At 32.2% G+C, this 72089-nt stretch overlaps 1 protein-coding gene across 1 annotated transcript; it reads left to right on the top strand.

Moving 5' to 3' along the window:
- The first annotated feature begins 25889 nt into the window (after positions 1-25889).
- Positions 25890-61837, top strand: LOC145263935 (uncharacterized). The gene is made up of 14 exons (XM_080121008.1): positions 25890-26075; positions 27352-27402; positions 28817-28867; positions 30308-30358; positions 32114-32164; positions 33584-33634; positions 36239-36289; positions 36974-37042; positions 38679-38747; positions 41551-41628; positions 48729-48764; positions 49720-49763; positions 54393-54427; positions 59379-61837. The coding sequence occupies exons 1-14, from the start codon at positions 25890-25892 to the stop codon at positions 59495-59497; spliced, it is 942 nt and encodes a 313-aa protein (XP_079977134.1). The 3' UTR covers positions 59498-61837.
- Positions 61838-72089: the final 10252 nt, after the last annotated feature.

Raw genomic sequence — 72089 nt, 5'->3', positions numbered from 1 at the left:
ATCTCCACTGGATGAATGCAAAAAGGATTCAGATCACGAGTAGGGAGCAAAAAGGATTCAGATCACGAGAAGGCTTGTTGCCACCCAAAAAAATTGAAACTGTATAATCGTAAATTAACTCCTCCCTCCACCAAAAAAATAAGAAATTGTAGTGTGTTAGAAATTTCAGAATGCAAGGGCGATAACCGCTGGATTTTCCAATAACGCGATTATTTCGATCAATGATATTGCATTGTTCAGTTGCTGCGGAGGATTCAGAATTTGGCGGGAATATTATGTTTCTTAAAACAGATTTCAATTCGGCGTCGAGCAAAGCCGACGGGCGTTATCTCGCTCCGTGCCTAATGAACTAAGGTAGGGTTCTATCCCATTTGTTATCTCCGCTCATTTAAATGCGGATACAAGCCTGAGGCTAAAATGTTCTACGGATTAATTACTTCATTATCATTGCCCACAGGGGGGCATACTATTTTATGGAACATCGATCGCAATGTGCGTTGTTCGAATTGACCAGTCTGGAAGGATTTCGAGAACCCTCAAACATTTCTACAAGCGGCCGATTCAACCAGCATCTTCCACAAGAAGAAAACTACCTTCACCTTTCAAAGCAAGAACTACCCGCCATTTGGCTGAAGCTAAAGAGGGCACTCTTTTGCAATATGAACTCATTTTTACCTTTCTTGTAAATAAAATATTCTTGGATTTAAGATGAGCCTTTGTTGCTTTGTTGCTTAAACTCACTCAATCTGTAATAGATGGCAATGCCAATACCAAACGCAAGATATTATCTCAAGTCTCAAGTCTATATGATCCATTATCTTTACTTCTTCCTGTCACCGTGCAGGGGAAGATTATTATTAGTCAACTGTGGAAAAAGGAGTTGTCTTGGGATCAACAAATCCCTGAAGAAGTTAAGGCCACGTGGCAAGCACATGCCAACGAGCTGAATTGTATAGGGGACTTTGAATTTCCTAGATGTACTTTCCTAGCGGAATCCCCTGTTGAAATTATTTGCTTTAGCGATGCTTCTAAGCACGCTTATGGGTTTTCCGTGTATGCGAAACAAGGTGCTCAGTGTTCCTTGATATTTGCCAAGGCAAAAGTGGCACCCATCAAGGGAAAATCACTACCTGTTTTGGAATTATTAGCTATATTTCTCGCGTTTAAAGTTATTCCACAAGTTTTGGGTGCTCTAGCGCCCATCAATATCAAATCCTTTTTTGTTGTGTTTGACGCACAAGTAGCCCTGTCATGGATTTTGAATGGGAAGGCTGCGAGAAAAAATATATTTGTAGAAAATCGCGTGTCTGACATTAATAAGTTCATTGAAAACATTAAACTTAAATATGGGATAAACCCTAAATTTAGATATGTTCCTTTGTCAGATAATCCGGCTGATCTTTTAACCAGAGGTATTACTGCCTCTAAGTTCAAACAATTTTTCAAATTTTGGACCTGTGGACCAGACTGGCTTAATCAAGTTGAAATCAGCTGGCCCACGTCCCCCTTGCCTTGTCTTAACAATGTTAACAGGAAAATGGTAACATGTATCTTCTCGGATGAAACTGCTTCTAATGAGAATCACTTGCCAATTAAAATATCTGATTTTTCCTCATTAACTAAGGCTATTAATGTCTTAGAAAAAGTTGTGAGATTCAGTGATAAATTACGTCACCGAAAGACTGACACCGTCAAGAGAGCTAAATTGTTGCTCTTCTCTCATTTACAAAGGGAAGCCTTTTCCACAGAACTTGCTTATTTGCAACAACCCTCTAATAGGGCTGCTCCCCCAAGAGTTACGGCCGTTGGGTTATTCCTAGATAGGGAGGGACTGATATGGACTCAAGGACGTATTCAGAACTCTGAGGTTTTTCCATATGAAGTGAAATTTTCTATATTGTTAGAAAAAAATACCCACCTGACCAAATTGGTCATTATTGAAGCTCACCAGAATTGTTGTCATATGGGAGCAAATTCAACCCTTAGCAAGGTTAGGCTATCAGGTTTTTGGATCCTCCAAGGGAGACAGGCGGTGAAGTCGGTTCTCCATGACTGTGTTATATGTAATGACTGTGTTATATGTAAGAGAATTAATTCTCTACCGTACAAAGCACCTGCTGGGTCTCAACTGCCTTCTGATAGAGTAAATTTTGTCCAGCCCTTCAAATGTGTAGGGGTGGATTTTACTGGACATTTTTTTGTCAAAAACAATAATGAGGATGTCAAAATGTACATCCTACTGTTTACTTGCATGAGTTTACGTGCCATACACTTGGAATTGGTACCGGACATAAGCGCAAGATCTTTCTTGTTAGCGTTCGTTAGGTTCACCAACTTATTTGGTGTACCAACTCATATGTATTCCGACAATGCTAAATCTTTCATAGCGTCGGGTATTATATTATCAGACATATTTGTGTCTGATGAATTTAGAGAACATTTCAAATCCACTACTATTGTTCATTATACAATTCCCTTGTACTCTGCATGGCATGGTGGAGTATGGGAGAGATTAATTAAAACTGTGAAACAGTGTCTTTCCAAGTTGTTGGGTAGGAGGAGGGTCGGTTATTTCGAGTTCCTAACCGCCCTTTCAGATGTTCAAAAGGCCATAAATGATAGGCCACTAACATTTATTTCAGCTTCTGATAGAGGACTTGATGGGTTGACTCCCAACCATTTTTTGCAGACAGGATATCATCCCCGCCTGCTTATCAATCTTAGCAGTTCAGAGGACCCTTGTCCAGAACCTCCAAATAGAAATTCGCTCTTACATTCCCTTGAAATGAGGGATGAATTTGTCAGTAAATTTAAACGTATTTGGCATAATGACTACTTGCTCTCAATTATAGAAGTAGACGCCCACATTACAGAAAATGAAACCTCTAAAATATCAGAGGGTGAAATTGTTCTTATCAAAGCTCCTAATAAGTCCCGGCCCTTCTGGGGGTTGGGTAAGGTAGTAAAATTATTGGTCGGAAAGGACAACAGGGTTCGTTCAGCCTCAGTGCTGAAAGACGGGTGTGTCCAAATTCATTCCTTAAAAAATATTTATCCTTTAGAGATAAAACATAATCCTGAACCTGCATTAGCAGAATTTGCGGAAGAAGGAGGCCCCTTATTTTGCCCTACATGTTCAGTCGCCAACGACGGAGCAACACCTATGGTGTGTTGCAACTCGTGCAATGAGTGGTACCATTTTGGTTGTGTCGGGGTCGATAACAAGTTACCGTTGAAGATTGGGTGTGTCCGGATTGTGCGGACCAAACACCAAGTTAATAATTGTATATTCCTTTTATAGACTCATCAGTAGAGTCATACCTTTTATTACTAAGAAATTCTCTGTTTGCCATAGAGAGATCGTTATAAGTTCAGATTGACAACAGACACACATTGAATTTAATTGCTATTATTGTGTTAGTATTAAGTCTTTTGGGACAGAATTTCATTGTAATAACTTGTCCAAATAGACGACAATCCTTAATTTCCCGATAAAAAAGAAAGAAATGAGTATCCATTTCTTTCTCTTCCTTCCTTTGGCAGTGTGTTAGAAATTTCAGAATGCAAGGGCGATAACCGCTGGATTTTCCAATAACGCCATTATTTCGACCAATGATATTGCATTGTTTAGTTGCTGCGGAAGATTCAGAATTTGGCGGGAATATTATGTTTCTTAAAACAGATTTCAATTCGGCGTCGAGCAAAGCCGACGCGCGTTATCTCGCTCCGTGCCTAATGAACTAAGGCAGGGTTCTATTCCATTTGTTATCTCCGCTCATTTAAATGCGGATACAAGCCTGAGGCTAAAATGTTCTACGGATTAATTACTTCATTATCATTGCCCGCAGGGGGGCATACTATTTTATGAACATCGATCGCAATGTGCGTTGTTCATATTGACCAGTCTGGAAGGATTTTGAGAACCCTCAACCATTTCTACGAGCGGCCGGATTCAACCAGCATCTTCCACAAGAAGAAAACTACCTTCGCCTTTTGAGGCATGAACTACCCGCCATTTGGCTGAAGCTAAAGAGGGCACTCTTTTGCAATATGGACTCATTTTTACCTTTCTTGTAAATAAAATATTCTTGGATGAGGTGAGCCTTTGTTGCTTTTCTGTGTCTCTTTCATTCTGCCAAAAGCAAAAACGAGTAAGAGAATTTCTTACAAGTGGTGGCATCAACTGGCACCACCCCAAACAATTTTGAAAGGTCAACGAGGATGGAAAAACTAAGGAGAGAAAGCATTGACCAGACCTCCACTGGATGAATGCAAAAAGGATTCAGATCACGAGTACGGAACAAAAAGGATTCAGATCACGAGAAGGCTTGTTGCCACCCAAATTCCAGTGAAGTCCTATGGTCGTTGCCAACGAGAAATCAATGAAAAGTTGTTTCGCTTTATGACGTCATCCTAAGCGATATTAGCAACGATCATAACATCATCTATATGTGCCATTGGCATTTGTTTTTTATCTTGCGAATAGTACAGACGTGATTATCAAGTTCTATATAAATAATAATTATACTAAGATTTGTTTTTTACCTTGCGAATAGTACAGACTTAATTATCAAGTTCTATATAATTAATAATTATTAATTAATATTTGTATTAAGATGGGTAAAATACACTCAAAAGAAAATCCTCAAAAGCCATATAGCAGACCGAAGGTAAGTAAATTTCTGAATTCAATTATTAACCAACAATATTCATGATTTAAAAATCAAATATATTGACTTCTTTTATTGTAAAATGAGTTTTCTAGATGAGATTATGTTCTTAGGCAGTTACCTTGTGAATCATTAATTTCCTTAAAATGTATTAAAAAATATTACTTTCCCCATTAAAAATAGAAAACAAGCAAGAAAAACGGCTCTTATTTAAGGCATATAACGTAAACTGACGAGATATGCCGAAACCCTTAGCCAATGAAAGACAAGAGAAAAACCGTAAGACAATGTTTTAATGAGTACAAAAAAAAAAGAAAAGAAAATTTTTTTCAACAACTTTATTTAATGTAACAAAGTTATAACATTTCAAAACATATTACTAACAAAAAATTAAGAAAACGCAACTTCAAAGAATTGTAAGAAAAATATTGCAACTATTTCAAAATGCAATGATAATTGAAAATTAAAGAAAATGAAGAAATTGAAAAAAATCTTCTTACAATTATTTGAATGTTTTGTTTAATAAAAATTACAATATCGTCGCATTTCACATTTTATGTTATTATTTAGCTTTTTTACATTAAATGAAGTCGTACTTGAGCATTTAACAAACCAGACGTAACTCAGCATTTGCTCAGCTTTGCTCAGTTTTGCTGCTGTCTGACTAAACATGGTCATCAGCCAATAAAAAACGCTGCACGCTTAGTTTCAACTCGATGCGCATGCATGCACGTCGAACAGCAGACAAGAATTTCGATATGGGCGTTCGAGATGGTGGCGACTAGAAATCTCCAGCGTGAATGTGGGTTGCGGTCACGCCACACAATTGTGGACTGGAAGAATTTCCTGTGAGATATATGCCGGGATTACTTTCTCAGGAATCCCCGGCAGATAGGAGGCCCAGGCCATACGGTCAAAATCAATGAGTCTGTCTTCTTCAACCGCCGGAAACACAACGTCGGCAGACATCTAACACCAGTCTGGGTCTTCGGTGGATACACTGAAGAGGAGGTTTTTTTGGGTACTTGTGCGTATTAAGAACCAGATATATCTCAGCGTCCGCTCAGCTTTTCTTGTAACATGACGTCACCGCTCAGCTTTTGTTTTCCAATAATCTGACAGAAGACGCTGATTAGTCAATAACAATGCATGGTAAAGTAGCAGATAAAAATTGGAAAGGAAAAAAAACTAGTTGTTACTTATAAACTAGTGAGAGTAGCAATATGAATTTCTCAACATTAAAAAACAGTTTGAAATCCCAATGAATATGATTGATTTTTGTCAGGAAAAAACTTGATATGAAGGAAAATGAATTGCACATGTAGTGTTAGCTGCATCTTGGCAAGGAGAGGCTCTTTATATGATGGATGTTGGTGGAGATGCACAAATGCAAGTTGCAGGAAGTGGACAGCTATAAAAAGTGGAACTTTCTTTCATCAAGGCCAAAGCACCATTGCAACCATCCTAAAAAATATATACCCACAGGCCTGCGCTATGGCTACCCGGGAAAATCTAATGAAAGAATGTTAGGGAGCTTTCTTTCATTTCCGCAGCCTTTTCTAACCTACTTTGCCAGCATATGCTGCCCAACAGTCGACAGAATATATTCTTGAGGGAATTGGCCGACCTCCTTACAACCGTTTTCGGTACTTGTGCATTTAAAGAACCAGACGTAACTCAGCATTTGCTCGGCTTTGTCCAGCGCATCACGTCAACAGCCGGATAAAACCAAGCGTTGCTAAACTTTCCATAAACAGTAGTCGCCAAAAACAGTGTGACGTCATAGAGAATGAATGGTAGTTGCTAAAAGCTGTGAATGCTTCATATGAAAACAGCAACAGCAGCCAGTAACTATCGTCATTAGTGTCCATTGATCATGTGTGATCTTGTTTTTCACTGAAGGGGGAGGCTGGTGGTGGGCGTGCTTCCACAGATCACGCTGATCAGCAAGTTACAATTTCCAAGGTCTATGCCAACCTTTCATGTCTCTTTTACACAAGTCTTTGAATTGAAGCTAAGGGTGACACCTTTTTCTCTTGTCAGTTCTCCGTATTCTTTTGGATCCTGCAATTTTGCATATAGCAAACATGTGCAAGTCGACGCTGATGCAACAGTATGTACAGGGCAAATCGACGTGCTCAAGGACCTCTGTGTTGGTAATGAAGTCTAAATACTTGGATCCTCCTCAGGTTGTGCATGTGAAAGATGTACAGGTGCTTTTCCTGATGTGCATTCAGGACTCACTGCCATACAGCAGCATGCTCAGGATGCAAGTCTTATACACCGCTATCTTGGTATTGATTGTTAGTTTGCCATTCTCCCACACTCTGTGGAAGTTGCATGGCCTTTGCATCGATTGACCTCTGGCCCCATGTCAAGACTATTACAATTAACTCCAGCTACGTGAACACTTTCATAGTTTCAAGTTGGTAGTTGTTGGTGGTGATTGAAGAGAGGAGGGTAATGTCCTTGTTCATGATATCAGTCTTTGTCAAGCTGATGGTCAGTTGAAACAAATCACAGGTCTTGAAGCCGTGATGAATGACGAGTCAAAGTTCCTCAATGCTATCGGCAATCAATGCAGCATTGTCTGCGAACAGCAGGTTACGAATGAGGACCTTGCAGATCTTTGTTTTGGTCTTAAGGCTGGCAATATAGAATTTACTATCTGAATGTGTGTGGAGTCAGCAAAGGTCTAGTTGAGCATGATGGCAAAGTAGATATCAAACAGTTCAGAGCAAGCACACAACAACCTTGCTTCACGCTTCTCGTTACATCAAAAGGCGATGATGTTGTACATTTCCCTACCAGAGTACTCTGTTAATTTTCAGTCTACAGACTCGAGATTTGACATAAGGAGTATTGAAATTTGAGAACATCTTTTTAATCGCTTTTTGGACAGATATTTGGCTGTCAAGGGGGTCAAAGTTCAACGATTTGACCTTTGAACTATACCAAACTCCTCCACCAATTTTTCGATTTATAAATCTATCAACATTTTTCTGTTGGTTCAATTTTTAAGATATTTTCAGGTGTCCAATATTTACTGGACACCTGAAAATATCTAAGAAATTGAACCAACAGAAAAATGTTGATAGATTCATGAATAGAAAAATTGAAAACAAATCAAATTGTAAAATTCAATTCATTTCATTAGGAAGCACTAAAAACAAAACTTTAATAGTTTATTTTAAAAGCATATCCCACAAAAAAAGTTAAACAACCCACATGCACTTTGTAAATATTTTTTCTTTTAATAAAATATAATATTTCTATTATATTAAAAAATACTTTAATAGTTTATTTTAAAAGTATATCACACAAAAAAAGTAAAATAACCCACTTAAAAAAAAAAATTACGAATCTAATATATTTTATTTGCAGTTTTGTGTTAACAGTGTACAAAATTTTTTTTAAATTCTCCCGTAGCTAGGGAAACATATATATATATATATATATTGCAATTAGGAAGGGAAGACTTTTCTGGTTCATGATTAAAAGTAAATTTGTATATATATAAATATATATATCTTCTCTCCAAAAAGGTGAGAATGAAGAGGGAACAGGAGAGGAAAGAGAAAGGAATGGGGAGCCAGCTGACCGGTTTCGACCCTCGCTTCTCAAAGCTGTATCGAGGGAATTTTTTTTTTTAATAAAGAATGAAAGCGATTAAAATAGCGTTTTATTAAATTTACGGGGAGAAAAAAAAAAGTGGGAAAACGATTAAAATAAAACGGCGTTATGGACGGATACCCTAGAGATTAATCACGTTCAAACCCAGGAGACATTCCCTTTGCTTACAAAGAGGTTTTCTGAGTCGAACGTGAATGGTCTCCAAGATCTTGAGATGGTATAAAGAATGAGCACGACTAATAATAGTAAAAGAGTCCGTGCTAAAGTTTGCTGCACAAGACGGGTTTTTAAGTAAATGATCAGTAATTGAGGACCTGTATGTGTTAGTAACGACATCAGTTGCCCGGTAGGTTCCATTCCTAATTTTACTGGGTACATGTTGCTGGATTCTTCCATCTAACGTTAATGTTGTTCGACCCAAGTAGTTGGCACCGCAACCACATTTAAAATTGTAAATAACATTATTTTATGGTGGGGGGTAGAACGTCTTTTCGAGAAGATGGAAATAAGGTTCTCGTAGAGAAAAAAACACACACATTGGCAGCAAAATAACATCCATGAACTACTGAACTTATTTGTTTGGCAAATTTCACACTTACTCTACCTAACCAAGGCAAACGAAGATAAATTGGACATTTGGCTACTATATTCTCTTTCAATCGAGAAAATTAAGCCAATTTCTTTTTTTTTCCCCCCCGTAAATTTAATAAAACGGTATTTTAATCGCTTTCATTCTTATTTAAAAAAAAAAATTCCCTCGATACAGCTTTGAGAAGCGAGGGTCGAAACCGGTCAGCTGGCTCCCCATTCCTTTCTCTTTCCTCTCCTGTTCCCCCTTCATTCCCACCTTTTTGGAGAGAAGATATATATATTTATATATATACAAATTTACTTTTAATCATGAACGAGAAAAGTCTTCCCTTCCTAATTGCAATATTTAAATTATGTATCTCTAAAAGCTTCATGAAATATATATATATATATATATATATATATATATATATATATATATATAACAACTTGACCCTTTCTCGAATTATATTCACACTTAAAAGAAAAGAAAATAAGTGGCATCAAACTATTTCAAGTGTACACTTAATTTCAAATGTACAATTAATTTAAAATGTACAATTAATTTCAAATGTACAATTAAAATCAAATGTACAATGAAAATCAAGTGTACAATTAAAATCTACGAAATTATACAGGGTTTAGAGCTTTCAATAAACATCGGCAAAAATATTCTTCAACAACTAATTTTAAAAAAAGGTAAAAAATTTTCTAATATTTAAAACAAGATTAAAAACTTAATAATTTTACATAATATTTGATAAAGAAATCCTACTTTCGGACTATTTTCGCATTTTAACCTCGCTGAAAATTTTTCTGGGGGTGACGTTTTTGCTGTCACAGGAGGCTGAGCGTTCCCTCTAGCCAGACCACTGGTTCCAATACGAATATTTTCTAATAATAATAAAATTCTTCATGGGAAGTTAAAAAACAAAAAAACATAACAATTGGAAATGAAAAGTTTGTTTTTTTACCTCTTTTCCACTTGTTTTTTAGGAACCATCCGAACTCTCCTTGGAGAGAGAGGACAGTCCTGTAAGTAATTGATTATATTATCACCTTCTTTATACATAGTTTGTTCTTAACCTTTATCAACAAACAGTGCCAATTTCTTTTTCTTTACCAAATTTCATTTCTTTTTTATAAATCTTTATTAGGTTTTCATCGGCTTTCATTTTGTTGTTTCAGTGTGGTTTTGTTATATAATGTCTCTAGTTTGGAGCTATATAAAGATTACATTTTTAAAAAGACTAGTGCTTGGTCAATAAATTGTAATATTAGATGTTCAGAACGGAGTTGTCTACCTTTCTTCCGGTTGAAAAATATGATGACCCAGTTCGTTAAAAAGTTAATTTATTTTTAGTTGTCTTCCCTTTGAAGTGCTGACATACGTCTTATCTCCCCTTTGAATTTCTGACATGTGTTAGCTGTCAACAATAAAATTAGTCAACATGGATCACCGTAAATGAAAAATGATCACATTTCATTCATCAGTTAAATAAGTAAATTTACGCTTGAACACAAACCAGCGGACAAATTTTCCATTATTTTTATTCTGTTAAAGAATTAGATGAGTTTTTGATTTAAAATATTTTATTTCTTCATTATGCAATGAATTTCTTTTTAATCTAAAAAACAACATTGAATAAAATAGAAAAATAAATGTAGGTGTCCAATGTTTACTGGACACCTGAAAATATCTTAAAAATTGAACCAACAGAAAAATGTTGATAGATTTATAAATCGAAAAATTGAAAAAAAATTCAGTCATAAAATTCAATTCATTTCATTAGGTAGAAGAAATGGCTGCATAAGCGCACTCGTGCGTTTTGTAAATACTTTTTTTACTAAAATATTATATTCCTATTATATTTAAAAAAAAAACTTTAATAGTTTATTTTAAAAGTATATTCTACAAAAAAGTTAAACAACCCACTTTAAAAAAAATAAATTACAAGTTTTATATATTTTATTCACAGTTTTGTGTTAACGGTGTACAAAATTTTCTAAAAATTAAATTAAAATCAAATGTACAATTAAAATCATATGTACGATTAAAATCAAATGTACGATTAAAATCATATGTACGATTAAAATCATATGTACGATTAAAATCAAATGTACGATTAAAATCATATGTACGATTAAAATCATATGTACGATTAAAATCAAATGTACGATTAAAATCATATGTACGATTAAAATCAAATGTACGATTAAAATCATATGTACGATTAAAATCAAATGTACGATTAAAATCATATGTACAATTAAAATCAAATGTACGATTAAAATCATATGTACGATTAAAATCAAATGTACGATTAAAATAATATGTACGATTAAAATCAAATGTACGATTAAAATCATATGTACGATTAAAATCAAATGTACGATTAAAATCAAATGTACAATTAAAATCAAATGTACGATTAAAATAATATGTACGATTACAATCAAATGTACGATTAAAATAATATGTACGATTAAAATCAAATGTACGATTAAAATCATATGTACGATTAAAATCAAATGTACGATTAAAATAATATGTACGATTAAAATCAAATGTACGATTAAAATCATATGTACGATTAAAATCAAATGTATTATTAAAATCATATGTACGATTAAAATCAAATGTACGATTAAAATCATATGTACGATTAAAATCAAATGTACGATTAAAATCATATGTACGATTAAAATCAAATGTACGATTAAAATCATATGTACGATTAAAATCAAATGTACAATTAAAATCATATGTACGATTAAAATCATATATACGATTAAAATCATATGTACGATTAAAATCAAATGTACAATTAAAATCATATGTATGATTAAAATCAACTGTACGATTAAAATCAAATGTACGATTAAAATCTACAAAACAATACAGGGTTTAGAGTTTTCATAAAACATCAGCAAAAATATTCTTCAAATACTAATTTTAAAAAAGGTAAAAATTTTCTAATATTTAAGACAAGATTAAGAACTTAATAATTTTACATAATATTGGATAAATAAATCCTACTTTCGGACTATTTTCGCATTTTAGCCTCGCTGAAAATTTTTCTGGGGGTGACGTTTTTGCTGTCACAGGAGGCTGAGCGTCCCCTCTAGCCACACCGCTGGTTCCAATACGAATATTTTCTAATTATAATAATATTCTTCATGGGAAACCAAGTTAAAAAACAAAAACAAAAAAAAACATAACAACTTTAACAGTTGGTAATGAAAAGTTTGTTTTTTACCTCTTTTCCACTTCTTTTTTAGGAACCATCCACCAGCGGGGGTCTGTCCAACCTCTCCTTGGAGAGTGAGGAGAGTCCTGTAAGTAATTGATTATATTATCACCTTCTTTATACATAGTTTGTTCTTAACCTTTATCAACAAACAGTGCCAATTTCTTTTTCTTTACCAAATTTCATTTCTTTTTTATAAATCTTTATTAGGTTTTCATCGGCTTTCGTTTTGTTGTTTCAGTGTGCTTTTGTTACATAATGTCTCTAGTTTGGAGTTATATAAAGATTACATTTTTAAAAAGACTAGTGCTCGGTCAATAAATTGTAATATTAGATTTCAGAACGGAGTTGTCTACCTTTCCTCCGGTTGAAAAATATGATGGCCCAGTGCGTTAAAAAGTTAATTTAATTTTTGTTGTCTCCCCTTTGAAGTGCTGACATACGTCTTATCTCCCCTTTGAATTTCTGACATGTGTTAGCTGTCAACAATAAAATTAGTCAACATGGATCACCGTAAATGAAAAATGATCACATTTCATTCATCAGTTAAATAAGTAAATTTACGCTTGAACACAAACCAGCGGACAAATTTTCCATTATTTTTATTCTGTTAAAGAATTAGATGAGTTTTTGATTCAAAATATTTTATTTCTTCATTATGCAATAAATTTCTTTTTAATCTAAAAAACAACATTGAATAAAATAGAAAAATAAATTTAGGTGTCCAATGTTTACTGGACACCTGAAAATATCTTAAAAATTGAACCAACAGAAAAATGTTGATAGATTTATAAATCGAAAAATTGAAAAAAAATTCAGTCATAAAATTCAATTCATTTCATTAGGTAGAAGAAATGGCTGCATAAGCGCACTCGTGCGTTTTGTAAATACTTTTTTTACTAAAATATTATATTCCTATTATATTTAAAAAAAAAACTTTAATAGTTTATTTTAAAAGTATATTCTACAAAAAAGTTAAACAACCCACTTTAAAAAAAATAAATTACAAGTTTTATATATTTTATTCACAGTCTTGTGTTAACGGTGTACAAAATTTTCTAAAAATTAAATTAAAATCAAATGTACAATTAAAATCATACGTACAATTAAAATCAAATGTACGATTAAAATAATATGTACGATTAAAATCAAATGTACGATTAAAATCAAATGTACGATTAAAATCAAATGTACGATTAAAATCATATGTACGATTAAAATCAAATGTACGATTAAAATCATATGTACGATTAAAATCATATGTACGATTAAAATCAAATATACGATTAAAATCATATGTACGATTAAAATCAAATGTACGATTAAAATCATATGTACAATTAAAATCAAATGTACGATTAAAATCATATGTACGATTAAAATCAAATGTACGATTAAAATAACATGTACGATTAAAATCAAATGTACGATTAAAATAATATGTACGATTAAAATCAAATGTACGATTAAAATCAAATGTACGATTAAAATCAAATGTACAATTAAAATCAAATGTACGATTAAAATAATATGTACGATTACAATCAAATGTACGATTAAAATAATATGTACGATTAAAATCAAATGTACGATTAAAATCATATGTACGATTAAAATCAAATGTACGATTAAAATAATATGTACGATTAAAATCAAATGTACGATTAAAATTATATGTACGATTAAAATCAAATGTACGATTAAAATCATATGTACGATTAAAATCAAATGTACGATTAAACTCATATGTACGATTAAAATCATATGTACAATTAAAATCAAATGTACAATTAAAATCATATGTACGATTAAAATCATATGTACGATTAAAATCATATGTATGATTAAAATCAAATGTACAATTAAAATCATATGTACTATTAAAATCAAATGTACGATTAAAATCAAATGTACGATTAAAATCTACAAAACAATACAGGGTTTAGAGTTTTCATAAAACATTGGCAAAAATATTCTGCAAATACTAATTTAAAGCAGGTAAAAATTTTCTAATATTTAAGACAAGATTAAGAACTTAATAATTTTACATAATATTGGATAAATAAATCCGACTTTCGGACTATTTTCGCATTTTAGCCTCGCTGAAAATTTTTCTGGGGGTGACGTTTTTGCTGTCACAGGAGGCTGAGCGTCCCCTCTAGCCACACCGCTGGTTCCAATACGAATATTTTCTAATAATAATAAAATTCTTCATGGGAAACCAAGTTAAAAAACAAAAACAAAAAAAAACATAACAACTTTAACAGTTGGTAATGAAAAGTTTGTTTTTTACCTCTTTTCCACTTGTTTTTTAGGAACCATCCACCAGCGGGGGCCTGTCCAACCTCTCCTTGGAGAGTGAGGAGAGTCCTGTAAGTAATTGATTATATTATCACCTTCTTTATACATAGTTTGTTCTTAACCTTTATCAACAAACAGTGCCAATTTCTTTTTCTTTACCAAATTTCATTTCTTTTTTATAAATCTTTATTAGGTTTTCATCGGCTTTCGTTTTGTTGTTTCAGTGTGCTTTTGTTACATAATGTCTCTAGTTTGGAGTTATATAAAGATTACATTTTTAAAAAGACTAGTGCTCGGTCAATAAATTGTAATATTAGATTTCAGAACGGAGTTGTCTACCTTTCCTCCGGTTGAAAAATATGATGGCCCAGTGCGTTAAAAAGTTAATTTAATTTTTGTTGTCTCCCCTTTGAAGTGCTGACATACGTCTTATCTCCCCTTTGAATTTCTGACATGTGTTAGCTGTCAACAATAAAATTAGTCAACATGGATCACCGTAAATGAAAAATGATCACATTTCATTCATCAGTTAAATAAGTAAATTTACGCTTGAACACAAGTCAGCTGACAAATTTTCCATTATTTTTATTCTGTTAAAGAATTAGATGAGTTTTTGATTCAAAATATTTTATTTCTTCATTATGCAATAAATTTCTTTTTAATCTAAAAAACAACATTGAATAAAATAGAAAAATAAATTTAGGTGTCCAATGTTTACTGGACACCTGAAAATATCTTAAAAATTGAACCAACAGAAAAATATTGATAGATTTATAAATCGAAAAATTGAAAAAATTCAGTCATAAAATTCAATTCATTTCATTAGGTAGAAGAAATGGCTGCATAAGCGCGCTGGTGCGTTTTGTAAATACTTTTTTTTTAATAAAATATTATATTCCTATTATATTAAAAAAAAAACTTTAATAGTTTATTTTAAAAGTATATTCTACAAAAAAGTTAAACAACCCACTTTAAAAAAAAATAAATTACAAGTTTTATATATTTTATTCGCAGTTTTGTGTTAACGGTGTACAAAATGTTCCAAAATTAAATTAAAATCAAATGTACAATTAAAATCATACGTACAATTAAAATCAAATGTACGATTAAAATCTACAAAACAATACAGGGTTTAGAGTTTTCATAAAACATCAGCAAAAATATTCTTCAAATACTAATTTTAAAAAATTTAAAAGTTTCTAAGGTAAAATCCATTGAAAGCGGTCGGTGGTTCTATGAGAAAATAAAGCTGTGTACACATTATAAATGTTTCTTTTCTGTGTCTTATGTTATACATTAGTACATTAGGGGTCATTTCGAGTTAAAAGTTTATTTACTGCACTCATCTGGACTAGAGAAAATCATGATTTAAATGTGTATGTCTCGTCTAAATAACTAACGATGAATATCTAATATGGCCGACAAGACGGGTGATCAAAAAATCAGATCGAGCGTACCGCGTACCGAAAAACGAAATGAGACCTCATTTGATCTCATTTCGTTTTCCGGTACGCTCGATCTGACTTTTTGATCACCCGTCTTGTCGGCCATATCAGAGAATTATCGTTAGTTATTTAGACGAGACATACACATTTAAATCATGATTTTCTCTAGTCCAGATGAGTGCAGTAAGTAAACTTTTAACTCGAAATGACCCCTAATGTACTAATGTATAACGTAAGACACAGAAAAGAAACATTTATAATGCGTACACAGCTTTATTTTCTCATAGAACCACCGACCGCTTTCAATGGATTTTACCAGTTTCTAATATTTAACACAAGATTAAAAACTTAATAATTTTACTTAATATTTGATAAAGAAATCCTACTTTCGGACTATTTTCGCATTTTAGCCTCACTGAAAATTTTTCTGGGGGTGACGTTTTTGCTGTCACAGGAGGCTGAGCATCCACTCTAGCCACACCGCTGGTTCCAGTACGAATATTTTCTAATAATAATAAAATTCTTCATTGGAAACCAAGTTAAAAAAAACAAGAAAAAAACATAACTTTTCTGTATAGCCATTTCAAGAATATTAAAAACAAATATAGACATTAAATAATATCTCTAACTTTGAGTTTTATTAAATAACGTATTTTAAAAAAGATTAGTGCCAACAATATGTGCCTGTATCGTATGCAGTTTTTTCTGTCTACGCAGAATTATTTTTTCAAGCTAGAAACTTATTGAAATCACCAAATTATTTTATTTGGTGAAGAGTTTCTTGGGGAGATAACTCTCCGTCTTTATAATTTCAAATAAATTAAATTAAATTGTTATTTAACGTTTGTTAAGTAACAATTTTAAATAAAACACTGAAAACAATTCTTTCGCTAGAGACATAAACTAACAAACCGCTATTTAGTAAAATCGATTTTCCTTAATGCAATATGCAAATGAAATGGCCTCAATTGTATATTTTGCAAGAAGCATACTATATACAGAAATAAATGAAATAATAAAGAAGCGGACCTTTTTTGTATTTATTAATCAAATTGTGAAAAAACAAACGAACAGGAATATGAATTTATAAATATTAATGATAATATCTATTTATAATAATGTAAGCGCAATAGGTTCTATAATTAGGTAAAAAATTTCCATTAAATTTCAATCAGCAATGACCGGACAAGTATATAGAAAAACTAATTGTCACTTGAAATGAAGAGTTTTCAGTACATATAAGCATGACTCCAGAAATGCAGTTTTATTCCAAAGGTTTTCTTCCAGTTTTTCTTGAGAAATATAAAATAGAGGTCGGATATCATTTTAAAGACATCTATTTAAAATATGAAACAATGTTTTTTCGCATTTCTAGGTTCCTCAGGTACAAACCCGTAAAAGGCATGCAGCAGGAGATTGGGGAGATTCATTGAAGAATAAAAAAATTTGCATTAGAGAGAATCCTGTAAGTAATTATACATTTTTCTAAATTTCATTTTCTGTTATGTGAAGAACTTTTAAGCAGCCTTTTGCTTATTAATATATATATATATATATATATATATATATATATATATATATATATATATATATATATATATATATATATATATATGATTGTTGATTTATTCATTCCTTATACATGATGCTGTGGTATTTTTTTCTTCTTTCTTTTAACTCACCAAGTTCTTTTTTAAGAGAGAACTTATCTGCCCTTTGTTTATATTCTAGTCAACACACATTTTGGGACGTAATATTTGTATACTATTAATTTGGGACGTAATATTTGTATACTATTATTTGGGACGTAATATTTGTAAACTATTAATTTATTCACATTTAACCCAATATATATATGTATGTGTGTGTGTGTGTTTGCTACTTCTTCACAGAAGCTTGCCATCTCTTTAGATTGATGTAGAGCCTCTATGCACACGTAGATGTCTCTTCACACCAGCTACAAAATTGTTCACAGAGATTACAGGGGAACTTGCTAGTATTTGGTGTTCTTTGTGGTGGGATTTCATACTACACCTTTGAGAATCTTGTCAAAACGCCTGCTTACTTCGAGACTAAACCAGAGATATTACTGCAATACTTGTGTGGTCTGGGAAGCAGCACAGCCTCATACAATTGTTTGTCATGCCTGACATTATGTGACCTCACATGGTTTACTAAACAAGTTTTAGTCAGAAGAAATCTGCCAGCAGCTGTGTATTTCAGTTCTTGTTGCATTCTGGCAGGAATTGCAGATTCATCCTGTTTTCTAAGGACATGCTTCAATACTGCATGATTAAAATACTTTTCTTCAAATTTTTTGCATTTTTCTGTGATCATTTTTATCCACTTATTTCGATCTGCAGTTTGAACTTCGCAGTCGTTTTTAACAATCCTTAGAAACTTTAAATATTGGTCACGAACACTTTTTACTTCCTTACCACGTTTCTTAGGAGCCAGCAAAAAAAATATATATAAATATATGAAAAATATTGTGGTACAATTAAGTTATACAGAGAGTTCTGCATTTATTCCTGGTAGGGAATTGTAACATGACATGGAGTTAAGTTCAAATACTAATATTTTCTACCAAAAATAAAATTCTTTTTTGAGAAATCAAGTTAAAATAAACAGCAGAACTTTAAATATTGGTAATGAAAAGTTTTTACCTTTTTTTCCACGTTTCTTAGGAGCCAGCAAAAAGCATCGATAAACTCCATGACGTAAGTGAGGAAAGTCGTGTAAGTACTTTGATCATATCATCACCTTTTTCATACATCGTCTGTTCTTAAGCTTTTATCAATAAAATTTGATAATCCAGATAAATATAGACATTAAATGATATCTCTAATTTTGAGTTTTATTAAATAATGCATTTTTAAAAAGATTAGTGCACGCCAACAATGTGTGTCTGCATAGTATGCAGTGTTTTATAAACCTCTAAAAACAGGTATATACATCATACTGTATTTATTTTTTAATATATATTTAATATATATTTTTTATATATATTTAATATATATATATATTTTTAATATATATAAATACCTTATGCTTTTATTCTTTAATATATATCAATAGCTTAGGATAAAAATATTAGATTATAAGACATAATTTAAAAATAAATTCTCTTGAATGCAAATAAAACCTGTACTTTTATTTCTAATAATATCTACTAAAAATAATGTAAGAATATTAAGTTCTTTAATAAATGAAATCTAATCAAAATTCAAGATAATAAATAGTAACTTTTGAATAAAAATATTTGCTTAAGAGACATAGTCGAATTTTCAATATTCGATCCTCCCTGAGTTTTCTTGAGAAAAATACAAAAAAATAAGGGCCAATAAAGATAGTATCAACTAAAAATCTAAAACAAACTCATTTCTTCATTCATCAGGGCCAAAAGCGGAAAAGACACGGAGGGGATGTTTTCAAAAATAAAATAAGTTGCACCGAAGTAAATCCTGTAAGTAATTATATATTTTTCTAAATTCCATTTTCTGTTATATGATAAACATTTAAGCAGCCTTTTTCTCATAAGCAAAAGAACATTTAATCAGCCTTTTGCTTATATATATATATATATATATATATATATATATATATATATATATATATATATATATATATGTATGCATATATATATATATATATATATATATATATACATATATATAAATAATATGTATATATATGTATATATATAAATATACATATATATATGTATATAATATATATAGTATATATATATACTATATATATATATAGTATATATATGTATATAATTATATATATATATATATATATGATTGTAGATTTATTCATTATATATTTTGTATGTATACATACATATATATAATATTTATATATATGTATATATATACATATATATATATGTATATATATACGTACATATATATATAATATATATGTATATATATTATCTATATATAATATATGTAGTATATATATATATATAATATATATATATAGTATATATATGTATATATAGTATATATATATATATATAATATATATATATATAGTATATATATGTATAATATATATAGTATATATGTATATGCACTCTATGCACACGTAGATGTCTCTTCACACCAGCTACAAAATTGTCCACAGAGATGACAGGGGAACTTGCAAGTATTTGCTGTTCTTTGAGGTTGGATTTCATACTACACCTTTGGAATCTTGTCAAAACGCTTGCTTAATTAGAGACAAAACCAGAGATATTACTGCTATACTTGTGTGGTCTGGGAAGCAGCACAGCCTCATACAATTGTTTGTCATGCCTGACATTATGTGACCTCACATGGTTTACTAAACAAGTTTTAGTCAGAAGAAATCTGCCAGCAGCTGTGTATTTCAGTTCTTGTTGCATTCTGGCAGGAATTGCAGATTCATCCTGTTTTCTAAGGGCATGCTTCAATACTGCATGATTAAAATGCTTTTCCTCAAATTTTTTGCATTTTTCTGTGATCATTTTTCTCCACTTATTTCGATTTGCAGTTTGAACTGCGCAGTCGTTTTTAACAATCCTTAGAAACTTTAAATATGGGTCACGAACAGTTTTATACTTCCTTACCACGTTTCTTAGGAGCCAGCAAAAATATATATATATAAATATATAAAAAATATTGTGGTACAATTAAGTTATACAGAGAGTTCTGCATTTATTCCTGGTAGGGAATTGTAACATGACATGGAGTTCAGTTTAAATACTAATATTTTCTACTAAAAATAAAATTCTTTTTGCGAAATCAAGTTAAAATAAACAGCAGAACTTTAAATATTGGTAATGAAAAGTTTTTACCTTTTTTTCCACGTTTCTTAGGAGCCAGCAAAAAGCATCGATAAAGTCCCTGACGTAAGTGAGGAAAGTCGTGTAAGTACTTTGATCATATCATCACCTTTTTCATACATCGTCTGTTCTTAAGCTTTAATCAATAAAATTTGATAATCCAGATAAATATAGACATCAAATGATATCTCTAATTTTGATTTTTAATAAATAATGCATTTTTAAAAAGATTAGTGAACACCAACGTTTTTTATAAACTTCTAAAAAAGGTGTACACATCACACTGTATTTATTTTTTAATATATATTTAATATGTAATTTTAATATATATTTAATATATATATATATATATATATATATTTTTGATATATATGAATACCTTATGCTTTTATTCTTTAATATATATCAATAGCTTAGGATAAAAATATTAGATTATAAGACATAATTTAAAAATAAATTCTCTTGAATGCAAATAAATATTTTCTACTAAAAATAAAATTCTTTTATCGAAACCAAGTAAAAATAAACAGCAGAACTTTAAATATTGGTAATGAAAAGTTTTTACCTTTTTTTCCACGTTTCTTAGGAGCCAGCAAAAAGCATCGATAAACTCCATGACGTAAGTGAGGAAAGTCGTGTAAGTACTTTGATCATATCATCATTTTTTCATACATAGTCTGTTCTTAAGCTTTTATCAATAAAATTTGATAATCCAGATAAAGTTTCTGTGATCATTTTTCTCCACTTATTTCGATCTGCAGTTTGAACTTTGTAGTCGTTTCTTGTTGCATTCTGGAGTTTGAACTTTGTAGTCGTTTCTTGTTGCATTCTGGCAGGAATTGCAGATTCATCCTGCTTTCTAAGGGCATGCTTCAATAATGCATGATTAAAATACTTTTCTTCAAATTTTTTGCATTTTTCTGTGATCATTTTTCTCCACTTATTTCGATGTGCAGTTTGAACTTCGCAGTCGTTTTTAACAATCCTTAGCAACTTGATGTTTTCCCTCAATACACCTTAAATCTTTTCAAACGTTTATGCTTCGGTATCTTTCCTACAGTTGTTTCGCTATCCTATTATCTCTCATTCTCAGTAAGTGTTCAGCCTCCCCCCCAAAAAAAAAATCATATCAACTGTCCCACAGCAATTTCTGAACCCTGACTGGCTTTCAGGAATGATGCAGGGACAAATATACATAAGCAGTCGGTTCAACAGAATCATTGCCAGCAATTTACCCACAGCTTTGAGAAGCGTGATCAAATTATAGTCACCACAATCAGCATTCTATCCCTTTCCTTTGTAAATTGACAACAATATTGCATCCACCCAATTAGTAGCAACACGACTGTCATGCCATACGTTAAGAATAAGACCATGCAACGCTCCAGAAATATTTTCACCGTCAAAGATCAACAACTCTACTCGTATCCCATCTTAACCTGGTGCTTTTCTGGTATCAATTTCCTTGATAGTGCATTTAATCTCATCATGGGTCCACCATCATTTCATCAATAATTTGATATTGAGGAAAACTAGAAATCACTACTTCATCTATAACAGATGGATTATCGAACAGATCATTAAAATGCTCCCCCGATCGTGCCATGATACCGTCTATATCTTTTATCAGAACAGAGCCATCTTTAGATTTTAAAGGAACTATAGATGAAGATTGTGGTCCATAAGTTTGTTTGATTTTGCTATAGAAAACTTAAGCATGTTTGCGATGAAAATCCTTTTGTATTTCAGCGGACAATTTAGTCCACCACTTATTCTTCATCTGATGAAGTTTGCATTGTAGTTTTCCTTTTGCTTCCTTGTTAAGCGTCCTCCACTTTTTCTGTTGGAGAGTAGATGAAATAAGAAGGTTGTCATAAGATCTCTTCTTCTCTTTAACGAGACTGGAGATAACAACAATATCTATATCTATCTATCTATCTATCTATCTATCTATCTATATATATATATATATATATATATATATATATTTATATATATATATATATATGTATATATATATATGTACATATGTATACATATATATACACATATGTATATATATATGTATATTAGCATAGATATATATATATATATTTTTTTTTACATGAGTGTCATCGCTTATCAAGGCCCAGAGGCCACTCGAGGATAAGGGTTAATAGGTATACATTAGTCATTGTGATTTTAGCATAGTAAACAGTGGGAATTTTGTAACTTGGATTACATAGGGGGACGGTCCAATTAGAACTTGTTCACATTGGACTTTTTTTTTTACATAGGTATCAAGAGGCCACTCAAGGATAAGGGTTAAAGAGTGTACAGTAGAAATTGGACAATATAATAATCATTAGCAATGAAAATTTGTTAAATTTGATAACTTATATGGAACGACTCATCAAGAACTTATTTACGTTAGACATGAAGACAACCATATTGTAGTCAGCCGGAAAGCAGGAAAACGGAAGACAATTCCACAGGCGTGCAGTTCTAATAAAAAAGCTTTGTTCATGGAATCTACGTTTAGGTTTAGGCACAGATAAAGAGTGGGGGGAATTATTGATAGTGTTTACAGCTAGACGAGTGTTTCTTGTGAAAGTTTGGCGAGGGGGGACCCTAGATTGAAGCTCAGTCAAACACTTTCCATGAAAATAACGATACATCAGAGACAGACTCACAACATCTCTTCTGTGAGATAGAGGTTGCAAGGAAGAGAAAAGGACATCTCTTACGAGGCTACGAAGTCTATTTTGAACTCTATCAAGTCAGGACAAGTCCTTTCTAGCAGCTCCTGCCCAGATGTAGCAACAATATTCCATCCTTGGACGTACCTGGCTCTTATATAGATAGAGAATAGCATCAGCAGTGAGATATCTACTGGATCAGTAGAAAGATCCCACCATTTTTCCAGCGGCCTTGGCAACAGATTTGATGTACGTGTTCCATTTAAGATCAGGAGTAATGGTCAAGCCCAGAAGCTTGTCAAAACTTGAGGCCTCCTGAAGACGAGAGCCATTCATTTATATTAGCATAGTATATAGTATATGGCATATATATATAAAGCATATGGCATATATATATATATATATATTTATATATATATATAGCATATAGCATATAATAAAAGAATATTGTGGTACAATTAAGTTATACAGAGGGTTCTGCATTTATTCCTGGTAGGGAATTGTAACATGACATGGAGTTCAGTTCAAATACTAATATTTTCTACTAGAAATAAAATTCTTTTTGCGAAACCAAGTTTAAATAAACAGCAGAACTTTAAATATTGGTAATGAAAAGTTTTTACCTTTGTTTCTTAGGAGCCAGCAAAAAGCATCGATAAAGTCCCTGACGTAAGTGAGGAAAGTCGTGTAAGTACTTTGATCATATCATCACTTTTTTCATACATCGTCTGTTCTTAAGCTTTTATCAATAAAATTTGATAATCCAGATAAATATAGACATTAAATGATATCTCTAATTTTGAGTTTTATAAAATAATGCATTTTTAAAAAGATTAGTGCACGCCAACAATGTGTGTCTGCATAGTATGCAGTTTTTTATAAACCTCTAAAAAAAGGTGTATACATCATACTGTATTTATTTTTAATATATATTTAATATTTTACATATATATATATGTATATATATATATAGATGCATATATATATAATATATATATGTATATATATATATACATACATATATATATAATATATATATGTATATATATATAGATACATAAATATATGTGTATATATATATATATATATATATATATGTATACATATATGTATCTATATATATATACATATATATATTATACGTGATTCTGTGGTATCTTTTTCTTCTTTCTTTTCACTCACCAAGTTCTTTTTTAAGAGAGAACTTATCTGCCCTTTGTTGATATTCTAGTCAACACACATTTTGGGTCGTAATATTTGTAACTATTAGTTTATTCACATTTAACCCTATCTGTGTGTCTGTGTGTGTGTGTTTGTGTGTGTGTGTTTGCTACTTCTTCACAGAAGCTTGCCATCTCTTTAGATTGCACACGTAGATGTCTCTTCACACCAGCTGCAAAATTGTTCACAGAGATTACAGGGGAACTTGCTAGTATTTGCTGTTCTTTGTGGTGGGATTTCATACTACACCTTTGAGAATCTTGTCAAAACGCTTGCTTAATTAGACACGAAACTAGAGATATTACTGCAATACTTGTGTGGTCTGGGAAGCAGCACAGCCTCATACAATTGTTTGTCATGCCTGACATTATGTGACCTCACATGGTTTACTAAACAAGTTTTAGTCAGAAGAAATCTGCCAGCAGCTGTGTATTTCAGTTCTTGTTGCATTCTGGCAGGAATTGCAGATTCATCCTGTTTTCTAAGGGCATGCTTCAATACTGCATGATTAAAATGCTTTTCCTCAAATTTTTTGCATTTTTCTGTGATCATTTTTATCCACTTATTTCGATCTGCAGTTTAAACTTCGCAATCGTTTTATACGATCCTTAGAAACTTTAAATATTGGTCACGAACAGTTTTTACCTCCTTACCACGTTTCTTAGGAGCCAGCAAAAAAAAATATATATAAATATATAAAAAATATTGTGGTACAATTAAGTTATACAGAGAGTTCTGCATTTATTCCTGGTAGGGAATTATAACATGCCATGGAGTTCAGTTCAAATACTAATATTTTCTACTAAAAATAAAATTCTTTTTGCGAAACCAAGTTAAAATAAACAGCAGACCTTTAAATATTGGTAATGAAAAGTTTTTACCTTTTTTCCACGTTTCTTAGGAGCCAGCAAAAAGCATCGATAAACTCCATGACGTAAGTGAGGAAAGTCGTGTAAGTACTTTGATCATATCATCACCTTTTTCATACATAGGGTGTTCTTAAACTTTTATCAATAAAATTTGATAATCCAGATAAAGTTTTGATCCAAAAAAATCATATCAACTGTCCCACAGCCATTTCTGAACCCTGACTGGCTTTCAGGAATGATACAGGGACAAATATACATAAGCAGTCGGTTCAACAGAATCATTGCCAGCAACTTACCCACAGCTCTGAAAAGCGTGATCAAATTATAGTCACCACAATCAACATTCTATCCCTTTCCTTTGTAAATTGACAACAATATTGCATCCACCCAATTAGTAGCAACACGACTGTCATGCCATATGTTAAGAATGAGACCATGCAACGCTCCAGAAATATTTTCACCATCAAAGATCAACAACTCTACTCGTATCCCATCTTAACCTGGTGCTTTTCTAGTATCAATTTCCTTGATTGTGGATTTAATCTGTTGAATATTCGCGATGAAAATCCTTTTGTATTTCAGCAGACTACTAAGTGCACCACTTATTCTTCATCTGATGAAGTTTGCATTGTAGTTTCCCTTTTGCTTCCTTGTTAAGCGTCCTCCACTTTTTCTGTTGGAGAGTAGATGAAATTAAAAGTTTGCCATAAGATCTCATCTTCTCTTTAACGAGATTAGAGATAACAACAATATACATATATATATATATATATATATATATATATATATATATATATATATATGTATATATATATATATATATATATATGTATAGCATATAGCATATATATATATATATATATGCTAGGGGGACTTGCTAGTATTTGGTGTTCTTTGTGGTTGGATTTCATACTACACCTTTGGAATCTTGTAAAAACACTTGCTTACTTCGAGACGAAACCAGAGATATTACTGCAATACTTGTGTGGTCTGGGAAGCACCACAGCCTCATACAATTGTTTGTCATGCCTGACATTTTGTGACCTCACATGGTTTACTAAACCAGTTTTAGTCAGAAGAAATCTGCCAGCAGCTGTGAATTTCAGTTCTTGTTGCATTCTAGCAGGAATTGTAGATTCATCCTGTTTTCTAAGGGCATACTTCAATACTGCATGATTAAAATGCTTTTCCTCAAATTTTTTGCATTTTTCTGTGATCATTTTTCTCCACTTATTTCGATCTGCAGTTTGAACTTCGCAGTCGTTTTTAACAATCCTTAGCAACTTTAAATATTGGTCACGAACAGTTTTTACTTCCTTACCACGTTTCTTAGGAGCCAGCAAATATATATGTATATATATATATATATATATATATATATATATATATATATATATATATAGCATATATATATATATATAGCATATATATATATATATATATATAGCATATATATATATATATATATATATATATATATATATAGCATATATATATATATATAGCATATATATATATATATATATATATATATATAGAGAGAGAGAGAGAGAGAGAGAGAGCATACATATATATATATATATATATATAGCATATATATATATATACATATATAGCATATATATATATATATATATATATATATATATATATATATATATATATATATATATATAGCATATAGCTTATAATAAAAAATATTGTGGTACAATTAAGTTATACAGAGGGTTCTGCATTTATTCCTGGTAGGGAATTGTAACATGACATGGAGTTCAGTTCAAATACTAATATTTTCTACTAAAAATAAAATTCTTTTTGCGAAACCAAGTTAAAATAAACAGCAGAACTTTAGATATTGGTAATGAAAAGTTTTTACCTTTTTTTCCACGTTTCTTAGGAGCCAGCAAAAAGCATCGATAAACTCCATGACGTAAGTGAGGAAAGTCGTGTAAGTACTTTGATCATATCATCACTTTTTTCATACATCGTCTGTTCTTAAGCTTTTATCAATAAAATTTGATAATCCAGATAAATATAGACATTAAATGATATCTCTAATTTTGAGTTTTATAAAATAATGCATTTTTAAAAAGATTAGTGCACGCCAACAATGTGTGTCTGCATAGTATGCAGTTTTTTATAAACCTCTAAAAAAAGGTGTATACATCATACTGTATTTATTTTTAATATATATTTAATATTTTACATATATATATATGTATATATATATATAGATGCATATATATATAATATATATATGTATATATATATACATACATATATATATAATATATATATGTATATATATATACATACATAAATATATGTGTATATATATATATATATATATATATATATACATATATGTATCTATATATATATATACATATATATATTATACGTGATTCTGTGGTATCTTTTTCTTCTTTCTTTTCACTCACCAAGTTCTTTTTTAAGAGAGAACTTATCTGCCCTTTGTTGATATTCTAGTCAACACACATTTTGGGCCGTAATATTTGTAACTATTAGTTTATTCACATTTAACCCTATCTGTGTGTCTGTGTGTGTGTGTTTGTGTGTGTGTGTTTGCTACTTCTTCACAGAAGCTTGCCATCTCTTTAGATTGCACACGTAGATGTCTCTTCACACCAGCTGCAAAATTGTTCACAGAGATTACAGGGGAACTTGCTAGTATTTGCTGTTCTTTGTGGTGGGATTTCATACTACACCTTTGAGAATCTTGTCAAAACGCTTGCTTAATTAGACACGAAACTAGAGATATTACTGCAATACTTGTGTGGTCTGGGAAGCAGTACAGCCTCATACAATTGTTTGTCATGCCTGACATTATGTGACCTCACATGGTTTACTAAACAAGTTTTAGTCAGAAGAAATCTGCCAGCAGCTGTGTATTTCAGTTCTTGTTGCATTCTGGCAGGAATTGCAGATTCATCCTGGGCATGCTTCAATACTGCATGATTAAAATGCTTTTCCTCAAATTTTTTGCATTTTTCTGTGATCATTTTTCTCCACATTTCGATCTGCAGTTTAAACTTCGCAATCGTTTTATACAATCCTTAGAAACTTTAAATATTGGTCACGAACAGTTTTTACTTCCTTACCACGTTTCTTATGAGCCAGCAAAAAAAATATATATAAATATATGAAAAATATTGTGGTACAATTAAGTTATACAGAGGGTTCTGCATTTATTCCTGGTAGGCAATTGTAACATGACATGGAGTTCAGTTCAAATACTAATATTTTCTACTAAAAATAAAATTCTTTTTGCGAAACCAAGTTAAAATAAACTGCAGAACTTTAAATATTGGTAATGAAAAGTTTTTACCTTTGTTTCTTAGGAGCCAGCAAAAAGCATCGATAAAGTCCCTGACGTAAGTGAGGAAAGTCGTGTAAGTACTTTGATCATATCATCACTTTTTTCATACATCGTCTGTTCTTAAGCTTTTATCAATAAAATTTGATAATCCAGATAAATATAGACATTAAATGATATCTCTAATTTTGAGTTTTATAAAATAATGCATTTTTAAAAAGATTAGTGCACGCCAACAATGTGTGTCTGCATAGTATGCAGTTTTTTATAAACCTCTAAAAAAAGGTGTATACATCATACTGTATTTATTTTAATATATATTTAATATTTTACATATATATATATGTATATATATATATAGATGCATATATATATAATATATATATGTATATATATATATACATACATATATATATAATATATATATGTATATATATATACATACATAAATATATGTGTATATATATATATATATATATATATATATATATATATACATATATGTATCTATATATATATACATATATATATTATACGTGATTCTGTGGTATCTTTTTCTTCTTTCTTTTCACTCACCAAGTTCTTTTTTAAGAGAGAACTTATCTGCCCTTTGTTGATGTTCTAGTCAACACACATTTTGGGTCGTAATATTTGTAACTATTAGTTTATTCACATTTAACCCTATCTGTGTGTCTGTGTGTGTGTGTTTGTGTGTGTGTGTTTGCTACTTCTTCACAGAAGCTTGCCATCTCTTTAGATTGCACACGTAGATGTCTCTTCACACCAGCTGCAAAATTGTTCACAGAGATTACAGGGGAACTTGCTAGTATTTGCTGTTCTTTGTGGTGGGATTTCATACTACACCTTTGAGAATCTTGTCAAAACGCTTGCTTAATAAGACACGAAACTAGAGATATTACTGCAATACTTGTGTGGTCTGGGAAGCACCACAGCCTCATACAATTGTTTGTCATGCCTGACATTATGTGACCTCACATGGTTTACTAAACAAGTTTTAGTCAGAAGAAATCTGCCAGCAGCTGTGTATTTCAGTTCTTGTTGCATTCTGGCAGGAATTGCAGATTCATCCTGTTTTCTAAGGGCATGCTTCAATACTGCATGATTAAAATGCTTTTCCTCAAATTTTTTGCATTTTTCTGTGATCATTTTTATCCACTTATTTCGATCTGCAGTTTAAACTTCGCAATCGTTTTATACGATCCTTAGAAACTTTAAATATTGGTCACGAACAGTTTTTACCTCCTTACCACGTTTCTTAGGAGCCAGCAAAAAAAAATATATATAAATATATAAAAAATATTGTGGTACAATTAAGTTATACAGAGAGTTCTGCATTTATTCCTGGTAGGGAATTATAACATGCCATGGAGTTCAGTTCATATACTAATATTTTCTACTAAAAATAAAATTCTTTTTGCGAAACCAAGTTAAAATAAACAGCAGACCTTTAAATATTGGTAATGAAAAGTTTTTACCTTTTTTCCACGTTTCTTAGGAGCCAGCAAAAAGCATCGATAAACTCCATGACGTAAGTGAGGAAAGTCGTGTAAGTACTTTGATCATATCATCACCTTTTTCATACATAGGGTGTTCTTAAACTTTTATCAATAAAATTTGATAATCCAGATAAAGTTTTGATCCAAAAAAATCATATCAACTGTCCCACAGCCATTTCTGAACCCTGACTGGCTTTCAGGAATGATACAGGGACAAATATACATAAGCAGTCGGTTCAACAGAATCATTGCCAGCAACTTACCCACAGCTCTGAAAAGCGTGATCAAATTATAGTCACCACAATCAACATTCTATCCCTTTCCTTTGTAAATTGACAACAATATTGCATCCACCCAATTAGTAGCAACACGACTGTCATGCCATATGTTAAGAATGAGACCATGCAACGCTCCAGAAATATTTTCACCATCAAAGATCAACAACTCTACTCGTATCCCATCTTAACCTGGTGCTTTTCTAGTATCAATTTCCTTGATTGTGGATTTAATCTGTTGAATATTCGCGATGAAAATCCTTTTGTATTTCAGCAGACTACTAAGTGCACCACTTATTCTTCATCTGATGAAGTTTGCATTGTAGTTTCCCTTTTGCTTCCTTGTTAAGCGTCCTCCACTTTTTCTGTTGGAGAGTAGATGAAATTAAAAGTTTGCCATAAGATCTCATCTTCTCTTTAACGAGATTAGAGATAACAACAATATACATATATATATATATATATATATATATATATATATATATATATATATATATATATATGTATATATATATATATATATATATGTATAGCATATAGCATATATATATATATATATATGCTAGGGGGACTTGCTAGTATTTGGTGTTCTTTGTGGTTGGATTTCATACTACACCTTTGGAATCTTGTAAAAACACTTGCTTACTTCGAGACGAAACCAGAGATATTACTGCAATACTTGTGTGGTCTGGGAAGCACCACAGCCTCATACAATTGTTTGTCATGCCTGACATTTTGTGACCTCACATGGTTTACTAAACCAGTTTTAGTCAGAAGAAATCTGCCAGCAGCTGTGTATTTCAGTTCTTGTTGCATTCTAGCAGGAATTGTAGATTCATCCTGTTTTCTAAGGGCATACTTCAATACTGCATGATTAAAATGCTTTTCCTCAAATTTTTTGCATTTTTCTGTGATCATTTTTCTCCACTTATTTCGATCTGCAGTTCGAACTTCGCAGTCATTTTTAACAATCCTTAGCAACTTTAAATATTGGTCACGAACAGTTTTTACTTCCTTACCACGTTTCTTAGGAGCCAGCAAATATATATGTATATATATATATATATATATATATATAGCATATATATATATATATATATATATATATATAGCATATATATATATATAGCATATATATATATATATATATATATATAGCATATATGCTTTATATATATATATATATATATATATATATATATATAGAGCATACATATATATATATATATATATAGAGAGAGAGAGAGAGAGCATACATATATATATATATATATATATATATATATATAGCATATATATATAGCATATAGCATATAGCTTATAATAAAAAATATTGTGGTACAATTAAGTTATACAGAGGGTTCTGCATTTATTCCTGGTAGGGAATTGTAACATGACATGGAGTTCAGTTCAAATACTAATATTTTCTACTAAAAATAAAATTCTTTTTGCGAAACCAAGTTTAAATAAACAGCAGAACTTTAGATATTGGTAACGAAAAGTTTTTACCTTTTTTTCCACGTTTCTTAGGAGCCAGCAAAAAGCATCGATAAACTCCATGACGTAAGTGAGGAAAGTCGTGTAAGTACTTTGATCATATCATCACTTTTTTCATACATCGTCTGTTCTTAAGCTTTCATCAATAAAATTTGATAATCCAGATAAATATAGACATTAAATGATATCTCTAATTTTGATTTTTATTAAATAATGCATTTTTAAAAAGATTAATGCACGCGAATGATGTGTGTCTTTATTTTTTAATATATATTTAATATTTTACATATATAGATATATATATATATTTAAATATATATAATACATATGTATATATATATATACATGCATATGTATTATGTATATATACATAATATATATGTATATATATATACATACATATATATGTGTATATATATATACATATATATATATACATACATACATATATGTATATGTATATATATATGTATATATATATATATACATATATATATATTATACATAATTCTGTATTATCTTTTTCTTCTTTCTTTTCACTCACCAAGTTCTTTTTTAAGAGAGAACTTATCTGCCCTTTGTTTATATTCTAGTCAACCCACATTTTGGGCCGTAATATTTGTAACTATTAGTTTATTCACATTTAACCCCATATGTGTGTGTGTGTGTGTGTGTGTGTGTGTGTGTGTGTGTGTGTGTGTGTTTGCTACTTCTTCACAGAAGCTTGCCATCTCTTTAAATTGATGTAGAGCCTCTATGCACACGTAGATGTCTCTTCACACCAGCTACAAAATTGTTCACAGAGATGACAGGGGAACTTGCTAGTATTTGCTGTTCTTTGTGGTGGGATTTCATACTACACCTTTGAGAATCTTGTCAAAACGCTTGCTTACCTGTAGACGAAACCATAGATATTACTGCAATACTTGTGTACTGGGAGGCAGCACAGCCTCATACAATTGTTTGTCATGCCTGACATTATGTGACCTCACATGGTTTACTAAACAAGTTTTAGTCAGAAGAAATCTGCCAGCAGCTGTGTATTTCAGTTCTTGTTGCATTCTGGTAGGAATTGCAGATTAATCCTGCTTTCTATGGGCATGCTTCAATACTGCGTGATTAAAATGTTTTTCTTCAAATTTTTTTCCTTTTTTCTGTGATCATTTTTCTCCACTTATTTCGATTGGCAGTTTGAACTTCACAGTCGTTTTTAACAATGCTTAGCAACTTTAAATATTGGTTTCTTAGGAGCCAGCAAAAAAAAAAAAAATATATATATATAGCATATAGCATATAATAAAAAATATTGTGGTACAATTAAGTTATACAGAGGGTTCTGCATTTATTCCTGGTAGGGAATTGTAACATGACATGGAGTTCAGTTCAAATACTAGTATTTTCTACTAAAAATAAAATTCTTTTTGCGAAACCAAGTTAAAATAAACAGCAGAACTTTAAATATTGGTAATGAAAAGTTTTTACCTTTTTTTCCACGTTTCTTAGGAGCCAGCAAAAAGCATCGATAAACTCCATGACGTAAGTGAGGAAAGTCGTGTAAGTACTTTGATCGTATCATCACCTTTTTCATACATAGTCTGTTCTTAAGCTTTTATCAATAAAATTTAATGATCCAGATAAATATAGACATTAAATGATATCTCTAATTTTGAGTTTTATTAAATAATGCATTTTTAGAAAGATTAATGCACACCAACAATTTGTGTCTGCATAGTATACAGTTCTTTATAAACTTCTAAAAAAAGGTGTACAAATCATACTGTATTTATTTTTTAATATATATTTAATATATATTTAATATTTTACATATATATTTTTTTAATATATATAAATACCTTATGCTTTTATTCTTTAATATATATCAATATTTACTGCTTTTATTCTTTAATATATATCAATAGCTTAGGATAAAAATATTAGATTATAAGACATAATTTAAAAATAAATTCTCTTGAATGCAAATAAAACCTGTACTTTTATTTCTAATAATATCTACTAAAAATAATGTAAGAATATTAAGTTCTTTAATAAATGAAAACTAATCAAAATTCAAGATAATAAAAAGTAACTTTTGAATAAAAATATTAGCTTAAAAGACATAGTCTAATCTTCAATATTAGATTCTCCCTGAGTTTTCTTGAGAAAAATACAAAAAAATAAGGGCCAGTAAAGATAGTATCAACTAAAAATCTAAAACAAACTCATTTCTTCATTCATCAGGGCCAAAAGCGGAAAAGACACGGAGGGAATGTTTACAAAAATAAAATAAGTTGCACCGAAGTTAATCCTGTAAGTAATTATACATTTTTCTAAATTCCATTTTCTGTTATATGATGAACATTTAAGCAGGCTTTTGCTTATATATATATATATATATATATATATATATATATATATATATATATATACATATATATATATGTATATATATATACATATATATGTATATATATAAATATGTGTATATATATGTATATATATATGTATATATATGTATATATATATATACATACATATCTATATATATAATATATATATGTACATATATACATATATATATATAATATATATATGTGTATATATATATATGTATATATATATACATACATATATATAATATATATATGTGTATGTATATATGTATATATACATATATATTTGTATATATATAAATATGTATATATATATATGTATATATATAATATATATGTACATATATATGCATACATATATATATAATATATATATGTATATATATATATACATACATAATTATATAATATATATATGTGTATATATATATATACATACATACATACATATATAATATATATATGTGTATATATATATATACATACATACATACATACATATATATATATATATATATATATATATATATATAGGATTGTTGATTTATTCATTTTTTATACATGATTCTGTGGTATCTTTTTCTTCTTTCTTTTCACTCACCAAGTTCTTTCTTAAGAGAGAACTTATCTGCCCTTTGTTTATATTCTAGTCAACCCACATTTTGGGACGTAATATTTGTAACTATTAATTTATTCACATTTAACCCAATATATATATGTATGTGTGTGTGTGTGTGTGTGTGTGTGTGTGTGTGTTTGCTACTTCTTCACAGAAGCTTGCCATCTCTTTAGATTGATGTAGAGCATACATGCACACGTAGATGTCTCTTCACACCAGCTACAAAATTGTTCACAGAGATGACAGGGGAACTTGCTAGTACAGGGTGGACTAAAATAAGGGTCCTATCTTTAAATTTGAATAACTTCCACAAAATAAAAGTTAAACTCACCAAACTTTATGTGTGTGTAGACTGACCCTTCCGAGATTTTTTTGAAATAAACAAAACAAATTTTGGCCGAAAAACACTTCTTAAAACTTACATGAATTTATGAATTTTTAAAAATAGGACCCTTATTTTAGCCCACCCTGTATTTGGTGTTCTTTGTGGTGGGATTTCATACTACACCTTTGAGAATCTTGTCAAAACGCTTGCTTGATTCGAAACGAAACCAGAGATATTACTGCAATACTTGTGTGGTCTGGGAGGCAGCACAGCCTCATACAATTGTTTGTCATGCCTGACATTATGTGACCTCACATGGTTTACTAAACCAGTTTTAGTCAGAAGAAATCTGCCAGCAGCTGTGTATTTCAGTTCTTGTTGCATTCTGGTAGGAATTGCAGATTAATCCTGCTTTCTATGGGCATGCTTCAATACTGCGTGATTAAAATGTTTTTCTTCAAATTTTTTTCCTTTTTTCTGTGATCATTTTTCTCCACTTATTTCGATTGGCAGTTTGAACTTCACAGTCGTTTTTAACAATGCTTAGCAACTTTAAATATTGGTTTCTTAGGAGCCAGCAAAAAAAAAATATATATATATATAGCATATAGCATATAATAAAAAATATTGTGGTACAATTAAGTTATACAGAGGGTTCTGCATTTATTCCTGGTAGGGAATTGTAACATGACATGGAGTTCAGTTCAAATACTAATATTTTCTACTAAAAATAAAATTCTTTTTGCGAAACCAAGTTAAAATAAACAGCAGAACTTTAAATATTGGTAATGAAAAGTTTTTACCTTTTTTTCCACGTTTCTTAGGAGCCAGCAAAAAGCATCGATAAACTCCATGACGTAAGTGAGGAAAGTCGTGTAAGTACTTTGATCATATCATCACCTTTTTCATACATAGTCTGTTCTTAAGCTTTTATCAATAAAATTTAATGATCCAGATAAATATAGACATTAAATGATATCTCTAATTTTGAGTTTTATTAAATAATGCATTTTTAGAAAGATTAATGCACACCAACAATTTGTGTCTGCATAGTATACAGTTCTTTATAAACTTCTAAAAAAAGGTGTACAAATCATACTGTATTTATTTTTTAATATATATTTAATATATATTTAATATTTTACATATATATTTTTTTAATATATATAAATACCTTATGCTTTTATTCTTTAATATATATCAATATTTACTGCTTTTATTCTTTAATATATATCAATAGCTTAGGATAAAAATATTAGATTATAAGACATAATTTAAAAATAAATTCTCTTGAATGCAAATAAAACCTGTACTTTTATTTCTAATAATATCTACTAAAAATAATGTAAGAATATTAAGTTCTTTAATAAATGAAAGCTAATCAAAATTCAAGATAATAAAAAGTAACTTTTGAATAAAAATATTAGCTTAAGAGACATAGTCTAATTTTCAATATTAGATCCTCGCTGAGTTTTCTTGAGAAAAATACAAAAAAATAAGGGCCAATAAAGATAGTATCAACTAAAAATCTAAAACAAACTCATTTCTTCATTCATCAGGGCCAAAAGCGGAAAAGACACGGAGGGAATGTTTACAAAAATAAAATAAGTTGCACCGAAGTTAATCCTGTAAGTAATTATACATTTTTCTAAATTCCATTTTCTGTTATATGATGAACATTTAAGCAGGCTTTTGCTTATATATATATATATATATATATATATATATATGTATATATATATACATATATGTATATATATAAATATGTGTATATATATATATATATGTATATATATATGTATATATATATATACATACATATCTATATATATAATATCTATATGTATATATATATATACATACATATATATATAATATATATATGTATATATATATAATATATATGTACATATATATGCATACATATATATATAATATATATATGTATATATATATATACATACATATATATATAATATATATATGTGTATATATATATATACATACATACATACATATATATATATATATATATATATATATATATATATATATATATATATATATATATATATATATATATATAGGATTGTTGATTTATTCATTTTTTATACATGATTCTGTGGTATCTTTTTCTTCTTTCTTTTCACTCACCAAGTTCTTTCTTAAGAGAGAACTTATCTGCCCTTTGTTTATATTCTAGTCAACCCACATTTTGGGACGTAATATTTGTAACTATTAATTTATTCACATTTAACCCAATATATATATGTATGTGTGTGTGTGTGTGTGTGTGTGTGTGTGTGTGTGTGTGTGTGTGTGTGTGTGTGTGTGTGTGTGTGTGTGTTTGCTTGCTACTTCTTCACAGAAGCTTGCCATCTCTTTAGATTGATGTAGAGCCTCTATGCACACATAGATGTCTCTTCACACCAGCTACAAAATTGTTCACAGAGATGACAGGGGAACTTGCTAGTACAGGGTGGACTAAAATAAGGGTCCTATCTTTAAATTTGAATAACTTCCACAAAATAAAAGTTAAACTCACCAAACTTTATGTGTGTGTAGACTGACCCTTCCGAAATTTTTTTGAAATAAACAAAACAAATTTTGGCCGAAAAACACTTCTTAAAACTTACATGAATTTATGAATTTTTAAAAATAGGACCCTTATTTTAGCCCACCCTGTATTTGGTGTTCTTTGTGGTGGGATTTCATACTACACCTTTGAGAATCTTGTCAAAACGCTTGCTTGATTCGAGACGAAACCAGAGATATTACTGCAATACTTGTGTGGTCTGGGAAGCAGCACAGCCTCATACAATTGTTTGTCATGCCTGACATTATGTGACCTCACATGGTTTACTAAACCAGTTTTAGTCAGAAGAAATCTGCCAGCAGCTGTGTATTTCAGTTCTTGTTGCATTCTGGCAGGAATTGCAGATTCATCCTGCTTTCTAAGGGCATGCTTCAATACTGCATGATTAAAATACTTTTCCCTAAATTATCAAAAACCTGTACTTTTATTTCTAATAATATCTACTAAAAATAATGTAAGAATATTAAGTTCTTTAATAAATGAAAGCTAATCAAAATTCAAGATAATAAAAAGTAACTTTTGAATAAAAATATTTGCTTAAGAGACATAGTCGAATTTTCAATATTAGATTCTCACTGAGTTTTCTTGAGAAAAATACAAAAAAATAAGGGCCAGTAAAGATAATATCTACTAAAAATCTAAAACAAACTCTTTTCTTCATTCATCAGGGCCAAAAGCGGAAAAGACATGGAGGGAATGTTTTCAAAAATAAAATAAGTTGCACCAATGTAAATCCTGTAAGTAATTATATATTTTTCAAAATTCCATGTATATTTATTAAAGATTTATTTTTAATTGTCCTAATATATCATTTGAAATACAAATCTCAGAATGAAAAGAAATGTAAAATTTATATTTTTAACAACACACATATACATATATAATATTATAATTAATTAATAATTATAATTATTATTATATATTAGTGGCCTGGCAGAGTAGACAACCAAAGCAGCTAAACCAAATCGGCCTGCTGGACATTATATATACAAATGTAGGCAAATGTGGGCATATTTTATTTGTTTGAACATATAGGTTCTTTTTTTACAATTGTCATAAAATTTTAATCATAGAATAGTATTATAATCTTCAAAAGGCTGCAAATTTTCATGTAGTTTTGTTCCATTGAACTAAAGATATGAGCATTTCAATATACAATTTAGCTACTAGTATAGATATATCCATAAATATACCACCTTTTTTTGGCACTTTTATAAGTTCTAAATCTCAGTGACTATTGATCAGAATTTAACAAATGGAGGCCGTCGGAAAGGTTATGGCCTGAATTGTGTAGTGGGCTATGTGGCATTAGCCTTTAAGGTCGCACATTAAGGGGGTCATCCATCATCAAGAGCCAATTTTTAGCACATTTTTACAGCCATAAAATGTTTCAATCATAGATATTTATTTTCATAGTTTTGCACATGAATTATAAAATATCTGATATTTTTTCAAGACCTCTGACCTTGATGGAGGGGAGACTGAATCTTGCTGCTATGGTTTCAAATGATCTAAAATAACAGCAAGGGAAGACTTGATTCCAAATATTTCTCATATGTTATATTTCTCTTCTTTGGTTTTCATACGTAAAGTCAATTTTAAAGTGTATAAGGATTATTTGATATTGGAGAAATTAATAATCATACCCTATTTCCAAAATTTCGAAGGTAAACTTCATCTTCAGTATGTCTTCTTTTTTTTTTGCCATGTTGTTGTTGGTGTACAAAATCAGCAAGTAGAAGTCCATTTGGTGTTTTCACGGTAGTCTTTTCAAGTATCGGAACAGTACGTTGGTCACGCAAAATTTATGTTAGGGTTTGTGTTCCTTTTATAGAAGTGTTGGTTGAATTTTAATAAAATGAAATACACATTAGATATGTTTGAAGCCAAAACAATGCATTATTACAAAATAGACACATATTTATTTTGTTTGAAATTTTTATATTGGAATTCATAAATATATTTCGAAGGTAAATTTCACCTTCAGTATGCCCTTTTTTTGCCATGTTGTTGTTGGAGCATAAAATCAGCAAGTAGAAGTCCGTTTGATTTTTTCAATGTAGTCTTTTCAAGTGTCGGAACGTTATGTGGGTCACGCAAAATTTACGTTAGGTTTTGTGTTCTTTTTATAGAAGCGTTGGTTGAATTTTAATAAAATGAAATACACATTAGATACGTTTGAAGCCGAAACATTTCGCTATTTTTTAGCAATCAAGCTATAGAGAGACTTTTATGTTTGACCCCATAGAAGAATCATAACATGAAAAGCAGTTTAGTTTAAATACTAATATTTTCAAATAATAAATTCGTTTTTGGAAAACCTGAGTAAAAAACAGAAGTTCAAAGATTGTTTCGAGAGAATATCAGCTACAAAGAAATTTTCAGTTTTAAAGAATTTTCTCGTATTTCCAGATCTAATATTTTTCTCATTACTATCAAATTTAAATATGCCGTTACTTGACAATGGACACAAATGCCTGCTCTGTTATGTACAAGCTTTTTTGTTATTTATTTTTATTGTTAAATTCTAACCAAGAAAAAGGCATACACATCTTACTACTTATTTTTTAAATATGCATTAATAATCTAGAATTAAAACATTAGTTTATAAGACATAATAATATCTACTTATAATAATGTAAGAGTATTAAGTTATATTATATATAAGCAAAATTCAAGCTGATGAAAAGTAACTTTTGAATCAAAATATTAGATTAAAAGACAAATTTTAAAATCTTAAACCGTATTTAATGCAAATAAACCTTGTTTAAATTATAATAATTTAATAAAAAAATTCATGTTTTGAAACCAAGTTAAAAGATCAGCAGAAATTTAAAGATTGGTAATTAAAAGTTTATAGCCTCTTTTCTTACTTGTGTTAGAGGCAATCACCTGATCCAAGCTGGAATGAACTTCCGTGCACCAATTTTTAATCAAATATTCATTCTATTTCTATGATATTTCAATCTGCCATTACTGGACGAGTACATAGAAAAATTAATTGGCTTCTAAAATGAAGAGTTTTCAGTACATAAAAGCATGACTCCAAAAATGCAGTTTTGTTTAAAGGGTTTTCTTTCTCCCAGTTGTTTTTTTTTTGAGAAAGATAAAAATAGGTATCAGATGTTTTAAAGACAATATCTGTTAAAAATTTGTACAATATCTGTTAAAAATTTGTACAATATCTATTAAAAAATTGTACAATATCTATTAAAAAATTGTACAATATCTATTAAAAATTTGTACAATATCTATTAAAAATTTGTACAATATCTATTAAAAATTTGTAAAATATCTATTAAAAATTTGTACAATATCTATTAAAAATTTGTACATTATCTATTAAAAATTTGTACAATATCTATTAAAAATTTGTACAATATCTATTAATATTTGTACATTATCTATTAAAAATTTGTACAATATCTAGTATAAATTTGTACAAAGTCTATTAAAAAATTTTACAATATCTATTAAAAATTTGTACAAAATCTATTAAAAATATAAAACAAACTTTTTTCCACTTTCTATGTTCGTCAGGCTAAAAAAAGAAAACAACAAGATGATGAGGAAATAAATATAAAACATCCCTTTCTACTGAGCTTTCTACCGAATTTTGTAAGTATTCATTAATTTTTCAAAATTCCATTTTCTGTTTAGTGAAGAACTTTTAACCTCCCTTTTGCATATTTTCAATCTATGAGCTAATAAAAGACTATTCAAGTCATAAAAAATGTAGTAAAACAATCTAACGTCATTATCATAACAAATGTAGTAAAACAATCTAACGTCATTATCATAACAAATGTAGTAAAACAATCTAACGTCATTATCATAAAAAATGTAGTAAAACAATTTAACGTCATTATCATACTACAAATGTAGTAAAACAATTTAACGTCATTATCATACTACAAATGTAGTAAAACAATTTAACGTCATTATCATACTACAAATGTAGTAAAACAATTTAACGTCATTATCACAGACAAAAATGCACATTCTTGCAGGGCAAATCACCAATAAGCATTTTTGGTATAGTTTTTTTTTTTTGCTGAATTCAATCTACATATGGTACTTTCTTGCTTGAATGCCTTATTTTGTGTCTTGGGTAAGTGAAATTTTGAATATGACATTTTCTGACGACTTTAAAAATTTTTGTCACAAATTTAGGCCCATTTTTCGCTAATTTTTCACACAAATAATGCTCTAGCTCGAAAAATGTAAGTTAGAAGTAAATAAACCCTATATGATTTTGAAAGGTTCACTTATATGCTACAGACCTAACCACATGCCTAGGTCTGTGCTTGTGAAGGGTGGCTGAAAATAATTTTGGCTTTGCATGAGAAAAACTTCTTCATGGAGACTTGAATAGTGTCATAAGCAAAAATCATAATTACCTATATCTATTTTTCAACTTTTCCTTTGATGATATAAGCCATTTATTGAAAATCCATGGGTTGAAGAAAAAAGACTTGAATAATTATCTGTATTCCTTTGTCAAACAATAAATTTTGTTGTAATTATATTAGGTCGGTGCAAAAATAATGTTTTTTGACGTTGAACTTCACCTTAAACGTTATTAATCGAAATAAGAACTATGAGAATTGACACATTTTTGCAAACGAGAAACAAGTTTATTTATACCATTAGCATAGAAATCCGATGAAGTCATTGGAGGCCGATTCGGCATTATCTTTGCTTTTGAAGCACTTTTTGTGTAGGTAGTTGTCCAGTTGTTCACTGGACCTCTTGCCAGTGATTATGGCAGATGAGGCAAAGTCTCTTAGCCCAATTTGTCCAGCTTCTGCAGGGTTAGTTGAGCAATATTAGGCGAGCATTGTCATGGAAGAGAATTGGTCTCTTCATATTGATCAATCTCGGGCACATACGTTAGAGCTTCTCTGGCATCCAACTACTATGCTGAACGTCGCCAGTAGTCATAGAGGATCCGCTTCTCATCACATGTCACAATCTGCTCAAGAATGGGTTGTTTTTGTTGCGCAGAAGGAGCGTAGAAGACACCTTAAAACAACAATTTTTTTTTATTATCATTCAATTCATGCGGCACCCATTTATCCAACTTATTGGACTTCACTATTTGCTTATAAGACTGCTGAGTGGTTGACCTCGAGTTCAACAGCAACTTCTCGTGTGGTTTTGTGAGAATCGGCTTCAATTAAGGCTTTTAAATGTTTGTTATCAACCGTAGTTGGCTGCCTGCGAGGTTTTCATCATCATTGTGAAATCTCTTAAACGACCATTGTACCACACATTCTTTAGTGGTTCCTGGGACAAATGCATCATTGTCATCTCGGCAGATTTCGGCCTAGTTTGAACTGGAACAAGAAAATCATGCAGATATGAATTTTGTCCATGCTGTCGAAAAGCCTAAAAAAAATGAATGAAGAAATTGAGAATGGTAACGAAAAACACGATTCGATAGAGCGAAAAACGTGCTTTAAAATGATATATAACATGGCTATATATATCAATGAATTGATACAGAAATCATATATAAAAGTAACATATGTAAGAAAACGATATTGTTTTTGCACCAACCTAATACATAATTTAACTCAAAATTTCCATTCATATTATTGCTCTATCTTGCATAGTGAGTTTTCTTTATCTGCCTGCTATCGTCTTATAAATATTGATACTAATATTTATTTGGACTTTATATTTACAGTATTATACAACCTGTATTCTTACTACACTTCAGTATATTCAAAATTTATTTTTTAAATATCCTAATATATCATGCAAAAAACAAAGCTCATTATAAATAATTATAAAATTTATATTTTTAACAACATTATATATATATATATATATATATATATATATATATATAAAGTAGTAGCGTTCGTGTGTGTGTCTGTGAGTACAACTCTCCTACAGCCCACACCACTGGACCGATCATGACTAAATCTGGCATGATGATGGTGCACACCATTTTTCACGGTTACGAACAAAGGTCAAGGTCAGAGTCTATGTATAATATACTCTCCTACAGCTCACACCACTGGACCAATCATGACTAAACCTGGCATGATGATTGTTTCTCAAGTAAGGATGGTGCACACTATTTTTCAAGGTCAAAGGTTAAGGTTTTATTTCGTACGGCTTTTCATAAACTCCCACTATCCCAGGGCGCCACTATAGCAACAGCTAACTTGTTTATGATCACTCTCCTCTGCCCCATCACCTCAACCTATCTTGATGAAATTTGGCATTATATTTCTGGAAACACAACTGCAGCCGACTTCTCACAATTGCTTCTCTAAATTGGTAATGGTTAGTTTCCAATCACTTCTCCACCTGACATAATTAAGATTCCGACAAAGTTTGGTAAATGTATCAGTAATATGAAGCAATTGAAATAAAGTTTACTCGGACCTGCAAAATAAAAGAAAATCACCAGAGTAGCTCTAATATTTTTTATTTTACTTTTGTTAGTTTGAAGAGATCAAGGGGCTCCTTCCTAACACTTGATTCTATTACAGTTTAAATTTATATCCGAGGATTTTTTAAAGGATAGACACTGTTCCCTTTATGTCAGCTATCTGTATTTCCTTAAAGCTTGACTTTCCAGGAATTGCTTCTAAGTATTTCTGAAGGTTCTTTTTTATTAAGCCAGTTTCTCTCGTCACATCTGATATAATTTCCTTGTGTAGCTTTACAATAGCTTGTCTCACAGAGTAATCAAGTTTTGGGTGTTTCGCCATGGTGCCGGCTGATGTAACGTTTACAAATGACTAAGACTTATTCTTTAGAGAAAATCAAAAAAATTTAATATAGCATATTGTTTACATTGTTTTTCTCAATTTTGTCCCTTACTTTCCTATTTTGAAAATAAATAATTGTTATAATTCTTTTTCTATTCTTTGTAAATGATTCAAATTTTAGTATGTTATTATGGCTGATAACGACTACGAGTTGTCAAAATTTCAGCTTTTCACAGTTGTTATTTCTAACAAATATGAGATTTTTAAATTTTGTCCCTTAGTTTTGGACGTTACTATATATATATATACATATATACTCGGGGTTTTTATTTTCAAAAGTAATGGACTAATGAATTCAACAAGGTTGTTAGATAGTGCTCAATAAAAAGAGCTGATAATACTTGTTTATTGTTATATAAACATGCTCACATCCCGCTGCTACAAATAGCCACTTGTTTCAATCAAACAACAGATATCATCAGGCAGCGACTTGACTATTCAAAAGTTCAATGAATAATGGATTTTTATTTTAGGTAGGAACTCTTTAGAAGTTGGAGTTAAAAAACTTAAAACACAGGACTTTAATTAAATAAAAAAGTAAAAAGGGAGAGGCAATTTAAATAAAGTTAAAAAAAACACCCCCTATCAAATCACCCAAAATCTATCATTAGGCATATCCCCAAATCCATTAGTAAAAGAATCAGTGACAATTCTTCCAATCTTGAAACATTTAATAAACATAAATATTTCTATAACACGGCCCTTAAGGATAGTGGATACAAAAACACCCAAATTGAGTTCATAGAACCAACACACCCAAACACAAATACAAATAGAAACCGTAAGAGAAAAATCCTGTGGTACAATCCCCCTTTTAATCTGAAACTTAAAACAAATCTAGGAATGAAATTCTTAAACTTAATTAAAAAGCACTTCCCTATTAATAATATACTACATAAAATTTTCAATAAAAATACAATAAAACTTAGTTATAGCTGTAATGAAAACCTTGAAAAAATAATTAAAAAACATAATAACAAAATATTAAACAAAAATAGCACACCCATTGCTACCGAAAGTTGTAACTGTAGAATTAAATCAAAATGCCCTCTTAAAGGAAATTGTCAAATTACTTCTGTAGTGTACCAAGCAACTATTTCTACTAAGGAAAATCCGAATGAAAAAAAATATTACATAGGAATGACAAATAACAATTTTAAAGAAAGATTTACCGGTCACAAGTGCTCTTTTGAAAATAATGAGTACAAAAATAGAACTTCCTTGTCTAAATATTACAATGAACTAGTAGAGCAAGGTTACTCCCCAATAGTAAATTAGAAAATTTTAAAGAAAGCGAAAACCTGTTCATCTTTAAACTCGCCTTGCTACCTATGTCTTTATGAGAAATTATTTATACTTACTTTTAGAGAAAGAGATAAATTATTAAATAAGAAGCACGAAAATTCAATTAATTGCAAACATTATAAAACCCATCTTTTAAGTAATTTAGTTTAGATATAAAATTTAAATAAATTAAAAATTGTCACTGATTTCTATAATTTATTAATATTCTATTAATATACTTTCTCCTCTCCTGATTTCATTCTTTACTTCTCCTATCTTATATACCTGTGTGTCTATGTGTATATGTATGTGTCTATGTATTTATTTTATGACCGTGTGTACTTAGATCTATATATTTCTATATTATTTGGTATACCCTCCCATGTTTATTCAATCCATTTGTATGTTTCTATGTGTGTATGCATCTATCTGTACCCTTGCCAAATTATTTGTATTCTTATGTATTTCTATATATATAATTTATGTAAATTATACATATTTATGTGTGAGTATATATATGTGTGTGTGCGTTGTTGTTTATTAGTATATGATTGTGTGCATATATTTGTGTATTTTGTGTATGTATGTGTCTACATAAGATTATATATATATATGTATATGTATATATGTGTGTATATATATATATATATATATATGTATATATATATATATATATGTATATATATATATGTATATATGTGCTTATTAGTATGTCGGTTGGTTCTCTGTGAGTATATACATATGTATCTTATTATTTTTAATTTGGGTACTATCTACCTGTGCGTCGCTATTTTTGAGTATTTCGTTGATTTAATTACTTCTTTTGCCTGAATATATTTATAGGTAAGTGTACTTGTATCTGTGTTATTAGTAATCTGGTATTGAATGTATTATTTTGTGATTTAATATGACTTTATATCTATACTTAAATAGCTTAAACTTCCAACTTAATAGTATAGTTAGACCTTTACTTATGTGCATGTATATGTGTATATATATATATATATATGTATATATATATATATGTGTGTGTCTGTGTGTGTATATTTGGGTATATATATGTGTGTGTGTATATATATATATATTTGTATTGTATTCTTTTTATATACATAAATATTAGTAGTTTTTTATTTATAATTATTGGACCTATTTAATTTATTTAATCCCCTCTTATGGCTAAATATATTATATTAAAAAGATAATAAATATTAATTTTATTCTGTTTTTATTATTATTATTATTATTATTATTATTATTATTATTTTTATTATTATTATTATTATTATTATTATTATTATTATTTTTATCATTACTATTATGTTTATTGTTATTAATAATAATTTTATATTGTTTTATCATTATTTTCTTCTTTTATTCATATATTTATCTAATAAAAACGCGAAAACTTTAAACTTATATCATTTAGCATAAAGGGCCTAATTAATGGTAGACGTATGTTTGAATTGCGTTGATTTTACTCGTGGACGTATGTAAGAGGATAAATATGCTAGCCGAATACATTCACTGCCTTTTTTGACACGTTCATTTCTGACGCTTTGATTGTATCTTCTGTTTGTATTTGTAATAATATGTTTCATTACTGAATTGTATAATTGTTCATAAAGTGGTTGACACGCAGATTTTTTCTTTTTCTTTTTCTATATACTGTCAAATTCTTACTTTCTCTCTTTCCCTATTTAACTAGATCTCATTATTCTTTCCTTTTCCTTCTAGTTCTTATTCTCTTTATTATAACCATTTATTTCTTTTTTCTTTTCTTCTCCATATATATATATATATATATATATATATATATATATATATATATATATATATATATATATATATGTATATATATATATATATATATATATTCTCTCTTCTTTTTTTCTCTATTTTGTTTTCTCTATATTTTCTTTCTCTATTTCTGTCTCTATTCCTTTTTTCTCTTCTCAATCACTCTCTCCCCATTGAAATTTTTTTAACTTTATTTAAATTGCCTCTCCCTTTTTACTTTTTTATTTAATTAAAGTCCTGTGTTTTAAGTTTTTTAACTCCAACTTCTAAAGAGTTCCTACCTAAAATAAAAATCCATTATTCATTGAACTTTTGAATAGTCAAGTCGCTGCCTGATGATATCTGTTGTTTGATTGAAACAAGTGGCTATTTGTAGCAGCGGGATGTGAGCATGTTTATATAACAATAAACAAGTATATACATATATATATATATATATATATATATATATATATATATATATATATATATATATATATATATATATATATATATATATTGGAATGAAAATATTAGATTATATAATTTCATTATCAAATGATTAACTCTGGTGATTTATTTGCAAATAAAACCTGTAGTTAAAATTTTGAATAATATCTACTAATAAGAATGTTAAGGGCCTTAAGTTCAATAATCAATGTAAGCTAATAAAAGTTCAAGGCAATAAAATTATAACACGTAATCTAATTTTACAATGATATATCTTCTCCAATGCAAAAAAAATAACTTATGTTCTGGTAATTTTCCACTAATAATAATCAAGTTTGAAACCAACTTACAGAAAAATGGCAAAACTTTAAATACTTGTAATGAAAAGTTTTTTACCCTCTTTTAATCATTTGTTAGGATCCATCAACAAGCTGGGCACAAGAGAAAAATTCTGTAAGTAATTGATTATATCATTACCCTTTTGCATATAGTTTTTTCTTAACCTTTTATCAATGAAAGTAAATTATAATAAAGATAAATGTAGGCATTAAATAATGTCTCTCATTTTGAGTTTTATTAAATATTATATTTTTAAAAAGATTGGTGCATATCAACAATTTGTGTATGCATAGTATGCAGTTTTTGATAAACTTTAGCAAGTTATGAAGCTATTTTTATAGCTATTAAGCTATGCAGAAGCTTCCGTGTCTCATGCCTGTAGGTAATGTTAATATGATATGCAGTTTGGTTTTAATTCTGATATTTTTCATTAATAATAAATTCCTTATTTGGAAACCATTAATAGAAATCCAATGATTCGTTTAGGAGAACATTAGATTTAAAAGTAAATGTTTAACTTTAAAGAATTTTCTGATAGTTTCAGATCGAATATTAATCTGATTTCCATCAGATTTAAATCCGCAATTACTAGACAATAGACACAAATTGCATGCACCTTCTATGTTATGTACAAGCTATTTTGTCATTTATTTTTATTGTTAAATTGTTACAGAGAAAATAAGTGTATTTGTTTTACTGCTTTTTATTTTTCCAACACACACACATACACGTAGAATAAAATATTTGATTATAAAATATAATCTAATTTTCAAATGATAAACTCTTGAATTCAATTACAATCTATAGTTTCAATTTTAATAACATCCACTAATAATAATGTAAAGGCATTAAGTTTTAACATCATAAAATGCAACTTTCAAATAAAACTATTAGATTATAAGACAATGCAATTTTAAAATTAAATCGCAATGCAAATAAAACTTGTAGTTTAAAATTTATTATTTATTTTCTAATAATAAAATATATTTTTGAAACAAAGTTTAAAAAACAGCAGAACTGCTAAGATTGACAATGAAAACTGTTTACTCTCTTCTTTATGTTTTATTAGGAACCATCTATCAAAAGGTACATTATTCACCAAGAGGAAGCTCCGTAAGTAATTTATCATATCATCACTTTTTTTTTACAGAGTTTTTACTCAACTTCTTATCAATGAAAATAAAAAAAAATAGAGATCGGTGCTCTTCAACAATTTGTATGTAGATGGTATGCAGTTTTTAGTAAACTTTTCATAGATATCTGTACGAGATGTTGCCAAATTATGATTTTTGGCTACCATATTTTTTGTAATGAAAAAGTATGAAAGAGGCCAAATTTGGCCTTCAAAAGGCTAATCTGTCAAACCTTAGAAAGGCCAAATTTTAAAAGCAATATGGCGGCCTCGAATATCGTACATTAAATTTAATAAAAAATTATGAAAAATAATAAAAATGAATTTTTTGCTGGTTTTATTTAAGCCTTTGGGTCTAATAATGTTTTATATAAAAATAAATAGTTTCTATAATATTTTATCTGTCAAATAATTTACGCCGCTAAACTACACATTTACCATAAACTTCTATGCGTAGTATTTAAAAGCAAAGAAAATGGTCATCTAAAATAAAAAAGAATATTTTATTCCTGTCTGTCTGTCTGTCTCTCTCTCTCTCTCACTCTTTGTCTCCCTCTTGCTCTCTCTCGCTCTCTGTCTCTCTCTCTCTTGCCCTCTGTCTCTCTCTCTCTCTCTCTATATATATATATATATGTGTAAGTATCAGTCCATCTGCCTCCCAGCATGGCTCCCTATAATCTAACTTGCTTGGTTTGTGTATGTTGATGTGTCCGTGTGTATATGTTTACGAAATCTGTTGTTCGCCTGCTGGTATTACAAACCTCAAATATCGTGATTATGTCTTTGTTTTAATTTGCATAAAACAATAAGTTGGAAGAATACTATGTAGGGAGTTGAGCAGCAAAATGTTTCTTCACATTAGACTTGAACTTCTGCGTGTCAGTACAGTTGGGAAAGCAAAATCCCAGAAGCGAGTTCCAAAGTCTAGAAGTTCTGGGGTAGAAACTATTAGAGTAAAAGGCTTTTGTACATCTAGGAATCTCGATTGTGTAAGAGTGGAACTTTGTTGCTTGTTAGGTTTGTCAGGGGTGTTTACGTCGAGGGGGGTACAAGGGGTTGTAGTTCATCAGAGCATCCACCATGAAAATACTTTTCAAACAGGCAGAGGAATGCAACATTTCGTTGATGGGACAGAGGTTGAAGCTTAAATGACAGTTCAGGACCTATCAGATTGGCGACTCTCTTTTAGACCCTGTCCAGAAGTGAAGGACTAGTAGCAGATGCACCAGCCCAAGTGTGACAATAATACTCAATACATGGCCGAATGGTCGGCTTATAGAGGTACAAGATACTTTCAGGCATAAGTAACATTCTAGCACAGTAGAGAGAGCCCAGCTTCTTTGCAGCAGCCTTGGACATTGCTATTGATGTATCTGTTCCAATTGTTCCTTGTGAACATTAAGCCGAGGAGTTTGAATGAAGTTCTTTCATGTAATGTATCTTTAGCCATAACTATTTGTGGTTGAGAAGGTTTTTCGTAATTATTAAAGGAAACAAGCTTAGTCTCAGCAGCATTGAACGTTACCATCCATTTTTTACCTCATTCCACTACAGACAGGAGGTCTTTCTCTAGGATTACCGCTATTTCCTTGGATATGTATTTATTCGTTTTCTCCTCATGTCTGTTATAGAGTGTGGTGTAATTAGCAAATATATTCATCTGGAGGCTATTTTATCAGGGAGGTCATTTATAAACATCAGGAATAATAAAGGTCCAAGGATCAACCCCTTAGGTACACCCACATTTATATCATATTGTTTGGATGTACGACCATTGAGGACAACCTGGATTCTTCTCTTATTTAAGAAGGATTTAATTTTGTTAAGTATTAATCCAGTAATACCATAGGATCTGATTTTCATGAGAAGACCATTATACCCTGTCAAAAACCTTAGATATGTCTAGGGCTACTGCCATCCTCTCCCCTGCTTTATCCAGCGCATGGGATATACGTTAAGAGATTACAATTAGAATATCTACAATAGAACAGGCTTGCCTAAATCCATATTGTTGGTCAGACAGAAGTTTATCAACTGTAAGGTGGTGGACTAGAACTTGATTAATTATGGGCTAAAATATTTTGGCAAAAAGAGAGAGGAGGCTAATGAGACAATAATTTAATGGGTGAGTTTTGCCAGAATTCTTGTAAACTGGTACCACAGAAGCAGTTTTCCAGCAGTCAGGAAAGCATGATTAGTTTAGGCATTTATTGAAGAGTTTGGAGAGAACTGGAGCAACCTCAGCAGAGCATTTTTTTAAATAGTACAGTTAGGATGAGATCAGGTCCACATGCTTTTGAGGTGTCTAGTTTTTTATGATATCATGTACTTGAGAAGGGATGATTTTCAGATCATCTAATGTGTTTTTTGTCCGCAAAGGAAAATCGGAAAGGGAGTGGTTTGCTGGATCCAAAGTAGAGTTTCAGGTAACTGACGGGCAAGCATGTTAGCTTTCTCGGTTGCCATGCCAACAACCTCATGATTGTTGGATAGTGAGGGAATGGCCCATTATTTATTACACTGTTGTAGATTTACCAGAAATCACAAGTTCCTACTTTCTGTGCTTCAATGCATTCCCTGGTGGTTTCGGTATATTCTCTCTTAGCTATCACTACTTCTTTCTTAGAATTACTTCTATAAACTTTTGTCTGTTTGTACTGGACTTATGCTGGATAAATCTGTGGTATGCATGTTGCCTCTGAGCAATGGCAGCTGCGCAAGTAGGAGTAAACCATTGGGGAGTGTGGGGTTTACTTTAGAACTTCCCTGTGGGAACATGAGTACAGTCCTGGGTCGAGGGAGGGCGATAAAGAAAATATAGGTAGCTAACGCTATGTTGTAAAGTTAATTTAAAACACATGAAGGCCTGGTCATGTGATTCTAGTTTAGATTCCCTAGTCATGGAGAGTGAGTTACGAATATAGACTCCAAGTTTGTGCATGTGTCTGTCTTTACGACAAAATGGAAGATAACCAGACATGTTAAAGATGTTAGAGGGGATGGAGGAGTGCAAGTTAGTTTCACTTTATGCTAAGATATCCGGGTAGTTTGCTAAGAGAAATGATTCTACATCATCTATGCTAGTTCTAATATCTGTATATATGTGTGTGTGTGTATATATATATATATATATATATATATATATATATATATATATATATATATATATATATATAGGGAAATATTCATCAATAATGGTTATCCTGTTGACCTTATCGATGACTGTATTTTCCAAAAGGTTGATGATTTTAAATCCCCTAAAAAGTTTGGACCCTTGAAATGCCCGGTTTATTTGAAATTACCGTGGATTGGGGAGGGGAGTAATAGAATTTCCAAACAGATTCGAAGAAGTATTTACGACTGCTTCAATTCTGTGTCTTTGCATTTGGTATATACTACGAGACCTGCTTTTCCGTCTTTTCACAAGGATAGTTTGCCTTACATCCAAAATAGTAATATTGTATATCAGTTTAGATGCCAGTGCGATGCTGGTTATGTTGGGCGAACATTCTTGCACCTTTTGACTCGTATAAACCAGCATGTTCCATCGAAGATCAGACAAGGGAGGATGGGGTCTGGTGGTCTCCCTCCTTCTGCAGCCTTGGACTCTGCTATTGGCCAGCATTTGGTTGATAACCCGTGCTGTGCCAATAGATATAAAATAGATTGGTTCGAGGTGCTACATAGAGCGGACTCCAAAAACCATTTAAAGATTTTGGAGTCTGTCTCTATTGCGGTGCGTCAACCTTCTTTGTGCCGGCAAAAACAAACATCAAACGCATTGTTTCTCTTTGGGGAACTTTGAATTTTTTCTCCTGCTTTTTTTTTCCTCCCTCGTTGTGCCAATATTTTAATAGTTTTTAAACGTAAAAAAATTTATTTAGTGTCCCCGTACTTTTGGCACATTTAATAAGTTCCCCATTAGAACTCTTTGTTTTTTGACACAATATTATTTTGTTCGCTATCGATTTTCTCCTGACGAGATGATAGCCGAAAGAGCTCTCGAGAAACTTCCGCCTATTATTTTTAAAACTATATATATATATATATATATATATATATATATATATATATATATATATATATATATATGGTTATGACTTACTAAGCTATTTTGCTGATATATTTACTTTAGTGAGCTTTGCCACATACTTGAGAACAAAATGGTATCATTCAGTATGGTATTGGGCCAACCAGCTAAGCAGAGGATTGGTTGATGGAATTTTTATGGAATAACAGAATGCAAAAAAAGTAGAAAAGTTGCATTCAACTTCAACTTCAGAGATTGAAATTGTGAAAAATAATAAAAATTATTTAAGTAGAATGAAAGCTACTTAAAAAAAATTATCAGATATTTCCGGGAAAGCTAGATTTGTGTTTTCTTTTTTAGATTTAGAGCTTGTGATTGTGTTCCAGATATATTGCTGTCAGTAGCATTCGGGAAAAGCATTATAATTTTTTTATCAAAGATCGAACTTTAGACATAATCAATAGTGTTTAAATGTCACACATAAAAAGATCGACCATTAATTAAAATAGAAAGAAATATATTAATATTATTAAATATAATTAGTATTTTTATTATAAAAATCTTTTCTTTCTTTCCACAGCTCGTACGAAATACTTAAGGACGACAACAATACAGGTAAGTGTAGAACTGATTAAGTCTCATTCCAATCCAAATTAGTATTCATTTAAAACAAAATCAACCGAATGTGTGTCCGTGATAACTGTTTTCCAAATTGCCTTCCTCACTGAAATAATTTGGATGCATAGCAAAAAAATACTCTTAAAATCAAAATTTAAAATGATCGTTATTTTTTGTGACGGAGTAAATGAGGCAACCATATAATTTTCAATGTTTCAATTACTTTGTGTAACAATTAAGATATGTCATATTGGAAAATAGGACAAGACGGGATTAATTATAATCAGCAAAAAATAAAGAACTCTTCTAAAAAGTCTCTCCACTAGTAGGGATACCTGACATTGCCCGGGCAAAAGTGTAACATCACTTGTACTACCTCTCTTTTCCCTCACCCACCCCCCTCTTTCTTCTTTTTCCCAATCCTATCTCTGGACATACACACGCATAACTCGAGTCAGCATAATGGATAATATTATATATCCAGGGTTACGCTGATTTAACAAATACCACTTTTTGGTTGATTGCTGTGTATTTTTCACGTATTAGTTGGATGTACAATTAAACATTTGCCTTGTATGTAATAGATGATTTGAGTGGGTTCTTTACTCTAATTTCCTCCAAATTTATATTTAGCAAAATAAAATTCTGCTGGACTTCATCTCGTTTGACAATAGCAAGTATGCAGACTGGTCTGAAAGCCTTGTTGTTATGTTTTGTAGGGTTCATAATAGCACAGTAATACAAGACGTACGTATTGGATTCGGTTTATGTAGTCTTATTGATTCTTTCACACATCGAGAAGATCTGCATAAAAAAACACACTCATAATTGCTGCTAGCAACTTCTAATTTAAAAGTGCATTTTGCGACAGTTTCATTCAGCATTGTCAACAATTTGAGCCATCATTCTGTCATTTTGCCCTCGATTGGTGCAATGACTTCAGATCTCCTCATGACAGATAGGGTCATGCAGAGTAATTCCTGAGATCCAACAGAGAATTTTGGTTTCCATAACAACCGATCTTCATTCCGCCTTCCTCATTGTTGGCAACTGCTTGGAGTTATACAAACCTTCCAACTTTAAATGGTTGTTGATCTTGCAGTCAAAGAGGATTCTGCGATTATACGTCGTTTGAAACACATCAAATTGATGTACATACTACGGGAATGAATTGCAAGATTCAACCAAATTTTTAGAAGGGCTAAAACTATTGAATAGCTGTAAAGTTTTAAAAGAAGAGAGATACATAACACTATATTTCTAAAGATGTTGCATGTATAATTTTTAATTCAGGACTTATAATTAAAAATAATAGCATAGGATCTAGATTAAACAGATCAATCAAACAAGGGGATAATTCAGGACATTAATATTCTATGCAAAAGATGACATTAATTTGGGTAAAATCAAAGGCTGACAATTTTCTAGCACATTCTGAATAATCTTCCCATGCAGGAATATACAAAGGTTGCTAATTATTCTAAATAATACTGCATAGCAAACTTTAAAAGATGGAATTGATGCTTTCCCATGCTTACAACTAAGTTTGTGGGTAATTGTTGTGTAAAATCAAAGTTTAAAAATTCTCTAGCAGAGTCTGACCAACCTTGTCATGCAGGAAGACACAAAGGTCGCTAATTATCCTAAATAATCAGTTTCTTTCTAATTCTTAATTCTTAATCTAACAGACTCTAAAGGATTTTTTTTTTTTTTTTTTTTTTTTACACAGTGATCACCACTTATCAAGGCCCGGAAGCCACTCAGGGATAAGGGTTATTGCAAGTACATCACGTTAGTGAGGAGATTTTATGAAGTGTTTAATTAGGGGGGGCGGTTCATTAGGAATTTGTTAACATTAGACTTGAAGACATCCAAGTTGTAGTCCGGAGGGAAGCAGGCAGACGGAACAGAGTTCCACAGGCGTGCAGTTCTAAGAAAGAAGCTTTGCTCATGAAATCCGCGTTTTGATTTAGGCACAGATATAGAGTGGGGGAAATTTTTCACAGTGGATTCAGCTAGACGGGTGTTTTTCGTGAAAGTTTGGCGAGGGGGGACCAGGGATTGGAGTTCAGACGAGCACCTGCCATGAAAATAACGATAAAACAAGGATAGGCTCGCAACGTCTCTTCTGTGGGAGAGGGGTTGCAGGGTAGAGAAAAGGGCATCCCCCACTAAACTACGAAGTCTATTTTGTACTCTGTCAAGGCATGATAGGCTGTTTTTGGCAGCTCCTGCCCAGATATGGCAACAGTATTCCATCCTTGGACGTACTTGGCTTTTATATAGATAGAGAATTGCATCAGTAGTGAGATATCTTCTGGAGCGGTAGAAGGATCCCACCATCTTTCCTGCGACCTTGGCAACAGACTTGATGTACGTGTTCCATTTCAGATCAGGAGTAAAGGTCAAACCCAAAAGCTTGTCAAAACACGGGGCCTCACCCAGACGAGAGCCATCAATCACAATTGATGCCAGCTGGGGATCAGAGCATTGATGATGTAAGGATAGGAGTTTGGTTTTAGATGCATTAAAGGTAACTAGCCACATCTTCCCCCACTGAACCACGCGCTCGAGATCAGAGGAGAGAGAATCCGAGAGAACTTCGTCATTTACAGCCTTTGATGTGTTGCCGTAGATGGTCGTGTCATCAGCATAGATGTCAACGAATGATTTAAGTATGTGTTTAGGGAGGTCATTGATGTAGATCAGGAAGAGAGTTGGGCCCAGGATTGACCCCTGAGGGACTCCAGCATTTATATTGCAGGCCTCCGATTTTTGTCCATCTACCACTACTCTTATGAGCCTATCGGAGAGAAATGATTTAATGATTGAGAAAACATTTCCAGTTATACCGTAGCTGGAAATCTTGTGAAGTAGACCCTTATGCCATACTTTGTCAAAGGCCTTTGATATGTCAAGAGCAATTGCCCTAGAAAGGAAGCCTTTGTCAAGAGATTCACTAATCCTGTGGGATATAACCGTCAGCACATCTGCGGTAGATCTTGCAGAGCGGAAACCATATTGTGTGTCACTAAGAAGGTTGTTTCTGCTGAGGTGGTTTACTATTTCTCTATTTAATATTGATTCCAGTAACTTACTCATAACACAGAGAAGACTTATTGGTCTGTATTGAGAGGGAGATGACTTATCACCTGAATTCTTAAATACAGGGCAAACTGATGAGGTCTTCCAGGGGGTCGGAAAGCACTTCTCCTTAAGGCAGCGCTTAAATAGTTTCGTAAGTATGGGAGCAAGTTCTGGTTGAAGCTTTTTTAACACTATAATTGGGATGCCATCAGGGCCAGTTGCTTTACTGGAATCTAGGTTTTTTATTAGCTTGGCGACCTCATGCACGGATATTTGTATATTACCTAGCTTGTTCTGTGTTATAGGAGGAAATATGGGGAGTTGATGGCCTTCGTCGCATAGGGTAGAATTAGCTGCAAAGTTCTTTGCAAATAGTTTGGCCTTGTCTGACGCTGACGAGATAACCTCTGGTCCATTGATAATGGTTGGGATAGAACGCACACTTCTGTTCAGGATCCTATTTGTTATTTGCCAAAACTGGTGGGAACCAAGCCGTTGATCAGCTACCTTGGATTTAACAGACTGGGCATATAGCTCTCTTGCATTTTTTATTACTCTTTTACAGTGGTTGCTGGCAGTCCTGAAAGCAGCTTTAGTCTCAGTGCATCTATTACGTTGGTAGTTATGGAAAAAGTGATTTCTGTGCGCGATGGCAGCAGCACATTCTGGGGAGAACCATGGCTGGCTGTTAGGTTTTTGTTGGAATTTTTTTGATGGTATGAATTGGTCTATGCCTACAATTAACCATTCGGTCAGATCTGATACTATAGAGGACACTTCCTTTTTAAACATGGAGTGCAGAGGTAAATCAGATATGAATGTACGGAAGCTATCCCAGTCAGCCATAGAGTATCGGTATACAGTACGGTGGAGGGGTACGTCTGATGGCTTCTTACATTTTGTTTTTATCTTAACTGATACGACGGAGTGGTCGGAGGATCCTAAAGGAGAATGAACGGTACATGAACATAGCTCAGGGGAAGTTGAAAGAAAAAGGTCTAAGAGGCTTGCATATTGATTGGGTGTATCGGGCACACGGGTGGGTTCGCGAACAATCTGAGTGAGGTCATAAGCAATGGCAAAATCATGACAAAACCTCCCCTCATCATCTGTCTTATTTGAATGGGTCAGCCATTCCACGTTATGGACGTTGAAGTCACCACAGATGTGGATGTTAGCCGAGGGATGTGAAGACAGTATGTGGTCTATTTTCTCAGATATGCTCTTAAAGATAGTAACTCCGCTGTTGTGGGGCCTATAGAGGGCAAATATAAATGCAGTGGTGTTAGCAAGTGCAACCCTGAAGCACATATAGGGTAAATTAGGATCTTCTCTAGAGATATCCCTGCCACATGGGAAGCCATCCTTAATGTAGGCACATATTCCATGCCCATGGCGATCTTGGGAGTCAGATTTAGCTGTTAAATTGGAGTATCCATGCATTATGAACTCATCTAGGGAAGTGGTCGGCCCTATTCCAGTTTCACATAGAAATAATATGTCCGGTTTCGTCTCCTGTAATTGGGTTTCAACCTCTGGAAGGTTGGAACGTAGACCCCTGATATTGGAGAAGGAGACCTGGTAGTAGGGGTCTACGCTGGAAGATGGGGTTCTAGGTTTAATCGAGTTTTTATTCTGGAGATATTTCATGTTGAGGTTTGGGGATTTGTGGAATAGGTCGGCATACTTGGTTAGAGCAGTACAGAGAGGGAAAGTAAGAGAGAAAAAGACAGGAAGATTTTTTTTTATTTGTAGCACACGAAAAGGTATGAAATTAATGCGTCCCCCCTGGACATCTTGTTTTTCTTTTCAATTCTTATTTCTTTCAGTTCTTTATTTTTTTCTTTCTTTTCCATTTCAGTGGAACAGATGGGCACCAGAGGAATTATTGTAAATATTGTTTTGTTGTTGTGGTGGTTGCTGTTGTTGTATGGCTTTCTTTCACGTGCATTTTCAGTCGTTGTTCAATATTTTTTTTAACTTAACTTGATAAAATGTTAGTTCCCTTCCATCAGGTAACACATCACTTTCTCCATTCCAGCATATCTATAACCTTTGGTCCTGCATTTCTAATGTATTTAATACATTTCGTATGAATCTGATGATTTTACTGTTTGTATTGGTTTTCCTAATCTTTTGAGACAGCATTCTTTTTAGAAATGTACGGCAGGGATCAGATGAAAGGTTGTCAACATCTTAAGTGCAAGAGTTTCTGTGGAACGAACTAGATTCCAAGTAAGCACTCTTGATTGTCAGCCCATGGAAGGTTGTATATGCATTGCATAAATAATTTGCAGCTGATGTATACCAATAGATAACAATTGTATTGAGACTGGAAGGTCGATTAAACAGTTCAGAATAACACTTAGTCTGAACATAAAGGTGAGGAAAAAATGATGCTAAAACAAATGTTTCAACATAAGGTAATACTAAGCAGAAAAGCTGAAAATTCCATTAAAAATCAAACATTAGAATTAGAGCAATGTGTTAAGGATGTTGAGACAAAAGGAAGAAGAATCCAGTGACATGTAGTAAATAAACAGAAAGCATATTTGCAATTAAAAATGACGTATATAAAATATGTTTGGAAAGCTAGAAAACAATGCATATATTTTTTTTATATTTTTTTATAAACAAATTTATTTGTTTATTCAGATATTTCAATGATACACATCCTTGTCAATGAAAGTCTTTTTTTCTGGCCTGCACGGTGGAATCCACATGTAAGAATGTTAGTCTATAACGGTATGATTTTCAAAAACAGTAATCAGCAGGGTGTCGCGTTAGTTGCGCAAAATGAATCAAGAAATGTGTGGAATCCGCATGTAAGAGCGTTGGTCCGTTGGTCTTATAATGGTATGATATTTATCGTGTTTCTGTGATGTATATTTAGAAAAATTTGTGTGGATTTTTCAACTTGTTCAGCAGCAGTTAATTCTTTTAAACGTTTTTATCAAATAGACAGAATTTTGTATGAATGCTTTAGTGAGGAGATTCTCACAATTGCATAGAAATGGGAAGATTAATTTGCCTTATGTTTAGAACATCAACAAAATTTTGGTGGCAAATCATGGGTCATAACAACAGGTAGCAAACATTAGTTTACTTGAGTAAAATCATGGTAATAATTTCTACAAAGTTTCCTTTGAGAATTAGCAGAGCTTCTTGTAGTTCAATCAGTTAACTAAGGTGGATCTAAATGGGAGTTAATTGTGTATGCAATTTCCTGTTTATTTTTCTCGGTAGCTGTAATAAGTCCCGGTTTACAACTAGTGTTTCTGCTGATATTGCCCATCAGGACTGCCTTAACACCATACACACTGTTGTGCTCTTCTGGAACAGACACAACATCTTCTGCTAGAAGAATTTCCATCTAACCGACGTTGGGTATCTTGCCGTGAATGAGATATTTACCATCAGTGCTTTTTTCTTTGCTGTATGTTTCGCAGTCTTTGGTCCCTTGATGTTCTCAATCATTTTGTCACCATTTTCTTTCGTAACCTTTTGTATTGCAACATGTCCTTGTCAGTTATGCAATAAATATCCAATGCAAATAAGATTATCATAGTTCTAGGTCTGTTTACGATTGTTAGTTACCTTCATTTGCCGTTTCCCTATCGATTTCTGACTTATCTATAATTCTCTTTTAAATTCATGTTTGGATCAAGGAGGCACATATGCTGTAGTCGTAATAGAAAAGCATTAGCAGAATATGCCCAACTGTTGAATGATACATCACCTCGAATAAGTTCCATAGAATATCTAAGGATTTTTCAAATACTGAAACTTAGTGAGAGTTAAGTGAAAATGTGTATTTTACCCTTCTCATTCTTATATATTTTAAAATATCCCATCTCTTTAATTTATTCTTAAACTAGTTCAAATTATACTAAGCCAAAAACAACAACCATATATAATTAATATTATCTTACTCTTGTATTAGTTCGAATTATGCATAGCCAAACACAAGGACAAGCATATAGTTAATATTATCTTATTATTAAACTTGTTCGAATTATGCAAAACACAAAAACAACTGTATAATTGACAGTACCTCATTTTTAAACTTGTTTGAATTATGCCAAGCCAAACACAACAAAAACCATATAATTACTATTACCTTATTCTTAAACTAGTTTGAATTATACAATGCCAAAATAGCAACCATATAAATTAATGAATAATTAAATGAATTATACAATATCAAAATAATAACTATATAAAATAACAACCATATAAATTAGAAATCGCATAAATAATATTACCTTATCCTTAAACTAGTTTGAAGTATACGGTTAAACACAATAATTACATTACGTATTCTTAAATTATTTTGAATACTGCTGATACAAGAACACCAACCATACAATTGACATTACTTTATTTTTAAACTAGTCAATTTAAATAAACTTTAGAGCATTTTGGTTTGAAATAAGAGAATCAGACTCCAAATACTGTTTGTAGTTAAAATAAAAAAATATTTTTAACAAACATTTTTATCGATTGATTGTTTTACTAAGATTTAAGATCAATGCATACTGTATGCTTGTTGCATTTACCAACTGAACTGTAATAGTTAAATAAACCTTAGAACAAAGGCAACGAGTTAGGTTTCTTTTACTTATGTGTCAACATCATTTTTAAAATCATATTATTAAAAATAACACTAGTAACACTGTTTAAACCATAGCTCGTGAGTAAGGGCATTTAGTTGAATCAGAGACATCATATGATAGTTTGGAGCCGGAGAGATAGTCTAATGTCAGATATTATAATGTTCTAAAAATCCATAGATGTTTTAGACAACTTAGTCAAGTGTAGCAACAGAGATGAAAATGGTGATTACCTGCTTTGTGTCTATAACAACAGTTTTCCAGGGAAAATAGAACTCATTTTGATATTGGCAGATACTTATAGTTAAACATAATTTGCAGCATTGTTTGAACAAGAGTTTCTTCAGAAATTTGTACCGTCATTGTGAATTTATTACAGTTAAAAGAGATTTACAAACATCATTTTTATTGATCATATTATTTGAATTCTTCGGACTACTGTTTTTATCTTATATTGCGAAACATTTTGGTCGATGTAACCTCCTACATTCTTAAGATGCATATTGGCGAACTCTGGAATCTTCACGGGATTTCAACTCTGGAACTTTACTATACAATTACATATGACCTTTTATGTGTGGTTGCATCCCTACCATCTTTCCAGGGTGTAAGGGTTGAAGTGGTTTTACAACCAGAGCCCTGATCTCTCCTTCCACATTGAAAGTCATAAACTTTGTCTTATCCAAATTAATTCGTAGACCAATGTCATTTGCAGACTTTTTTAGCTTGTGTAACAGTGTTTGTGCATCAGCAGTGTTATTCGCAAACAAAGCAGTATCGTCAGCATAATCTGCATCCGTTATGTGTGCTGATTGATGGTGTTTGTTTCTGGATTCATTTAGGGTGAAGCCTAGCATAATGTGTATATTAACAGAGGTGCAAAGTACAAAGTCAAGACAGCTGATGAAAAGAAAAGGGGCAAGTTCCTTATAGAACCCTGGTGCAGATGTTGAAAAATTCAGTTTCCCATCTGGCAACCTGACTATTGCTCGAATGTGCTTATATAGCATCATGATAGCATTAATGACTTTGTTTGGAATGCCATGTGCTTTTAATATGCTGGTCATTTTTTACGGAGTCGAACGTTTTGAAGAAATCTACAAAGAGCATGACTGCCTCAATGTTTTTGGCTTTTACTCCTTCGATTAGTCTCCTGACAGTAAGTATTTGACAAGTAGTAGAGCAATTCTTTCTAAACCCATTCTGGTTCTTTTTGAGCACTTCTTCAATCCATGGTTGGATACGGTTGAGAAGCATGGCATTGTAGATTTTTGCTGCAATACCCCACAGAATACAAACTAAGAAAGCAGACCCTTCAAGAGCTTAGTATGATATATCTAGTAATATTGGCATAATTATGTCATTTCAACTTAAAAAGTTGTAAATTTACTGCTAAATTATTTTCCATACACAGAGGTGAGGGAGGTTGGGGTATTCCAGCCACAGATTTATTTGCTTCTTCCATGCTGAGATTTGCTATTGTTTTTATTCCACGTGCACACAAATTAATACAAAATAATTCCACGTTACTTATCTCAGTTTGTCTTCCTAAAGTATTTTTCCTATTACCTCCTTCTTACACGAAAATCCTTTGATCCCAAGGCTGTCACCATGTTTTATTAACGTTTATACATGAATGGCAATATATAAAAGACAACACTTGCAGAGCGTCCAATTGCATGTTTTTTTTTATGCAGGGGCCAACTACAGCGACATGACTAAAGGTGGTGTAAAACCTTATTAGTTTCTCAAACAACAGAAACATTTTGCAAATAACTCTCAAGATGAGGGCAGTAATGTGAAGAGTTCCGATAATATGATCAATCAACCCTAACCTAAAACATTTAGAACCGTAATTGTTTTTATTGAAATAATATTCACATAAAAGTAATGTCCGCATGTCCCGGAGGTGCCTACTATGTCCATGTACTTCACACAGCTGTGATTTTTCCTCAGATTACATGAGTCCTATACAAGTATATCGACATAGTGGGCGCTCTGGATTCAACAGAACAGTATATTTATATTAATATTATTACAAAACACAATGTATGCAAACTTCCTGTAGCTATAAGGAGATCAAAATTTCAGAAGAAACTTCCTTTCGAACAACACCATAACAAACACTGACAACTTTTAAACGACTTTCTCTCACCTGTCTCAAATCTGACTCATCGTATATTTTTAATCTGTTTCTTAACATGACCATTTTCCTGCACGCAAAGCTGTTAAGTGATCGTTTTTGTCTCTATTGCACCGTAGAGGTGATGCATCATTCAACACTGAGTCTTGCTCAGCTAATGTCTCTCTATCACTACTACAACGTGTGAGCCCTCTTCATCCAAACATGAATTTAAAAGAAAGTATTTTAGATTTGTTTAAATAGATAGAGAAAAGGCAAGCATGAAGGTAACTAGCCATCAGAAACATATCTAGGAGTATGATCGTCTCATCTGCATAGGAGTTTATTGCACAGCTGATACGGATATTTTGCAATAACGGAGGTTACGAAAGAAAATGGTGAAAAATGATTAGGAAATCAAAGGTCCAAAGTGCCACTTAACATTCAGCAGAGAACTAAGCACTGGTAGTGGGTATCTCACCCACAGTATGATGCCCAATATCGGTGCAACACGGAGATTCTTCTAGTTGAGGATGTTGCTATTGTTCTAGATGAGTGCAGCGGTGTAAATGGTGTTGAGGGAGTTTTGATGGGCATTATCAGCACAAACACTGATCGGGATTATTGCAACTCACAAGGAAAATAAACAGGAAATTGCATACAAATGGCTGCTTACGTCATCAATGGAAACTGCCATTTAGAATCATCTTGAAGTTAATTGATTGAACTACAAAAAGCCATACAACTTTTATTAATTCTTTAGGGGAAGCTTATCGAAATTAGGTACTCATGCAGAGAGTGATCCAGACAAAACTCAGTGAACGCCTGGCTTTCCTCAGAACATGACATCAACAGCCGGAGTAAGCCGAGCGTCGCCAAGGAAATTAAGCTGTCTGGTGTAACATAAAGCTGAGCCAATGACAATGTAGCACAATGGTTTCCAACGCAACGTGCATTTGCACGAGTTGAAAATTCAAAGCAGCAGATGACAATTTGGAAGAGGAAGAAAAAAAAAATAAATCAGTAAAAAAAAAGAAAAAAAAGCACAACATTTCATACTTTTACGTCAGAAAAAAAAAACATGAATTTTACAGCCTTAAGTGAGTGTGATAGTATGAACCATTACCTCCCCTTAAAGAACTCTTCAGTAAAGAAGTCTCGGATATACCTCCACTTCCGTTTGACATGGAAATGGGGTTCAATAGAGTAAGCCGAGCGTCGCCAAGGAAATTAAGCTGTCTGGTGTAACAGAAAGCTGAGTCAATGACAATGTAGCACGATGGTTTTCAATGCGACGTACATTCGCGCGAATTGAAAATTCAAAGCAACAGACGATAATTTGGAAGAGGAAGAAAAAAAAAAAATTAGTAAAAAAAAAAGAAACAAAAGTACAACATTTCGTACTTTTACGTTAGGAAAAAAAAAACATGAATTTTACAGCCTTAAGTGAGCAGCTGAAAACACCAGCCAGAGTCTTTGACTTTTGTCAAGAAAAAAAATTACTGGCACGAACGAAAACTTGTGTACCATGTGGACACAGGTGCAATCTTATTATAAGAGGAAAGGTAAGCGATGGTTATGCCTGAAGGTGTCAGGCTACCAAATGCCAAACCTTTACGTCATCCGGACTGGTAACTTTTTTGGCAAGTCTTTTTTTTTTTCTTTTTTTTTTTAGACAGTGATTACCACTTATCAAGGCCTGGAAGCCACTCAGGGATAAGGGTTATTGCAAGTACATTACGTTAGTGTGGAGATTTGATGAAGTGTTTACTTAAGGGGGCGGTTCATTAGGAATTTGTTAACATTGGACTTGAAGACATCCAAGTTGTAGTCCGGAGGGAAGCAGGCAGACGGAACAGAGTTCCACAGGCGTGCAGTTCTAAGAAAGAAGCTTTGTTCATGGAATCCGTGTTTTGATTTAGGCACAGATATAGGGTGGGGGAAATTTTTCACAGTGGATTCAGCTAGACGGGTGTTTTTCGTGAAAGATTGGTGAGGGGGGACCAGGGATTGGAGTTCAGACGAGCACCTGCCATGAAAATAACGATAAAACAAGGATAGGCTCGCAACGTCTCTTCTGTGGGAGAGGGGTTGCAGGGTAAAGAAAAGGGCATCCCCCACTAAACCACGAAGTCTATTTTGTACTCTGTCAAGGCATGATAGGCTGTTTTTAGCAGCTCCTGCCCAGATATGGCAACAGTATTCCATCCTTGGACGTACTTGGCTTTTATATAGATAGAGAATTGCATCATTAGTGAGATATCTTCTGGAGCGGTAGAAGGATCCCACCATCTTTCCAGCGACCTTGGCAACAGACTTGATGTACGTGTTCCATTTCAGATCAGGAGTAAAGGTCAAACCCAGAAGCTTGTCAAATTACGGAGCCTCACCCAGACGAGAGCCATCCATCACAATTGATGCCAGCTGGGGATCAGAGCGTTGATGATGTAAGGATAGGAGTTTGGTTTTGGATGCATTAAAGGTAACCAGCCACATCTTCCCCCACTGAACCACGCGCTCGAGATCAGAGGAGAGAGAATCAGAGAGAACTTTGTCATTTACAGCCTTTGATGTGTTGCCGTAGATGGTCGTGTCATCAGCATAGATGTCAACGAATGATTTAAGTATGTGTTTAGGGGGGTCATTGATGTAGATCAGGAAGAGAGTTGGGCCCAGGATTGACCCCTGAGGGACTCCAGCATTTATATTGCAGGCCTCCGATTTTTGTCCATCTACCACTACTCTTATGAGCCTATCGGAGAGAAATGATTTAATGATTGAGAAAACATTTCCAGTTATAACGTAGCTGGAAATCTTGTGAAGCAGACCCTTATACCATACCTTGTCGAAGGCCTTTGATATGTCAAGAGCAATTGCCCTAGAAAGGAAGCCTTTGTCAAGAGATTCACTAATCCTGTGGGATATAACCGTCAGCACATCTGCGGTAGATCTTGCAGAGCGGAAACCATATTGTGTGTCACTAAGAAGGTTATTCCTGCTGAGGTGGTTGACTATTTCTCTATTTAATATGGATTCCAGCAACTTACTCATAACACACAGGAGACTTATTGGTCTGTACTGAGAGGGAGAGGACTTATCACCTGAATTCTTAAATACAGGGAAAACTGATGAGGTCTTCCAGGGGGTCGGAAAGCACTTCTCCTTAAGGCAGCGCTTAAATAGTTTCGTAAGTATGGGAGCAAGTTCTGGTTGAAGCTTTTTTAACACTATAATTGGGATGCCATCAGGGCCAGTTGCTTTACTGGAATCTAGGTTTTTTATTAGCTTGGCGACCTCATGCACGGATATTTGTATGTTACCTAGCTTGTTCTGTGTTATAGGAGGAAATATGGGGAGTTGATGGCCTTCGTCGCATAGGGTAGAATTAGCTGCAAAGTTCTTTGCAAATAGTTTGGCCTTGTCTGACGCTGACGAGATGACCTCTGGTCCATTGATAATGGTTGGGATAGAACGCACACTTCTGTTCAGGATCCTATTTGTTATTTGCCAAAACTGGTGGGATCCAAGCCGCTGATCAGCTACTTTGGATTTAACAGACTGAGCATATAGCTCTCTTGCATTTTTTATTACTCTTTTACAGTGGTTGCTGGCAGACCTGAAAACAGCTTTAGTCTCAGTGCATCTATTACGCTGGTAGCTATGGAAAAAGTGATTTCTGTGTGCGATAGCAGCAGCACATTCTGGAGAGAACCATGGCTGGCTGTTAGGTTTTTGTTGGAATTTTTTAGATGGTATGAATTGGTCTATGCCTACAATTAACCATTCGGTCAGGTCTGATACTATAGAGGATACTTCCTTTTTAAACATGGAGTGCAGAGGTAAATCAGATATGAATGTACGGAAGCTATCCCAGTCAGCCATAGAGTATCGGTATACAGTACGGTGGAGGGGTACATTTGGGGGCTTCTAGGCTGACAATTGCCATCATAATTAAAATCATCTACTTGTGGGCATTCGAGCAAGCAACACAGAAAGACCTCCAGCACAAATGCAGAATACAATCTATGCACACACACGATTAATAAAACAACAGCAATATCTGTTTTAATATGAAAAAAAAAATATTCCACCCAGTTTTGTTTCAACTTTTCCGTTTTTTTCTTGAAAAAAAAAAAAAATAAATAAACACCCCAAAAAAACAAACACAAAAATAACACCCAAAAAAGCAAAAATAAAAAAATTGTTTTTAATTTTTCTTGAAAAAAGAAAAACTTTACAAAAAAAATTACTTGAAAGTATTTATTTGATTTACCTCTGAACTTTTTCTCGAACAAAAAATCTTTAACATTATTTTATATATAGCAAAAAAAAAAAAAAAAAAATATTATAACATTTTTCTTTACAGTTAATAAAACTTAAAATTAAAGTTAAGTTTTCTTTTCTTGTTATGCTTTCATCAGCGACGCTCGGCTTAATTGCCTCGGCGACGCTCGGCTTACTCCGGCTGTTGATGTCATGTTCCAGAGAAAGTCGGGCGGACTGTGAGTTACCTCTGGATCACTCCCTGCATGAATACCCGAAATTATTAATAGAAATTAATGTATCCTCATGCAATAAAACTGAGGAACATAGCTACCTGTTATAAACTGCGTCTAGAGATTATATGCAAAATAGACATTGCCACATATTTTATGTACAATTCATGGATATGTGTTATCAAATGAAATAATTTGTATTATTATCATATATACTTGTGTATAAGTAAAATTTTTGGGACACGATTGGTATACTGTCCCCAGGATGCGTTTGTTTAGAAACATATGATCCTTAAACAGTTAGCATAAACGCGTACTAGCAATCAAAACTCTGAAGACAGGAAATCCTAAAAACAGGTTTATTGAAGGCATATACGGTAAAATACTGAAAGAAACAAAAAAACATTGTTCAGAATACAAAGAGAAATGTCCCAAATGAAGTTATAAAAGGGCTGAATCGGGGAGTCATATGTAACGGAATTAACGACAGCTAGAAATAAGGTCGAACATGTGGATAAAAAAAATAAACAAAGTTCGTAGTTAAAATGAAATAATATAAAAAATAACATTAAGCTATTAAAAGGTGTCTCTAAGAAAGGGAAAAATAATGTTTCTTACTGGAGATGGCTTAAAACAGTGAAGGATAATGAGAGATAACAAACCGAGCCATGCACCTAGAAATGCAGCTGAGTTAGGGGGCAAAACACCGGTCAATCTGCCGATGTCGAGTCAGAGGAAACTCTATAAGAAAAATGTCTGGCCAAGGGAGATAACTGTTTAAGGGACAAAACTGAGAGACATAACACTCCCTGCCGGACGTCTTAGACGTCATAAGTTTTCTAGTTCTCGGTACAAAGAAGAACAATCTAAGTAATGGGTCTGAGGAGGAGCTTGGTGCCATCCTTTCTGCAAATCTTGACTTCCACTTTCCTTACTAGGTTGTCTTCACTGGGGAACATGTGTATGATCAGTCCTAAAGGCCACTCGTTTCTCACAGCCTGGTTGTCTTTGAGCAACACCACGTTCCCTGGTTCTAAGTTGGGTTATCTCCACTTTGTGTGTGTTTGGAACGAAGACAAGTATTCTCTTCTCTATCTGCTCCAGAAAGTTTCAGCCAAATGTTGGATGAATTTCCATTGACTTTTGAGAATATCTTTGGGCCCATAATTGTGTTCGTGTGTGAAGGATATCCCCACTTTCTGAGTGAGGAGGGTAGCAGGTGTAAGTATGCCAGGTTCATCCGGGTTTGTTGATACTGGGACAAGAGGCCAAGCATTGATTATGGTGGTGACTTCTGCCAAGAAGGTGGTAAGTATCTCATGGGTCAATCTCTGTTTGTGCTGCAGGAACATAGCGTCCAATATCTTTTTGGTCATGCCAATCATTCTTTCCTAAGTTCCTCCCATATGAGTGGCATGGGGAGGGTTGAACGACTAGGTACAATCTTGATCTGTTAAGTACTTAGTGATAGAGTTCGTACCTGTATTGGATTCAATGCCCAACTCCTTACAGGCAGCCACAAAATTGGTCCCGCGATCGGAACGTATATGTTTAGCTAGGCCGCGAATGGCAAAGAAACGCTTGAGTGCGTTAATAAAACTGGAGATGTTCATTGATTCAATTACTTTGATGTGGATACCTCTGGTGCTCATGCATGTAAACATTACCGCCCACCGCTTGCTGTTGGCAAGACTGCCTCTTGTTCGATGTAAGGAGACGAGCCAAGGACTAAGACCGCCATAGGCATGGAATGTGTGCCTACATTAAAGATGGTTTTCCATGTGGTAGGGATATCTCCAGAGAAGACCCTAATTTACCTTCTTTGTGCTTCCGGGTTGTACTAGCTTACACCACTGCATTGTCTCGGTAACTGGTCAGCTATTTGTGTTTTGGGCGTTTCCAGGTCTTCTGAGGTGTGTGGATTGTACTCACCTTCAGAGTCATAATCGGAGTCAGGGTTTTCATCACTAAGTGTTATGTATTTATACAAAGAAGAGTTTCTAGTCACTTGGTGATTTCCTCTCTGAACCGTTATCATACTTCCCTTCATTTTTTTAGCTTTATATGGTTTAGGATTGTATGGTGGATACAGTTTGTTTTGTCTCTTCTGTCTGATCAAGACCTTATCGCCCAGGCTGAGAGCTGTGGTTTTTGTCTTTCTATCGGTTTTAAACCATCATATACGTGTCCAGCAATTATATTGACACTAGCACTCGTGTCTACCACAAACATTACAGGGGAATTATTGACAAGAGCGGAAAATTTTGGTGTCTTAATTGACAGTGTTAATTTCACAGATTACACAGACTCGTCACTAGACGTAGAGGAGAATACCGAGGGGAGGATTGGTGAAAGGAATTACTCTTACCGGCTTTGCTTTGCATGTTCTTGCAAAGTGGTTTTTCTTGTGGCAATTCTTGCATTCTTTTCCTCGGGCTGGACAAGTCGGGTGTGTAGAAGAGTATCCATAATAGTGACACGTTTGCTGTCCGACATATTTCTTTTTTCCACCACGCGGTCGATTCTTCGAGGTGTCATGGTGACTGTTTTGCCACTCAACAACTGTCTTTACTGCTGTTGATGTTGAAATTTTCGTTATTTCTACGCGTGAGATACGTGTGGTATTCGTTGCTGTAAGGAACATGTAGTTCATTACACTCAATGCCTGCAGCACGCGTATAAGCCAGTCTATCCATTTTTTTCAACGAACGGCGGTTGTGGTTTGGTCCGCAGTTACGCTAAAACTGGGAAAAACTGGTAAACCGCTGCTGGTCATTTTTTTATTTTTAATTCCGAAAGTTATGTAGCATGAGCTTGTCATGAAAAATAATCTTTCATCGCCAGATAAAACAGTGGGGGCTCTCGTCTGGCGGGAATCAACCAGTATGAAAGAAAAACAACGCAGACATAGGTGTTGACAACAGCTTGGTCACCAGAGAACAGCCGCCCGAGCTTATTTTATTAGAGAGCGCGCATGCCTAAAGGTAGATAACTCTTAGAGTTATGTCCCTTTACTTGTGGACATTACATCCCTCCCCCTCTTGGTGGGAGGACCTGTCTTATTTTACTTTTGGCTATTTTTTTAAATTTTATTTTATTCATTTATTTTTTTTATATTATATTATGAAGTCTTTAAGTCAGTGTTAATTTCACAGATTACACAGACTCGTCACTAGACGTAGAGGAGAATACCTGGGGGAGGATTGGTGAAAGGAATTACTCTTACCGGCTTTGCTTTGCATGCTCTTACAAAGTGGTTTTTCTTGTGGCAATTCTTGCATTCTTTTCCTCGGGCTGGACAAGTTGGCTCTTACTCCTTGTAGATGTTACAGGGTGTTCGT

The sequence above is a fragment of the Euprymna scolopes genome, chromosome 39 (genome assembly GCF_053919585.1).
Source record: "Euprymna scolopes isolate OS-2025 chromosome 39, ASM5391958v1, whole genome shotgun sequence".
Lineage (NCBI taxonomy): Eukaryota > Metazoa > Mollusca > Cephalopoda > Sepiida > Sepiolidae > Euprymna > Euprymna scolopes.
The sequence above is the reverse complement of the archived record's forward strand: the minus strand, read 5'-3'. Positions and strand labels throughout refer to the sequence as shown.

Coding starts and splice junctions, on each gene's coding strand:
- LOC145263935 (XM_080121008.1), top strand. CDS start 25,890: ATGCAACGCTCCAGAAATATTTTCACCATCAAAGATCAACAACTCTAC. Junction 33,635..36,238: donor ACGTAAGTGAGGAAAGTCGT/GTAAGTACTTTG, acceptor CACGTTTCTTAG/GAGCCAGCAAAAAGCATCGA. Junction 41,629..48,728: donor TGAGCTTTCTACCGAATTTT/GTAAGTATTCAT, acceptor ATCATTTGTTAG/GATCCATCAACAAGCTGGGC.